General features: G+C 33.6%; 4 protein-coding genes and 1 pseudogene across 7 annotated transcripts; 1 reads left to right on the forward strand and 4 right to left on the reverse strand.

The window, feature by feature from the left end:
* Positions 1–301: 301 nt before the first annotated feature.
* LOC145574991 (zinc finger CCCH domain-containing protein 18-like) lies at positions 302–4735 on the reverse strand. 2 transcript variants are annotated; one of them, XM_081632898.1, is made up of 8 exons: positions 4467–4735; positions 2571–3521; positions 2318–2488; positions 2040–2219; positions 1925–1950; positions 1551–1718; positions 1320–1434; positions 302–1020 (listed from the first exon to the last, which is right to left on the reverse strand). In XM_081632898.1, exons 2-8 carry the CDS (start codon positions 3497–3499, stop codon positions 951–953), a joined length of 1659 nt encoding a protein of 552 aa, XP_081489024.1. In that variant the 5' UTR covers positions 3500–3521; positions 4467–4735; the 3' UTR covers positions 302–950. The 2 variants fall into 2 exon arrangements, with proteins under 2 accessions (XP_081489024.1, XP_081489023.1); XM_081632897.1 differs by having other exon boundaries at positions 1874–1950; positions 4467–4732.
* Positions 4736–18011: 13276 nt separating this feature from the next.
* On the forward strand, positions 18012–24602 carry LOC145574994 (uncharacterized). Of its 2 annotated transcripts, none has more exons than XM_081632901.1 (4): positions 18012–18126; positions 18894–20356; positions 20613–20674; positions 24146–24602. In XM_081632901.1, the coding sequence occupies exon 2, from the start codon at positions 18944–18946 to the stop codon at positions 20342–20344; it is 1401 nt and encodes a 466-aa protein (XP_081489027.1). In that variant the 5' UTR covers positions 18012–18126; positions 18894–18943; the 3' UTR covers positions 20345–20356; positions 20613–20674; positions 24146–24602. The 2 variants fall into 2 exon arrangements, with proteins under 2 accessions (XP_081489027.1, XP_081489029.1); XM_081632903.1 differs by having other exon boundaries at positions 24156–24602.
* A 512-nt stretch (positions 24603–25114) lies between these two features.
* Positions 25115–27690, reverse strand: LOC145576963 (B3 domain-containing protein At3g19184-like). The gene is made up of 4 exons (XM_081634671.1): positions 27260–27690; positions 26947–27126; positions 26282–26488; positions 25115–25581 (listed from the first exon to the last, which is right to left on the reverse strand). Exons 1-4 carry the CDS (start codon positions 27488–27490, stop codon positions 25531–25533), a joined length of 669 nt encoding a protein of 222 aa, XP_081490797.1. The 5' UTR covers positions 27491–27690; the 3' UTR covers positions 25115–25530.
* A 688-nt stretch (positions 27691–28378) lies between these two features.
* LOC145574993 (putative DUF21 domain-containing protein At3g13070, chloroplastic) lies at positions 28379–40116 on the reverse strand. Of its 2 annotated transcripts, none has more exons than XM_081632899.1 (14): positions 39141–40116; positions 37385–37482; positions 37206–37299; positions 37031–37108; positions 36491–36594; positions 35687–35768; positions 34678–34817; positions 34521–34599; positions 34344–34407; positions 32871–32962; positions 32512–32577; positions 30110–30226; positions 29832–30014; positions 28379–29181 (listed from the first exon to the last, which is right to left on the reverse strand). In XM_081632899.1, the coding sequence occupies exons 1-14, from the start codon at positions 39711–39713 to the stop codon at positions 28885–28887; spliced, it is 2067 nt and encodes a 688-aa protein (XP_081489025.1). In that variant the 5' UTR covers positions 39714–40116; the 3' UTR covers positions 28379–28884. The 2 variants fall into 2 exon arrangements, with proteins under 2 accessions (XP_081489025.1, XP_081489026.1); XM_081632900.1 differs by having other exon boundaries at positions 28381–29181; positions 29832–30011; positions 39141–40112.
* Positions 40117–57414: 17298 nt separating this feature from the next.
* The window catches only part of LOC145574995 (serine acetyltransferase 1, chloroplastic pseudogene), a 1536-nt pseudogene continuing 1359 nt past the window's right edge, over positions 57415–57591 (reverse strand).

Here is a 57591-nt window from a genome sequence, read left to right on the forward strand (position 1 = left end):
TTACTTTATTAAAAGTGTTTTTTCATTATAGCTAGTACTCGATCACACTAGAAAACTAAAGAAAAAGAAGACGTTGACATTGATCTTTAACTAGGTTCCACAAACACCCTATTTGTTCAATCAACAAAAACAACACCAACCATTATGCTAATAGGAAGAAAAGCACATGATCATTCTATACACATCACAAGATAAACTTTGTGAACAAAAAAGTAAAGACAAATTCGAAAAGAAACAGAATGGCCTAAGCAAAGAATGGCTAGAAGAAACACTATATAAACAATATGAAGTACTATATAAATTTGAGTTAATAGAAGCTAATATTCATCAGTTGTAATATGCAAGTGAAGAGCTTAGTAATAACCCTTCCTTTTAGTCAAAATGTTATTTTGCATCTATTGCTGAGGCTTCGGAGATGAATTCAAACATATCTTCACCTCTCCGAAACCTCCAAGCATATAAGTAAAAACCCTAGGAAAAGTTTATCTGATTCTTTCTTTTTCTTCTTGTTCTACCAAAGACTATAAGAATACTACATGTTTTCTACTGAGATATTTCCGAAATTCTTCTTTCATCTTCTGTCATAATAAGCAAAAAAAAAAAAAAAAAAAAAACCTGTGCAAACCTTCTTACATAAATGGCCGTCTTCATTTTGTGTATTCATAATCTTCTTTTTCTATTCAAACTCCTTCTACCTAAATCAAAAGGGAGGAGATGATGCTTCGGACTTCTGACATTGACCTCTTTTTATCATAATCGTCTTTCTTTTAGCCTTTCTGTTATGTACTTTCGCTAAAAGGACTTCAAACTAACAGGACTTGGGAACGGCAGATAACCAAAAGAAATGAAACTGTTCTATATTGGGAACCAAAGCCAAACCATTGAATCGCAGTATTCCTACTTTTTCTTTTTTTTCTCTATAAGTATACATCTCCTGTGTTGCTGGAAAGCTAGATGACTGTAGAAATGCCGTTTCCCATTGTTGACGCAAAGGGGCTCTCCGGAAGATCAATCCCCTGGCTGCTAGCAGATAATGAAATCAGAACAATCTGAAATACTGTCTATACCTTAATTAAAAATCAAACACTTATTTTGGGAACACATAATTTGATCCTCTCTTTTCAGTAAGTTTTTTCTCTCTATTATTTCTATAAAGTTGACCGCCGACAAGGGGGCAACCACACACCTAGTTCCTTCTCTATACTTTTCCACTCTATCTCCATGCAAAAAGCTAAACGTCATCAACATTATTAAGGGACAGAGAGCGATAAATGGTAAACGGTTTATCAATGTGTAAAGACTAACTTTATGATGCATACCTTTCTCGATCAATGTAGTCAGTGCCTGGATGGTTCGATCCACTACTTAAAGAACAGTTATTGAAAACATCCAGCAAATAGTGATATTGTTCAGAATTCGTGATTTTCGAATGATCTACAAAGAACCAGAAGAGAAGTAGATGTCAGAACACAGCAGCATTCAACCACATATTCAGTGTTAACGAAGATGTTCTGAATTTTCTTTCGCGCTCAAAAATGAAAATGTTTTACCTTCAAAAGCATTTAGCTCATCCATGCCATGACCAATGAATTGCCGATTGATCATATTTTTATGTCCAAACTGCAATTCAGAGAGGCGTCTTCTCTCCATTTCAAGAATTTGCTCCTGTTCTTCCATAAGTTGCCTCCTTAGAAACCTTGGGGCCTCGCATCTAGGCACTGCATGTTAATAGCATAGTTTGTAATTAGAATCATGCTAATCAAATCAAAGCATTCAAAAAATAAAGGCGAGTAGTTTACAAGAAATCTGCATTTCAGCAAAAAGATCTCATATCAGCCTCATTGTTATAATCCATTTACATTACATCACTTACTATGGTGAAAGTCAGGTTCTAGCTCCAAGTAATTTCCAGGATAAAACATACCGTTTTCATTTTTCTCCATGTACTTCCTGTGATAATAATTTGAGAATCAGATTACATGAATTTTAAATTTCAAAGGCAAATTATAGATCATAATTTGAAGGTAATAAACAATTACCTATCAACAAGCTTTGACTTTTCCCGGTAAGGTTTAACGAGCACACGAGATCCACAAACAAAATGAGGGTTCCCTTTAGCCAAAACAGTCTTCACAGTATTCGCACTAGCAAAGGTCACAAATCCAAACATCCGCTTTTGTTGGCAAGGGATCCTAACATCTTCAACAGCACCGAAAGTGCTACAATTATAAACAAGAGCAACGAGTCAATAAAAACAATCCATACTAGCAATAAAATAAAGCATTCCCAAAAGTCGAAATTTAGGAGCTACATATACCCAAAATAGTTAGATACATCCTCTTCAGTGAATGTACTCTCTGCCGGAAAAGTCAAGTATATTTGCCGAGAACCACTGACAATTGGACCTGGATCATTCCTTTCACCCCGATTATCCAAATTGTATTTTGAAGCATCTTCGGTTAAGATTACTGCATGTTGCCCGTGTGGTCTGCATAGTATATTTAATAAATTAGCCATAACATGTACATGGAAATGAAAACTTGAATTATAATATGAATAGATAATTGTACCTATCAATTAGCCGTATTCTCTTCAATCGGGCAAGAAGCTTTGTCAGGCTATAACCAGCTCGCCCATGCCTCTGACTCTCGGTTAGGTATCCATCGGCTTGAAGTGTCCTCCCATACTTCTCATAAAACAACATTGGAAGAGAAGCAATAGAAACTGGATTACCCCTCCTTGACTTCAAGAGCTCGCTAATCTCAAGCTCGAGTTTCTCAAGAGAGCCAGGGGAAAAAATATGATCATCAAGTCCGAGTTCATTTGGGCTAAAAAGTGGCTGGAAACTATCCGGTCCATGCAAATAACGACAGCTATCCCCGTGTTTGCAATAACCCTTGTTAAAATAATGGCATGTTTTAATGGGCAAATCGGACAAATTTGGTGATCTACGACTCCTCAAGCTACCCAATGCAGCATCAGAGTAATAAAGATCACCAGGAAAACCAGCTCCACCATTAATAGGATCCAATTGATCATCAAACCCCATGAATTGAGCTTGATTCTGCAGACAAAAATCATCTGCAATAGAATCTCCATAGGACTGAAATTCAGAACTCATGATAGATTGTTGGTCAGGCTGCTGCATGTCCCAGTAGGGTGGCTGTCGGACCGGAAATGCAGTTGGAGACGAGTAGGGTCTAGAGCCATTGGGTGAAAACGGCATGTAATTCATTGAGACATCCGAAACTGGTGAAGGGTTTATGGAAATGGGAGGAGACAGGGAAGTCGAAACCGGGGGTTTGGAGAGATACCCTAGCTGAAGTTTGGTTTTCTGTACCAAATTTTCTATGAGCTTATCAGGAGCATAAGCTAATCTTATCATCTCCCTTTCACCGTGATCTTGTATCAAAATACATCCTATAATTTTTGTGGCTAATTCAGGTTCTAACTTTTGAATTCTATCTAATAAAGTTTTTGTTGCTTCTGATAAATCCATCTCACATCTAGTGTATGTACTCCTGCACATCATCCAATACATAATTCATATATCATGAAAAAAATATAAAAAATCAAAGCAAAGCAAAAAAGAAATTACCTTCATCAACAACAATTACATGCAAATAACATTGTTTCCATAAAAAAAAATACACAATTAATCTGAACTTACTCCAAATTTTTTTGGAAAAAATACTCAAGTTTAGAGCATTTTTTCAATTGTAATTACTTAATTCAAATATTTATAATTATAAAAAGCAAAAAAGCAAACCAATTGGCAAATGAAATGCTAGAAAAATATAACAACTCAGAAAAAGAAAGAAAAAAAAAAAAGCTGTAAAACGCCAGAAAAGCAAAACCACCAAAAATGGAAAAAATCTCCAAAATCAGGCATTTTAGGTAACAAACATCCACAATAATTCAAGTTCCTAGACAGGTAGCAAGAACACATAAATTACCCTGGATTTTACTGGAAAATTTACATCACATATCACACCAAAATAAATTTTGTTAGAAAAAATTTCCATTTTAGGAGAATTAATAATTAAATTACCTTAAAAGGAAGTTTGGCTTCAGTGAAGAAGTGAGAGATTAGACTAGTATTTGCACAAATTATACGGAGTAGAAAAAAAAAATCATTTACTTAGTTTGTGTTTATCCTCAACTTGAAATGAATTTCATTTTTATTTGATAAAATCTCTGATATTTATCTCTTTTTTTTTTTTTTTTTGAACAACTCTGATATTTATCTCTTAATTACAAACTAATTACGAGGATTTTGACTATCAATAACCGTAAAAGAACGCTCCTTTCCACCATTTTATAACCAACCCACTTCCTATAAACATTCAAAAAAATTCAAAATTTTCAACAAATTAAAGAAATAAACTTCCAAAATTACATAAAAATAGCATCTTGAAAACAACAAAAAACACCCATAAATTAAAATTAAAAAAAAAAATACTCACCTAAATTTTTATGGGCAATCAATTGAAGAAAGGAAGAAAAGGGTAGTCAGAAAACCCAATTTACAGACTCCAACTCCATTGATGAAACAGAGGTTTTAAAATTCAGAGCTTTCTCTCTCTAGTTTCTCTGTCTAGTATTTGGGTTTTTGAAGGTCTTTATCTCTCTCTCTCTCATGCCTTGATCACTGATTCTGAAATAAGGACATGATGTTAATCCATTCATATAAAAAGCAAAATATAAAATGACAGAAATGATGCTGCTTTAAAAGAGAGCAGCACACTCTTTCACAGTAGTTCAAAATTCAACTCACTTGTGTTTTTAATTTACTTACTTGTAGTTGTAGTCCTCAATTTTTTGTTTTAAACGGGTGTTCGCTTGTTCAAGAATTAGTTGTCACGTGTGGATAGATTAGCGATAGCCGATAAGTGACAAGTTAACAAGTACATCTTTTTTAGGGAAGGAAGTTAATAAATGTACCTAGCCAAATGTTTTTGTTTTGTAAAAAAGTAACCAGTAAAATTCAAAAGAGAATTGAATCTAGACAGAATTACTCAGTGGTAATATTTTTTAAAATAATCAGTAAAAGTTTAAAAATGTGATAGCGTTTGAACTAAAAAGGATATGTTGACTGAGAAAAAGAAGGAATGTGTTACCAGTGAATTTTTAAAAAAAAAACAAATTTTGGATTGATGATAATTGTTAAAATTAAATAATTATTTTCTTCCAAAAAATTAAGTAATTACGGAGTTTTTTTTTTTTTTTTAAAGAACTCCTAAAGGACACTAAAAAATACAGTAATTATTATTATTCCCTTTTGAATTAGACAACACATTTCAGAAAATAAAATTAAAAAATTGGATAACACTTTTAAAATTTTGACATTATTAATAAGTTTTGTTTTGACTAATTTTTGTACTCGTAATTTATACTCGTACAGCATATACTATAAGAAAAGAAAACATACACTACTACAAAAAAAAAACCCCTAATAAGTCGGACTTTTAGAGTCACCTGTATATAAGGTGTGACTTATAGACCTATCGAATCGTCTCATACTTATTAGGAGACTTGTTAAGTTGGGGTTAAAACCAACAAAGCACCTACGAGTCGCCTAATATATATGAGGCGACTTGATAGGTTAACAAATCGCCCCATATATGCATGCAACTCTATAACCTGACTTATTTGGTGGTTTAAATTAGATTTTCAAAGTCACCTGTACATAAGGTGTGACTCGAAAACCTGTCGAGTCGCCTTATACATATCAGGCGACTCAATAGGTGAGTTTTGTTAGCTATGACTCTCACCTAATGAGTCGCCTAATATGTATAAGGCAACTCGATATATTAATGAGTCGCACCTTAAATACAGGTGACTTTGAAAATCTAATTTAAGCCACTAAATAAGTCAGGTTATAGAATCACATGCATATATATGGTGTGACTTGTAAACCTATCAAGTCACTTCATGTATATTAGGTGACTTGTTAGGTGCCTTGTTGATTTCAACTCCAACTTAACAAGTCGTCTAATAAATATGAGGCGACTCAATATGTTTACAAGTCGCACCTTATACACACGTAACTCTAAAAGTCCAACTTGTTAGGTGCTTTATTATATGACCACTACCTAATAAGTCGCTTAATACGTAAGACACGACTCAATAGGTTGATTCTTATAATATATTTAAAATAGTTACAATATCTTTTATATATATATATATATATATATATATATATATATATATATATATATATATATATATATATATATATATATATATATATATATATATATATATATATATAAAAATTGTAACTTTGGCATAATGGCAAGAACTTCAACCTTCCAGGCAAAGAATGAACCAGAGGTCAATCATGCTAAGTATCATAAACATTGACATTATATGAACTAATAAGAATAGTTGGAAAAAAATGTTGATTTTTTACGTGTCGCCTCTTCCAACACAAACGACACAATAGATTAACCTATGGAGTCGCCTCTTTCAACACAAGCGATACAATAGCTTAACATATAGAGTCGCCTAACAATTAATAGGCGACTTATATAAAAGCTATCGAGTCGCCTCAAAGGTGACTCCTAAACTTGGAAGCTATTGTGTCGGTGGCTGTGGAGTCGCCTGTGAGGCGACTCATTAGGTCATTTACAGGCGACTCGATAGAGGTTTTTTGTAGTAGTGATAGTTATGTAGTTTATAAATTATTGTTAATGTGTATGGAGTATTTTTTAAAATGTCAATATTTTATAATTTTAACATACCAATAATACCTTAAATAGAGATATATTTATCATTAAATAAATGTGCGCGGTATGAATAAGAAACGTGGCAAGACAAAGTATATACAAAGTATTTTGTTTTTTGAATTTGAAAGAATATCTATTATAGGCTTACAGCATTAGTACGCCCAGATTATAGGATAAAATTTCATGATTTTTCTCCTAAATTTTCTGAACTAGAATATATTTGTGCTAACGCACGGTATATACGTAAGATGTGTATTTAGGAAGAAAAACAATAGAAGATGTGGAAGTTATTAAAAAAAATGGAGAACTGAATGTTATTTAAAAAAAATGGAGAAGTAGAAGTTATTATATTAGAGGTTATAGCAAAAAAAAAAAAAAAAAAAAAAAAAAGAATAATAATGCATGAGATTTGAGAATTTGACTTTTGAAGGATTGTAGTTAACCGACTCTAATTATATACAAGATTTGTCGAAAACTCCTATAATGTTCAAGGAGTTACATAATTTGCTTTACCAATTTTAAGTGCAACAAATGTATGTTTGACCCATTATGCACTATATCTTTTTTTATTTTAAAATTTTAAAAAAAAATAATGTGTTGAATTTCTTTCTAATATACATGTGGAGGGGTTGGAGCTTGTTTTATGAGTAGCAAATTAAGAAAATATACGAAGTTTTATTGTAAAGCAAAGAACATTTATTTAGTTAAGCTTGAAATGTCAAGAACACCTTCAACCAGAGTACTCAATAGAAGTGCAGAGATTAGTTAAGTGGAATATGTCCCCTCACAATAAGACCAAAGATTGTAATTTCATGATTTTTACTCTTCAAATGGTGGAACAATTTTAGATTGTTAGTTTTCATGATCACCTTATTTAAGACCCATCTTCAGAGTTATTGTAAGCGTATATATGTCCAAAAGCAATTTTTTCTTATTTAAATTGTACTATACATGTAGATGTTTTTCTCTTACTTCAAAGTGCTACTACTCCACTAGCATTTTATGCACACAATACGTGCGTAAAATTTATAATGGTATGTAAGTATGTAACCATTAATAATAAATACATACTTCAAAAACAAAGTCTTTATCAACTAGAGTACTCAAAGAAGTGCACAATTTAGCTAAGTGAAATATGAACCTCAAAATAAGACCAAAGTTGGTAATTTCGTGGTTTTTACTCTTCAAAATGGTAGAACACTTTCAGATTGTTAGTTTCCATGATCACTTTATTTAGACAAGGTTTTTAAAATGGTATGAACCTGCTGATCAACGGCGACAAGACCTTGTTCTGCAACCTAGCACACCACTTGTTTCTTTGCATAATGCTAAAATAAATCTTGATTTATTTTTTGATGCAATATATATCTTGATTTATGAGTTAAATGGTGCCATCACTTTGCCTTGTTTGCTCGTTCGAAAATTGTATTCTCATTAAATTAGTTTGCTTTATATTTACTAGTGTGCATTACTAACTATGCAAAACCCACTCCCACTTGCAACATGAAGGACCTAGTTCTCAATTGACTTCACCCATGGATAGTGCCACTTTGTCCCACTTATAGCCATAATTGCATTTCTTTCTCTCGCACTGTTACTTCTAATGACATAGAGACAGATTTGATTAGTCAAAATATTGCATGTAGAGAGAAACGAAAGATATATTTGTTGTCAATTAAACTCTCTATAGATTGGTACATCAAATGATCAGCATATATTGCGCGCTGGCTAGCAATTATATAAAGGGAAAAAAATAGACAATACAATCTTAATGAAATTTTTATATGACACAACCTCAAAACCTATTTCAATACATGCATACCTTAAGTTATATGTCTGCGTGCTTTTAGGGTGTGTTTTATTCACCTAATTTTTACTTTTCTGAACTTATATTATTTTATTGAAATTTATATAAACTTACCTAAATTTGTTACATCTAATTTTAGTTGTAATATAATTTGATCTTAGATAGCCCTGAATTTATCTTATTTGAACTAATTATTATACCTTAATAATTGAAAATAAGTTGAACATAATAGGCCAACTTGAAGTGCTTTGACTATATCAATATACTAAAAATTGATCATCAAATTATTTGTATTATTTTATTAACAATGCATTTTATTAAAATTTATATGAAATTACCTTAATTTGTTACATCTAATTTTAGTTGTAATATAATTTGATCTTGAATAGCTCTGAATTTATCTTATTTGAACTAATTATTATACCTTAATAATTGAAAATAAGGTGAATATAATAGGCCAACTTAAAGTGCTTTGACTATATCAATATACTAAAAATTGATCATCAAATTATTTGTACTATTTTATTGACAATACATTAAAAGTTTATACGAAGTATATATTTTTTGCTATTTCTACTTAATCTACTACCATTATAATAGTGAGCTTTCCTCAACAATGATCCTATTATATTAGTGTGGTTGGTTTCTTGAGTGATGCATCACACACTCAATTTGATGATGTGTGAGGTGTGATGTATTAAATACTTTAATCAAATCATCATTAATAAGTAGTAACTCATTTAACCAAGCTTTCTTGATTGAGTAGGTGAGAAATTCACCTAAGGTTACAAATTCGAACTCTATCAACTATATTTGTTTGGGAGGTAGGAGATTCCCTTACTTCTCCCCTCTGTCCTCACACGCGAACCTACAAAGCTAAGCTAACTTAACTTGTAAAAGGTGTTGGTTTAATATGTACTTTCATCTTACCTTAAAAAATAATATAGTAATTCATTTGTATTTTAATAGTAGTGTTGTCAAATCACTATCGAAAGCATTTTGAAAATTAATTATAGCCCTTTTAAATACTCATTGTTCATTAATAGCCTCACCAGGATAAGTTTATATACTACCTCCGTTAACATTTACTTGCAACTTTGGGATATTATTTGAGAGACATAAAATATTCCAAAGTTGTGAGTAAATGTTAACGGAGATAGTATTATTTATCCTAATTCATATATGCGTGGCTTGGTCAATAAAACTATCCGCACTTCATACAAATGGCTTGGTCAATAAAACAATCATGCATTGATAGTAACCTGATATAAATACTCATATGTATGTGAGAGTGATGAATCACTCAGTTAGTTAAAACTTTAACTCCTGTCCTTGTAGCTCTCTAAACTTGAAAATAAGATAAAAAATTACACTTAATTTATACCATAACTAGTGATGTGTCTAGACTTTGGAACGCACCATACAAGATTTTGTATTAAAAGTGACAATTATATAGTAAGAGATTGAGTATTTAGTTTATTTTTATTGGTAGCTTATACTAGTACTTTTTTTTCGTTTGTTGTTGCAGATATTGGTAGCTAGCGCCTAGCTTATATGATGAAGCAATATTCAGACAATTGATTACTTGTATATTTCCATAAATTAAATGTTTGATGCAAGGTGTTTGGGCCAAGTCCATTATCCTAAGCCTATTGATTTGAAATTACAAAAATACCCCTCCATGATCCAGCCCATCATTAGTCAGAGCAAAGTATAGATTTACCCTTAATCTGTCCAACTAAGTACAACTTCTGCCACCCGAAAATACAACTATTAATAGCTCTCCAGTCATTAATGAGGATAACTTTTTCCTAATTCTCTAACCTTCTCTCTCTACTTTCTCTCTCTAAAGTACTCTCTCTCTCTACTTTCTCTCTTTAGAAAGTACATTCGTTGACTTAAGCGTCGGAAGGGCTTTCCCGGGTCACACCCCCGGGGCAGTTAACCTTCTCTCTTTTGCAGGCCGAGCTCTCGGATAGCAAGGCGGAGTAGAAGGACGTTTGGACAGTTATTGGACTTAGCCTTAGGACATTTTGATATTATTACCCTAATCCCGAGGAGTATTCTGTTCCCGGAAACACAAGGTATATTAATATTAAATCCTTAATAAATAAATACAACCTAATCTTTCCAAAAAAAAAAAAAAAAGTAAGTAATTGGTGGAACTTTTTATTTTTATTGTTTAATTTATTTTAATCTTCAGTCATAATATAAAAAGGTAAATTAATGCAGAAATCAGTCACTCTCCATAGCCTCGCGCTCTCGATAAAAAAAGAAAAAAAAGTCACTTTCGGTGCCAATAAATTCCACCGTTTTTCCTTTCAAATTGATCGATTTGTCGCAACTTAATAGTATATTCATCACATGCTACGATTGATTTTGCCTAGATATCAATCCGTCTAGTCTGGATCAATAGATTGTTACTATACTCCCCCTAAGCTCGTTTTAAAATAATAGTCACATACATAGTATTCCAGCCGTATACATGGTGTAGATCGATAGGCTAGCTTCATCGGTAAAATCACATAATTACTACAAGATTTTTAGATAATGTGACTCTTTACACATGAAGGGAGTAGATAGTATAGCACATAATTTAACTTAATTTGTGCATTAAATACTGACTTTTTGTGTCAATCAAAATTAAAATGAGCTTTAGCTGTGCGCTTAATCAAAATAATACTTTCTCTATTTCTTTTTAGTTGACACATTTCTTTAGTCACGTTTGTCAATGTACAAATTCAATTGTTAACACCTTTAATTATCGATTACCAAAAATTATATAAGTTGATATTTTGAAAATATACATCGTGACGAATCTAACAAGATCCCACATGCCTATATATTTCACTACGTATATAAATCACAAAATATGGTCAAAAGAAAGTGTGTAAATAATGCTAAACTCAAAACGTGTCAACTAAAAAAACGGAGGTAGTATTAGTGAAGGCAATCTCAAAATCAGGAGAGATAGCTATATACACCCGGGTGTACGGTACACCCAAGAGTATTAAATGAACATTAATCATCCAAATGAGCAAAAATACTTTTGGGTGCACCGTGCACCCGGATATATAAAATAATTTCTACGAAATCAGAGGGATCCTAACAAAATAAACGGTGTAGTGTACTAATTAAATAAGTAGTTGACACTCTTTTTAATTAGAAAATAAAATTGGACTAAATTGGAAAGCATAGTACTCTTACTAAACATGAAGAGGTAGGTGATCATATAATTTTATGTCATTCATGCATGTATTATGAAATGGATTGTACTGTCATTCTGATGTTGACAGTAACAAAAAACCCTTAATTGCCACATATAATTATAAATTAATTAACTTGGCCAGGACATATATTGGTGTTAGATGTTAACATTGTCATTTATACACACTAATCTAGTTAATTAATTAATTAATTTTTGTTAAGATTAGTTAGATTTAATTGCAGTAAAATATACAGTATGACATCTCACCTAAAACTTACATGATTTTCCGCAATCATTGAACTACTACAGAAAGAACGCAATACTTAATTACATGGTTGATTAATTAGTTAATTAATTAAGCACCTAATAAATTTATTTTATTATACTTTTGATCGATTAGTTTGTTTAATCAATATATATAATGAAGCATTAGGGTATATACACTTTTGCTGTCCTATTATTTTAGTAGTTCTCGTTGACTCGTTGTATTGTACTTTGTGATTTGACCCTCGCTCCAAACTTCCGATTAGCTTTTTTAAATAAGACAATTTGTTTGTACATGATTGTAATTCTAATATTTCATGTAATTCCTCCGTTTTTATTTAGTTGCAACATATTTATTTGGCACGCATTTTAAGCAAGATATTAAACTAGGTAAACAGATAAATTAATTTACAAAATTTTACCATTTATAAGAAGAAAGGGATTAGTTGCTACGGTTTAAATTTCATAGCTTAATTTATTCGTTTACCTAGTTTAATCACTTTATCGAAAAGCGTAATAAAATGTGTGTTGCAAGTATAAAAAAACAGAGGAAGTATATATGAAAAGGTATATGCATATTAGCGCATAGACTTAGCATAGACTTAGGGTCTGTTCTCATTGACTGAACTCAGCTGAACTGAACTGAACTGAACTGAACTGAACTGAACTGAACTCAGCTGAACTGAACTGAACTGAACTGAAATGAATATTTTATAAGAGAAGGAAATTAGGAGCTGAACTGAACTGAACTGAACTGAATTGAACTGAACTGAACTGAACTGAACTCAGCTGAACTGAACTGAACTGAATTGAACTGAATTTCAACGTAAAAGAACAGGACCTTATTATCGGGAGATAGAAGAAGTCTATTAGTGAGGTTGTGAGGTTAAAGATTACGACTTTACAAGTGGAAGTCAAATGATTAAAGGATGTACAATAGTAATGTACGTAGTCCACTAGACGAGCAAATATAAGAAACCTTTTTGGCATGTGAATTGAAGTTTCTTTTAATAATTAGCATAAGCTGCTCCACATGTTCTCACCTAATCATTTCCAAAGGTTTCAAACTTTCCAGCCAATATAAGATGCATAATTTCTCAAGAATTTTCCATTAAAAGGAAGGGCAATAAAGGAAAACCATTTTTGAATTTTTAAAGGGTTATGCTATTTGCTATATGCAGCCCTAATATACTTCCTTTTTTAGTATTAAATTGGTAATTTATAGACAATTTACGAGTAAATCGGTGTAATAAATGTTTAATTATTGTCAGTTTTTCCATTTTTAGCTTCTTATATGTAGCCTTAAGGGTTGCATATATCTTTTTCCATTTTTATATAAAAATTTTTGTGCACATTAATTTTCATACTATTGTGATCGTCACTTGGTCTAATAAGTTGTTTGACTGCATGCGATTGTAATACAGACAAGAGTATGAAGAAATGAATAATATATTTTGTCAACCCTCAATGTGATGTGTACGAGTACCGTATTTAATAGTGGAAACTCGATGGTAGAGATCACCCCTTATCGTCTCCTCTTAATCTCTTATGCATGAATTATTTGAAAGTTTAATTTTCTTTTAACAATTAATTTTGTAGTTACTCGGGTATTAGGGATTTGCATACATAGATTATACACTCAATTACTAGCTAGCTTCTTGTAGAAATTTCATTGTATGTTTGTAATTTTAATAATCTGGATCCATTTTTTGCCTCAAACGTAACATATAAACGTGCTCTTAGGATTAATAGATCACCAAATCAAAGGAAAAAAAAAACTTCATTCAGAATTGAATCATTTATTGACTGAAAATTGAACCCCATTTATGAATTTCATTATATTAATGTCTATCGTGATTTCAAGTGTAGTGTGCTACGGAGTAGTGTGTAGATGATTAGATGAATGAATAGATATGAAGTAGTTTTTTAAAAAATAATCAAATAAGGTTCAAAGGTAATCAAATTAAGAAGCTAAACTGGATTACACTACGTATATAAATTATATATGAAACTTTTATTTTATCTAAATAGTTATCGTGCTTGAACTTAATTTGTCTCAAATTATCTTATTTGCGTGTGAAACTGTTTTGAAAAAAAAAATTATCTGAAATTGTCTTGAACATATCTAAACTTATTTAACTTATTAAAACTTAAATTATCTGAAATAACCAAAATGAGTCAATAGTCAAACTAAATAAGTCCTATTCATTCAAATTACAATCCTAAAATTAAAAACATTATATTAAGGGTTCGTTTGGCATCAATGTGGCTTTTTGTTTTTTTATTTTTCAAAAATATATGATATATGTTATATAATGAATAAAATAATTAGTCAAATTTTTTAAATTCATGGTAATTTTGAAAATTGACAACAGAAAAGTGAAAACATCTTTTTCTTGTTTCCTGTATTTAATTTTTTATTTTAAAAAATAAATAAAACTAAAAACAAAAAACGATGTTAAATAAGCTTTAAATTATTACGAAGTAATCATATACTACCTCCAATTTTTTTTAATTACAACTTTGAAATATTTTATATATCTTAAATAATACCCCAAAATTGTAACTAAGAAAATCGAAGGTAGTATTATAGTTTTAATAAAAACATGTGGGCCGAGCAAATAGGAAATATGAAAGCCTTATCCACACAAGCTAGAAGTCACTCCCACAAATGTTAGTACTCTAACAACATTATCCACAAAGAAAACGAAAGTTCTTTTGCATACAATATTTCTTTTGTGCATTATTTTCAAAACAATTTTTCATTTTTCTATTGGTGACAAAATAAAGTTTTATGTATGTAGGTCCAATTAACATGTGCTACATCATTATAATGGATATGCAATGAAAATTACTTGCATGCATCAAATTTATGTAACAAAATCAATTTTCCCATGTTTTAATCCTAAAGTTATAGAGTTGATGGTGCAAAATCAATGTCTGCTCTTGACCCATACCAAGTACTATTGTACTTAATGATGGTTATAATGGTGATTATTATCATGTCTAGTTTAATTTAGTGGCATGTGTCTTTCTTCATTCTATAACATTTGACTGACCACTCGAATAGTGTCAATTAAGATTTCAACTTGATCATTTTACAAACACAATGTTGTTTGTTAAGCAGTTGCAATAAATATCAAGTCCAATTCTAAAAGCGAGCTTGTGATACTTAAAAACAACAATTATTTAGAAATGGACAACATATTGTAGAAAAGCAGGAAAACAATCAATTTCTAAAAGCTAAAACAATTATTAAACAATGGATTGAGGGTCTGTTCTCTTCAGATTATTTTCAGTTCAGTTCAATTCAGTTTAGCTCTAATAAGTTCAGTTTAGTTCAACTCTTAATTTTCATCTCTCATAAAATATTCAGTTCAGTTCATTTCAGTTCAGTTCAGCTCAATTCAGTCAATCAAAATAGACTACGAGTATTGTGGAAACTGGTATGTAAGATATGCTCGTTCAATCCCATTTTAGTTGACAATGTTTAGGGAAAAAAAAAATTGAAGTGGAGAATTATTTATTATGACACTTTTCGCCTTTTAGGTTACTATTCACCAACAAAAAATAATATTTAGTGGCACAATAATGCTTTTGTTGTTAATAATTAACTGAAAACTTGACAACTATGACGTGTAAAACGGTACAACAAGGGTTTGTTCTGATTTACTAAATTGAGCTGAATTGAATTGAACTAATTGGAGTTGAACTGAATATTTTATGAGAGAAGGAAATTAGGACCTGAACTGAACTGAATGGAGCTGAAATGAATTGAACTGAAAATAAGTTGAAGAGAACATGCCCTAAGTATGGATATTGTTTTCTTAGGCAGTTTTCAATGGTATAAGTGTTTTGAGTAATTTTACCCATGCCACTGGGGCAACCAGGTGGTGACACGTGTCAACCCTTGATTCGTCCAAATTGGACCAATCCCCCTTTGACACGTGTAATTCACAGGATTTGGGAGAAAAGGCGGCCTTCAAGGGCCCAAATCCCGAGAAAGTCATAATTCGGCGCTGCCCAATAGAATTAGATCAGAGTGACCTAATCAGGGGCACATTTACCAATGACCCTATAAATAGGGAGATTCTCCCATTTTGGGAACACCCACAATTTATTACAGCATACCCTACATTCTCTTACATCAGAGAAAACACTTGATCTCGGAATCCGAGAAGATCCGCTTTACTTTCCGCACCTTTTTCACATTCTCCAACGTGTTCTAACTTGATCGTCAGAGGCGGAGCTTCATCCAACCAGAGTCTCCGTTGTTTTGCAGGTACAGGCACCGCCGGACCAGTCTTCGAGCTGTAACTCTCCCGAGGAACAAAAACACCCAAAACAACAGGTATAACCAAATTTTTTCTTTGATAGTATGCTTATACCTTATGAGCAAAGGGCAAACAATATAGTCTTTTTTTTTTTTTTTAATTTTTCGGATTTCTCACCTGAGTTATTTATTTATTTATTTATTCACCAGATACCCATGAAATTTTTCAAATTCACCATATACACTTGAATTTTACAAAAATGTCATGACATGCCTTTAATGACTAACAACTGTTAATTTCGTTTTTTATTATGGTTAATTATGCCACGTGGTAGCATGTTATTAGTTAGTGTTTAAATTAATTAATAATTATTATAAAAAAAAACTTTAAAAAAATTCAAAAAAAAAAATACAAAAAAAAAAAAAAAAAGACACCACCTGCCACCAATGAGCCACCTTAGCCCAACCACCTCCCCACAACCGCCACCCAGCCAGCTTCCCCACTGTCGGAGCCTAGACCCCCTCCTCACCGCACTGGCGCCGCCCATCCCCTTACCCATGCACCAGAGCCCGCCCAAAACCAACATACCCCTCCCTCCTCTTCAATCGTAAAACCCTTCCTCGATTTCCACCTTAGCCAAACATTAGAAAACCACCCCAAAACCTGTTCGGTGGCAGCCCAAGTCCCCTCCTCAACGTCGCCGCTGCCTACCTTAGCCAAAAACCACTAACCCGAAACCGTTAAACCCCAAAATCGAAACCCTAAAAATCAAAATCTTGGGTTTTGATTTTGGGGTATTTTATTTTAGGGTTTCGTTGAGGTGGTTCAGAGGATGGAGGTGGCAGGAGAAGTGGCAGTTTTAAGCTTGGGGAATGGGTGGGAGTTTGGGCGACGACGGTAGGGAGGGGAGGGGTTCTTGAAGGAGAGAGGAGGGGGGCGGTTTTAAGCTTGGGGAATGGGTGGTTCAAGGGTTCCGGCTGGTGGGGTGTCGGATAGGTTGTGGGCAGGCGTAGGGGTTCAGGCAGAATCCGCGCCGGTAGGGATAGGGTGGCGGCCGGGGCTGGGCTGGTGGTTGGTAGGTTTATTTTTTTATTTTTTATTTTTTGATAATTAATTAAATATTTAATTTAAAATTAAAATAATATAAATGGCAGCCAATGATTGGCTGCCACGTGGCAAATTATGTCTAACGTCCGTTAGTCATTTGGCTATTTTGTAACATTTATTGTAAACTAAAGGGTATATGGTGAATTTGAAAAATATCATGGGTATATGGTGAATAAAAAAATAATTTAGGAGCATTTGGTGAAAAATCTTTTTTTTTTCGCCAAAAAATAGTTAAACTACAAAGATCCTTTATATTCCAATTAATAGTCTTTGGCAAAAAAATTATTAAAACCTAAGGTCCTACTTCCTAAGTTATGTGTAGGAATAAAGGTCCTACTTCCTACTTCGTAAGTTATGTGAAGGAAATAAAGTAAACGATAACAAACAAGCCCTTAATTGTTTAATTTTATTTCTTTGTTCGGGTTCCTCCTCTATTTTGCATTTAAAAACAAAAAAAAACCACGGTATTGCTTTTGCAATGCTACATAGTCCAATTACACACAAATGCAGGCCCAACTCTAAGGTCCATTATGCCAAAAGGCCCAATAACCTGCGTTTTCTTTAACCATTTTTTTCCTTTTTATATTTAAAATTAAAATTTTTTACTTGCATTTTTTTATTGTCTTCAAGTCTTCAACAAAATTTCGACACTTTCTGTTTTCTTCCAGAAACACTTCTAAATCTCTCTCCTCCATTCTCAACCGCCTTCAACCAATCAAGCTGCTGCAAATAACGGTCAATTTTCTCTCTCCTCCCTTTATATAATTAGGTTAATTATGACTATTATATACTTAATTATGATTTATGATAAATATTTTAGAATCCCCTGTTGTAATTTTTAATTTCCTAGAAATAATTTTTTTTATAAATTATAAAGTTGTGAACTTTATGATTTCCGCCTTATATGAGCTGGGTGTTTGATTAGTTCTTATTTAATAAATTGTTTGTTAATAATTGTATTAGTTTGTGCTAAAAAGAAAGAATTTTTAATGTTCAATGAATTGAATTGTTGATGTCTACGTCACTTCAGGCGTTTTTCCGTTGTTCTTGGTATTACTATTTTGCCCCCTTTGTGGAGAAATAATAGTCATAAGTATTATTTTGGGATGTTCGGAAAAAGTTGTTACTTTTTTGTTATGTAGTGTAGTGGTGGATCTTTTTTGGGATTTTTCAATAATACCCCCATTTGGAATGAGTGTATGATGTAGGGTAGTTTATGTCGGCATACTCGTGTTACACCCGTGTTACAACGGAGTAACGGAGACAATTAATTTTGAATCATGAATTTTTGTTTAAAAAAAATTCAAAATTTGGATATGGGTTTTGATTTTTAAAGTTTGATATGCTAGTTGATGATATTGGCATACCCTAATTTGTAGAAGGAACTTTAACTAATTTATGCCATTTGTTTTTTTCCTGTGTTTTTCTGTGTTGAATATAAGGGGATAATATGCTTATTTGTCTTTTTATATGTTCTAAAAGTTCCTTGTGTGTGAGTTTAGGGGTTTTTGTTTAAGGAGTTTTGCATTACCAATCCTCAGACTGATACTTCATGGCTCAACAAGAGTCGACCGCCCCCTTGACATCTCCCGAGTGGGATGATTTGTACCGTTCTTATGAAGAAATAATTAACAGTGGGACTGATATCTTAAAGTTACGAGCAACGATCAAGCTAACTAGTTTGTTAGACAGTGTTCCCAATCACTTATTATTGCTTACAGTGCCAATCCTCATTGGACTCATTGAAGAGGCGTTGAGAGACCCAGGACCTCTTCAAGAAGCTGCTGCTTATTGCTTGAGGCGCATAACTTGTAAAGATGATCCTGAGTTGCTGAAGCTTATCTGTATGCCGAGCACCTTAGCTTCTTTTGTGAAGATTTTAGAACAGTCTGGTGGTAGATGTCAGATTTATTTGATGAAATGTTTGTGGGGTGTGGTTACTTTTGTAAAAGACAGCAGAGTGTACATATTTTCAAGTGGTGGGTTGGAAGTTGTTGTTAATATGCTCAAATCATACACAGACAGTAGGAGAAAATACCTCTTGGAAACCTTAAGTGCATTGGCATTGGTCCGAGAGGTCAGGAGAGCGTTGGTTTGTCTTGGAGAATTAAGTCTTCTTATTGAAGCTGCTAAGTATGGTAGCATGGAGTCAAGAGAAAGAGCTGCTCAGGCACTTGGGTTGCTTGGAATTGTCAAGAGGGCAAGACGTACACTAGTTGCGTTGGGTGCAATACCAACACTTGTAGATCTACTGCAGAATGGAGATTCCTCGACAAAAGTTGTGGCTGGGAATGCTTTGGGTATCATTTCGTCTCATGTTGATTACATTAGGCCTGTTGCTCAAGCTGGGGTTATACCTTTGTATGCAGAGCTTCTTCGAGGGCCTGAACCATTGGGCAGGGAAGTTGCAGAGGACGTCTTCTGTGTATTGGCTGTTGCTGAAAGTAATGCAGTTGAGGTTACTGAACATTTGGTAAGAATTCTCCAAGAAGACGATGCTGAAGCGAAGGCAGCAGCAGCAGATGTTCTATGGGATTTGTCAGGTTATCAACACTCGATTTCAGTCATTAGTAACTCTGGTGCAATTCCCATTCTTGTTGGTCTTTTAAAGGAGGGAAATAGTGATATCAGAGAGAAAGTCTCTGGAGCCATTGCACAGTTGAGTTATCATGAAGCTGACCGTTCTACCCTGGCTGATGCTGGAGCCATTCCGTGTCTGATAGAAATGTTGCGAGATGAGTCTGAGGAACTTAGGGATAATGCTGGGGAATCACTTATTAACTTCTCTGAAGATCCAAGCCATCATGATAGATTATCTCAAGCATTTGCAATGCCTGCATTCCAGAGTATGCAAGATAGAATTGTTCATATTCGTGCTGCCGATCAGCATATGGTTAGATCTTTGAGACAAATGAGTGCTGATCAACTTACCCAGGACCCTGTCTTCGAATGATTGTGCACCATGGTATGCACGTTATTTGAATCTTATATTTATTCATGGATTCTGAGATCATTTACATGTCAATTTTAGCATTGTAATATTTTTTGCTTCATTTTCCTTGCAGCTCTTAGAAAATAGAGTTGACAACTTGACATAGCTGAATTACATTCTACTAATTAAATTTGAACTTGGTTGTCCTGATTCTGGTGCTCTGCAATATGGTCTTTACAGGCTTGTGTTTCTGTGCTTAACAACAGAATTCATTTTATTTTTGTTCCAGGAGTAGTGGCGGACGCTGGACACCTCTGATATGCTCAAGCAAAGCTTAGTCACTAAGAAGTGGTATGGAGTTCTTTAATTGTTGATTTACCTCCTTTTTTTTCCCCCTTTTTTTCTGTTTTGAAATTGTTGCAAATTTCGTTATCTGGCTTAGTGGCATGTGGATTTTCACTCTCACCTCATCACATGGGCACTATTTTGATTTCTTTCCATCTGTTTTCCCATCACTTGGGTCATTTTTATACTCTTGCTAATGCTTTATGTTAATCTGTCAAATAATGGAGGAATTATTAGTATTTTTAGCTAAGTCACCAAGACAGCCAAATCCATTAAAGATCTTTGGGATCTTGATTGATCATTACCTCCATGACATTATTGTAAGTTTTTGGCATATCTTTAAATCTATAACAACGCACATAAAAGAAACAGGAAGTAGTATCCAATTCTTCGTAGATGGTCACTACTACTGCTGTGACTATGGATAACAACAAATCTTAGATTTATATCTCTTCGTAGAGGCTTAAACCATTTGTGGGAATAAATGGATGTTGTTGCATTATATCTCATATTTTGTTGTAGCACGTATGTTAGAGCCCTTTCCCAGGATGATGGAAAATTTAGGGGAAAATATGTTGAAAACCTGCCAGGTGTAAATTCTTAGGTGTTTACTTTCATATAGAAGTAGGAAAATAGTGTTCCAGGGACATTATAGACTGCTGCTCTCGCCAATAGCATTCTAAAGTCTCTTGAATCCATATTTGGCCATAGAATATAGGACGGACTACAAATTACATTACGTGATTCAATATTGTCTAGGTGCTGAATATACAAGGCCATAGTAATTTACTTTGGGCTTCAAAGTTTGGAAGCCATCAATCAGTCAATCAATCCATAATATGAATATTCTACTCTTGTAAACAACCATTCCATATGGAGGTTATGGATACTTTCCATCTGAAGTTATAAAAAAACTTCCATTCCTTTATAAATGAACAATTGTGTGTGAACAATCAAACCAAAATCAATATTGATTGGTTTTGACTGTCAAATAACAAGCACAACACCAATACAATGTAATAGTAATAAAGTATTATGGTATAATATAAAATCAACATTATAATGGAATGTTATGGAAGTAATGAATTTGGGAATAATCAACTACCCCAATGAGGATGAAGGATTTGAGACACCTTAATAGGCCCCCACGATGTCAAGTTAATGATTATTAGAACCATTGTAGCTTTTCACTACCACTGTAACATAATCCCTAAATAACCTTATAACTAAAACAAACTCATACTTGAGAGTTGAGACTTATACACCTATTGATAAACCTCTTATGGTTCTAAACCAATTTGTATGACTCAGGAGAACACCTAAAACCTCACACAGTCGCTTCAATTTTGGAAAAATTGATCAAAATTAGCCCGAAACGTGGATAATAGCCCACACATTCACTTCAGTTTTGGACTCAGAAAGAAAACCTGTCAAGGTGCTTCCCATAGACCCCACGACACCTTGGGAATCCATTTGGGTGATTGAAAATGTCCACTTTTCCTTTAAGTTGATAGTTTAGTCGTTAACAACTTACACCTCACTTTGTCAACTCAAGGTCACCATGAGACTTATTATGACCAACTAGTGGTTATATATGGTTCCAAACAACATTATATGACCCCGGGATGCATCCCCCTCCGATCCTGAGATTTTTCGACCTTAGGTCCCTAAACCTCCGAAATTGGTCTGATTTCGTGGATTAGTCTTCAGGTTATGGACAATTTTTTACCTTTTTGGAACTGGAAAGGAAATAAGCCGGGGTGCTTCCCACACACCCTACACCTTAGGAGGCTATTTGGGTGGTTAAAATAATACACTTTGCCCTTAAAAAGTCAATTTAGCATTTTTTGCATTCTTCCCTTGATTAATTCAAGGCCACCATGGGCCTTTTATGTGACCGACTAGTGTTCATATATAATTTCAAACAACATTATATGACCTTAGGATGCATCTCCAACCTTCCTGAGAGTTTTCAACATTGGGTCTTGAAACCTTTAAATGTGGTAAAAACGTGAATATAAGCCTTCAGTTTTGGATTCATTTAAGCTTTTTTGAACCCCAAAAGGAAACAGATCAAAGTGCTTCCCATGGACCCCATGACACCTCGGTAGGCCATTTGATTGAAGTATCCAGCTCCCATTGTAACTTTCTCTCCTCCAGCCCTGACCAAGAGGCCCCCTGTAATTATATTGAATTTTCATTTATTGACCCCGTGTCAGACAGTTTCTAAGCAATAGACTTTAGGTTAAGTTGTTAAGACATGGTCTCATACTAAGCTACTAAGCAATAGAAAACAGTATTCCACTCATAAATTGCAATTCTTGCAAATAATTAAAATATACTGCACCAAAAAATAAGGTAAACTTTACCCTTCTAATTGATTTGTTAACAATTTATATAAATTATTTACAAAATAGTAAAATAAATATAATAAAAAATAAAATAAAATTTAAAAATCACAGGTTAAGACAAAAGGTGAAAGTCGATTAGTTGCAGTAACATTTGGTCTAAACTGCTTGACAAGAATTAGTTGCTGTAACATGGAGAAAAATAAATCATAAATCTGCTAGCTTCACCCTAAGTAATCCACCACCGATAGCCCAACAGGATCTGGAGAAAAAGACCAAAATTTCAAGAAAATTTCATGAAGCATTATATTTCAGTAGTATAAAGGAAGCATTACCTGCTCTAGTTTGTCATGCTGCCTTTCTCTCCCCTACTGTACAAACAGCTTTATGACTCATCACAACTGTTCCTTTTGTCTTCGTTAGGAAAAATTTACCTGAAAATTGTAGAACTAAGAAAACAAATGTGAAGTTACTTGTGGTGCAAAAGATTTTGTTCCCCAGGAAAAAATGATCTGGTTAATTTATTTGTATTTTTTATCAGTAGAAAGAACAAACAAGGACCAGCAAATCAAAGCAAGCTGATGAGGTTATAAGATTTGAAGACACTGAGTGTTACGCATGAAAAGCTTCAGCTACCTTGGCTGTTTGAAATTGTGGAGAATACAAGAAAAGATGAGTAATTTTAGTATGAAATATTATAACCTTGTTACCATGAAATCAACACTTTGTTTGGATGAAAGAATTTAGAGGGTTAAACGGAAGGAAAAGATTTAAAGGAGTACGACTGTTATGGCTAAAGATTGGGTTCTTCACTTCATCTTACCTTTTCATCAATGATCAAATATTACTTGTGAATATCTACTCACAATTGTACACAGCACTTGGTTAGAACATCAGAGTGAGCATACTATGGATATGGACGTATGTTACAAATTTCAACCAGCAACAGATTGAAGATAAGGAAAAAAATGCTACTGTGTTGAATGCTAAGCTGTCAATGTTTTGCGATGTCAGATTCTTTACTTCTTGATTTGTTCATAGTTTTTACTTCTTGAAGCTCATGGCTTAGGATTGGTCGGGAAAATATGGCTAACATTGTGTGTGTATAAAAATACTGACATGATTGCAGCATGAACCAGGTGTTACAATTTCTCTCTACTATACAAGCTGTTGGTGGTAAGGCAGTGAAATTCATACTATGGTGGTTACAGACTTACAGGGAATAAAACTTACCTTTAAGGTAGCTGGTTCGGTGAGTTGGGAGACAAAGGCAATCCCATCAACCAAGCCATGGTCAGTGTGGAGAATCCTCTCCATCCAGAGCCAAGCCTCATTATATAGAAGATGGAACTTGATCAGACATTTATCTCCGTCTTCATCAACTAGAGTTGACATTCCGTCATGGTCAAGAAGATGGGTACTGCACGATGGGGTAGGAAATTTTTGTATGATCAAGTATGGCAGAATAATAAGGCAATAACTTGAATAAGTATGTTAGCATTTCAAACAATGGCAGGTTGCGAGGAATAAGTATGTTTACATTTCAAATTGTTTTGCTTGTTCATAATGAGGATGTTGAAACACTACGCGCAACCTTTTTTATGCACATTTTGGATAACACAATTATACTATTAGGCATTTCCTTTATTTAAGGGTTATATATAATTATGCGAATATATGTGAGGATTTGAATGAATAATATAACTACCAATTATCCATTCTTATTTCTTCCTTCAGTCCTCACAAATCCAACTCCCCAAAACAAAGGACAGTAAGAAGTTCAGAACTGACCAAAATTCCTCCAGAAACTTGAGAATTGACAAAAGTAGTGAATTCAGAACTAGTTATTAAAATTCAATGAAAAATCAGAGGCATTGTTCGGGCAAGTAGATACAAAGTAATGAAGTATGTACTTGTATAATTCTAAACAGATCATGGATTGAAAATATAAGATTTTGTTGAATATGGGCCTGTGCCGCACTCGACATCAAGAGTCCATTTACAAGGTCCAAGAGAGTACCACCCGCGAGTCCAAAATTATATGACAATGAAAGTAGTCATTTAGCCTTGTAAATTATTACTCTTCTTTCATCAATATAAAAAACTCACGCGTTATTGGAAAGTTATGCTTCAAACTCCCCCTCATATGTAAGGTTCCCTTTTTATTCACTCAACATAAATAGAATTCAAAATTTAAATTGCAAATCATTGTAACTTATTAAACAAATAGGAACAAAAGTTAGAAAATAAGGTAAATGGTTACCCTTCTAATGATCAATTAAAATTTTGTATAAATTTCCTTACAGTAAATAATAAAATGAAATCAAATCTCACGGTAAGATCAAAGAAATCTCATCAAAAACACTTGGTCATACTGCTTCACAGGAGATCTGGCTGCTGTAACATGGGAAAAAAAAAAAAAAAAAAAAAAAAATTCCAATTTCTGCAAGCATCACCTCTAGTTTGTTGTGCTGCATTTCTCACCCCTTCACTTACAAACAGCTTTACGACTCATCATGACCGTTCTCTGTCTTGGTTAGAAGAATTTACCCGAATAATGTACACCTATGAAAAGATGTGAAGTTAATAGTAATGTATATACAGTTTCTATCAGTTAGAAAGAACAAAGAAGACCAGAAAACCTTAAGAACAAGTAAATCAAAGCAAGCTGATAAGAATATTAACTTAAGATTCAGAGACACTGTGTGTTATACATGAAAATTCGCAGCTGCACTGGCTTGTTTGAAATCAACATTATGTTTTCTTAGGTTGAATTCTTCACAATTTCAAACAAGTATATCAATAATGAAATCAACATTATGTTTTGTTAAAAGGATTTTGTAGGATTAATGATCAAGGAAGTGGTGCAAATACTTGTTTGGATAGGAAAACGGAGGGAAAGAAATTTATGAGTATCAATGATCAAACATCAACTCGCAATTCTACACAACACTTAGTTAGGATATCAGAGTGAGAACAGATTGGAAACAAGAATATAGATGCAATCATGTTAGAATTAAGCTGCCATTGTTCCGTGTTATCAGACTCCTTACTTCTTAATTTCATCTAAGACTTTACCTATCTTAAGCGCGTGGCCTAGAATGAAAGGAAAACCACAGTAACATTATGTGTATACTCAAGACCTAAGATCAAATCCCGTGTACATAGAATGAACCATGTGTTACAATTTCTCCCTGGCAAACAAGCAGTTTGTGGTAAGACAGTTAACATTCATATTGTGGTAGTTACAAGAAACAAAAGTTACCTTTAAAGTAGTTGGTTCGATGAGCTGGAAAACAAGGACATCACCATCAACCAAGCCATGGTCAATGGCAAATCTTCTCCATCCAGAGCCAAGACCACTATATCGAAGATGGAACTTGGTCTGACATTTCTTTCCACCTTCATCCACTAGAGTTAACATTCCATCATAATTGAGAAGATGGGTCTTGCAAAATGCAGTTGGTAAATTCTGCATAGTAAGATTGCAAGGGAATAAGTATGTGAAACAATTCGAACAATGGCAGGGTTGTAAGGGAATAAGTATGTGAAACAATTCGAACAATGGCAGGGTTGCAAGGGAATAAGTTATAAGGGAATAAGTATGTTAACAATTTGAACAATGGCAGGGTTGCAAGGGAATAAGTTATAAGACGTTAACAATTCGAACAATGGCAAGGTTGCAAGGGAATAAGTATGTTAACATTTCACATTACTTCCTTTGTTCATAATGAGAATATCGAAACACTATGTCACAACATTTTATATATACCTGTACACATTTTGGATAACACAATTCTTATAATAGTAGATTAGGGTCTCAACATTCAACCAAGAGACGACAACAACAAGTCAACAATAACATTCGAATGGGGTCAATTGACTCAATTACACGAGCTAAGAGAGAAAAAAAAAGGGGTAAGAAATGACCAAATTTCCAACAACATGAGCCTGAAGTAATGCTTTAACAAAAGTTGGATGTTGAGACCCTAATCGTAACTCCAGCTCTTCGGCTCTCTGAATAGCATACAATCTGTTCTGATTCGAGGCATTGTCTTGAGAATAAAGGTTTCGTCTCAGGGGCAACTTTCTACCACCCACAAGTATAAACTGTAAAACAAAATAATAGCTGAAACAAGGCCGAAGCCAACGAACGCCCCAGAAGCATTGGATAACATAACTAAAAGTAGAAACACGTAGTATTAAATAAAGAGAAATGCAAAAACTAAACACAGATCCAGACCTCGTGGTAGTCAGGAGGGGGTTTGTCGGCCATCCGAGTGGATCGACGAAGTGGGGCATTGACGAGTGTTGGCTTGACCCTCTTGAGCCTAGTAGCAGGGGAAGGCTTGAGAGACTGAGAAAGCTGAGGGATGTTGAGTTGCATCATTCTTTTCTTGTTTTCCTCTAATCTTTGCTTCCTTTTTTCTTCATAGCTTGCTGCTGCTGCTGCTGCTGCTGTTTTGGTCACCATTTTTTTTATTGGAATGAATGAAAAATGATTGCAATACTCTAGTCTCTTTCCTTACTTTAATAATCCTGAAAAAAGCTAGATTTGTAATTTAGGGTCTTTGGAGATCCACTGAACCCAGGTTTTTGAACTTGAATCTTCTTCCCCCATTATTTTTAATGGTTGCTACACTTGCTACTCTAAAATGAGGACCCTATAAAAAAAAAAAAAAAATTGAGGATTGTTGCAAACTTGCAACACATATCATATGAGAAATTCCAAGTTTCTCAATAAGTTTTTCACTGGCAAATTATGTTGGGATCTTTCCAAAAAAAAGATTAAAAATGTTGGATAAAATTCCAATTTCCAAATTACAGTATTTTTTTTATATATAATTTTCTCATGTCACCGGTTTATCATTTTTTTTAACAGTTTAATTGGAAAACCACCATATTACAGTCTCTTACTTTATTTACCTTTTTTGCTAACTCGTCTATGAAATACGGAGTACAAAATACCTCTTTTAAACTCTTACTTCGTTATATTTTATTTTCACTTGGTTATAATAACTAAATGCCAAGTTGGTGTGTTTCATCTAACATACCTAAAACGTTCTTACTATTATGTTTATATACTCTATAAATTCAATAATCCAATGTTACAGAGTACTCCTGTTTTTTTTTTTAAATGCATCACTTGAGTTTTCACACTTGTCGAGACACAACTTTGACCATTAATATCTTTAATTAGATATTAGTAAAAATTATAACAAAATTATATTATGATAGTAGACATTGTAATAAATCCAACAATATATTACATGACCATGTTTATAAATTATATAGTAGTGAATAAATTAAGTCAAATATAACATATAAATAGTGCAAATTCTCAAGTGATGCATTTAAAAAAAAAAACGGAGGGAGTAATTTATTTTGAGTTAAATTGAATGTTTGCATCACTGGCAGATCCAGTGGCAATGAATGCGAGCTTGGAATGCTTGTCATACAAAATTACACGAATACAATCCTAACTCGCGCAAAACACATTGAGTTTTGGCTTTATTTCTCCTAAAACACCCAATGCAACCATCACACTCTCCCTGCCCGCCCTCCAATAGGGAAAAATTCACATATTTCACAATATTTGCTGGTTGAAACTTACAAAACTCGTGCCAAAAAAAAAAAAAAAAAAAAAAATGATTTCTATCTATAATCATCTGTAAGACTGTAAAAGTGGCAAATCGGCAATCTTTAACATTACCCAGAATCTGCCAGGTTCCCTATAAAGACTAGCTTAGTTCAAATCCAGAACCGGTCTACATTTGATCCAGACCTAGCCTGAACCAACCCCACAGATTGGCTTGGTTTAGCCCAAGAGATAATCCACTAAGCAGTAGGAGGCCTAACCAGGCCCGGCTAATCATGACTATCAACATGATCCATAATCAAGTCATTGTCAGAGCTGCTGCCATCTCTTTCCTTTCCGAATCCATTCTCATCGTCAACAGATTGATCCAAGCCATTTTCTTCAACCATCTGCTGAAAGTTGTCCTCATGATTGTAAGACCTATTTGAGTTCTCACCTCGAGGTCGACTCCTCTTCATGATTTTAGGGAAAACAGGTGCAACTTCTTTAGCCTCCACTTGCATGCCACCAAGTTCCACCCTTTCAAACCGAACAGCACTAACCTTTCTTGCATTCCCAGCTAGTATCTACACAAAGGAAACCACTTAAGGGATTGGGTATTTCCACAAGAGTTCTTACAAAGCTAAGCAACAGGTTTACCTCTTATTTAACCACCTCATTTATAGATTTATCAACAAATCTAATTTACACTCATCTAAAAGATCTGTAATCACTAAATCATTAGACTTTCTTTCTAATAGAGTCAAATACTCATCATTATCCGACTTATGGGTTTTAACGGACTAGATCAAAATAGCTTGTTAACTATCCCAGTTCTTTTTCATGATGAAGTAAAAGAAAGAAAAGGTCATTCGGAAACTCTCTCTGTTATTGTAAAAATAAAGCTGCACATATCCAGGTATCCAACCCTCTTATGTAAAGGTAGGTGGGAGCTTCTTTAGAGGCATTGGGTAATTTTATCGACATTGTATGAGACAACTGAAAAGGACTGGAGCGTTAAATAGCAATAAAACTCCACCTTATCATCATGGCAGATTTCACCATTCTTCAAGTTTACTTAAAGGTCACAAAGAGCACAGGATAGTATAGAATGAAGTCATTCTAGCATGATATGAGCCTAATTCAGAAAGTAGCAACTAACTAGGAAAGTAACAAGGTAATTTGTATAATATGTGGCAAATTGGCATAAGTACTTCATAAAGCATTTATTACATACCTCAAGCTTGAAAATTTGTGATTTTTCCTTTTTTTCTCGACGTTCTGATTCATCTTCCTCGTATTTGTCATCCTCTTCTTGATTATCCCTCTCAAGAACCACCTTCATGCTCTCACCTGTTCTTGGGATATATCCAAATGCTTCACAGATAAAACCAGAAACTGTCTCATATTGGTGATCCTGCTAAAAACCACAACAAAACAATAAATCAAGAGTGAAACAAAAATAAAAAACCAGCAAAAGTGGAAAGCAAAGATTAGCAGGGCAAGGCACAGAACCTCAGGCATCTTAATGCTCAACTCTTCGGAAAGTTGATCAATTGTAGTATTAGCATCCACATCATAGATCCCGTCCGCTCGCATAACAATGTAGCCCGTTTTCTTTTGAATCTCCTCCTATACCAAGACAAACAACTTTGAAAAGAGCACACAAACATAAACTCTCTACGAAGTATATCATTATATTGTAGACCAGCAGTACTCTTTTCATTTTGTGACAAAAGGCTCTCAGCAGAAAAGCAAGTATTGTCATTTACTCAAACATAACAAACTAAAAATATGGTATTTTTCAGCACAAATATTCTTCTCCATAATTCACACGGCTGACATTGTACTAACTTGTGAGCTATAAGATACCCATACTTCTTAAAAAGAGAACGTTTACAGACAAGACAGCCCGCTGAAGAAAAAACCCAACCAGGCTTTTGAACTTAATATAAATTCCTACAAATGTTAGAGACTAGACTTATGTACGTGATATGGGCAACTAAATGGATGAGCACAATTGTAACATAGAGAACAAACAGCGTCTTCAATAAAATCTCCATCACCCTTCATATTACTTGTACTAAAATCCATCCAATTTAATGGGAAAAGAAATATCCTTGCTTTCAGCCTCTAGAAGCACCAAAGCAGCTATTAGGTTCCCCCCCTTGAAATCTGCACATGCGAAAATTAATAAAGGGCATGGGACTAAACTTCAGAGTTCATAATGGTAATGAGCCTGAGTAAAGTATGCTGGCTCTTCTACATATGATGGCTAGTGAAAGCAAGCACACATGCTAATGTACTCATAATAGCAACTCCCTCCCCAATAACAACAAAAGCACACAATATTAGAAGTTACTAGAAGGAACCCCACAGAAATGATAAAACATTTTTAAAAAGAAGTCTACAATATAATCCATCATGCAATTCATGCCCTCTTACAAGTATGCATAACATTGTCCATGACAGCAAAAAAAAAGGCAAGAGTCACTTCAAGCTTCCAAATATATACCATTATAACCTCCAAAATTAAAATCCCATTTCTGATCTTGAAGAAATATTTACTTACAAATTTTCAATACAGCAGTACTACAGACCTTCCCAATTCCTACAATGAAGTTTATGACCTTATGCTCAAAATTCATTTCATACTTTGTCAGTTATCACCGACCAATTTTTATTTAGTGGCAAACAAATTCGCAGTAGGAATAAAAATAAATAAATCAAAAAAATGAACTGTGCCTAGCAAATTCAAAAGCACATCGCTAACAATCTTGAAGACATTAAAGCAAATTTATCAGTTTGAAGTAAAAAATCCTTATAGGGCCTTTTTATACGATAAAGTGTAATTTATGCTTGATTCATCTCATTGCCCCCCCCCCCCCCCCCCCCCCCCCCCAAAAAAAAAAAAAAAAAAAAAATAGAAGGAAAAGAAAAGAAAAAAATTTAATCATCTTCCATGATATCCCAAGTCCTGAGTAAACAAAGTGCAAGTTCATATATCACAGAGATTATTTTGAAAATGTATTAAGTAGCAACCTTAAACGAATAAAGTTTACACAATTAACCTTTATTTCCACATGACACAATTTTAGTCTACTCCTAACTTGGGTCGATTGCTCTCCTAGTCTACTATGTTCGCCATAAATGAGAAAATAGTCTTGCAACCATCTTGCTAAGAAACCACTGCTCCATCTCCAACCTTAGGCTAATTAACATGAAACTGCTTTTCGATGCTTTTTGGGTGCATTAAAGAGAAAGATCCATCAGAGAAATGGCTTCTGATAAGCAAAATACTTCCTCCGTTTTTAAGATCTATTACTTTTAAAATCATGGACTCCTAGGCAGTTTTTGGAGATGAGAAAGAAGGAAAAAGAAAACCCGGGGGATATGTAGACAGTGATGCATCTAAAAGATAGAGGAAGTACAAAAGAGTAATATAAACCACCAGTCCACCAGATATTTAGGACTACAAACGGAATGAACTATATTAGCAATTGAAACCCCATTTTTCAAAATTAGGATATCTAAAATCCTCCTACAACTCCTCTGGTGCAATTAAATTCTTCTAAGCAGACGAAACACAACCACTACATGTCATCAATCATACATCAATCAGGGATTGCAAGGACTAGTAGTTATGATTCCTATGATAGATCATTGAGAAAAATGCAGAAATACAAAACTTCCATGCAAGTGAGATGGTCTTTGAATAAGCAGACTGAAACTGTCTGGCTAAAGTTTTACAAACAATAGGTACCAACTTCAGTACCACACCAAATAGTACCTATAGGAAGAGGTGATTCCTAGGCTCTTACCAAGATACAAAATGTGGAAGCAATGAAGAATTGGGCCAAAAGTTACCAATCTATTCCATTATAACATTGATCTACCAAAAAAATAAGATGTCTTACCTTCGAATCATTCTCATCAAAGATTTCACCAACAATTTCTTCAACAACATCTTCTAAAGTCACTAGCTGTTTCATGGACAATGTACAATCAGATGAAGCCAATTAAAGCACAATTGAAGTAAAGTGGGGAAGAAAAGGACAAAGGGGAAAGTGAAATAAAAAGCAACCAAAACTAACTTATTGTTGGTCAGTTTAGAGCTGTATAAGACACTTTAGTCCTCAAACTATTCATTTTCCAAATTGAACTAATGACCACAATTAGATCAAGATAAGAAATATTCATTTTCATTATTGTGTGGCAGACTGAAAGTACAAAAACAACTCCAAACTAGTTGACCACAAAGGACGAAATTACCTACCCCTACAGTTCCTCCATATTCGTTAAGGACAATGGCCATGTGAACCTTTCTAATTCGAAACTCTCGAAGAAGATTCCATACAGACATAGAATCTGTTACATAAACAAGGCAAGAAGCTATCATAAATGGCAGTTTGTGGATACAATATTGATTCAAAGCCAAAGGAAATATGTTGAAGAAAATCAGACATTAAAAACATGCAGCAAATAGTTTTAAACCTTTTGATTAATTATTCTCCTTGTCAATTACCTCTAGGATATTAGAATATAAGAAGACCAATGAATGTCCAGGTAGGTTGATCACTCACAAACTTGTGGCAAACAAAAATATCAAAATGCATGGAGAGTTATTGGAGACTTGGCAAAAAAAAAAGGAAAAAAAAAGGGGAAAAAAAAAAAACCTAGATTCCCTCTTAAAGAACATATTACCAAGGGTACAGCTAAAAAGGGTAGATGGCCCATTGGCTGGCACTGTGGCAAAGTCGGAGAGAAGTGGGAGGGGGAAGACCGCTCCAGAAATTGGGATCAAAAACGTCCTTGTCATCAAGACAGCAAAACTGAATTTGTCTTCAATAATTTCCCCCTCCATCATACATCTTTTTGGAGGGTGTGGGATAACATACTGTGTAGGATAACATATTCACAACAAATGAACCACAGGATGCACAAAACTGAAGGAATATTTTCGTACAGGTTCTGCCCTGTGCACGTGCACGGCCAGCAACTCTAATTATAGTCTTTCGTTGAATTAAATACAAGATCAAAAGCTATTTGTCTGAAGATAATTGAAGTGTGTGGTTAATACTTGAAGCACGTATTTTAGGGAAGTGTTTTTATACCCATGCCGGGTTGCGGAGTTTCAACATTGTATCACCAGCATTGTAAATTTCTTGAGACCAAGTGAAGATTCAAGTAACATTGTATCACATAATTGTAAATTTCTTGCTTCAGTTCCTCCTTAAATACATGTATTTGACTTAAGTTTACTAACATATAAATTGCCCGCCAATCAAGGATAGGACCAATCCTTTGTTGTCAGTCTTTGGAAATAGATGAGTTAAAGCAATCGCTATCAGTATTAACACCACCGGACCACCCTAGTGCCCCAAATCGATTTCAACCTAGGGAACAATATTGGTGCCAAATGTATACATCCTTATCCTGATGGTAATGAAGAGGATCTTATGCAAAATCACCATTTAACAAAATGGACCATCAGAACCCCATACCCAACCCCAGTCAAATGATATTAAAAACTAGGTAACCACCATTAGCACATAATAACACAACTGATATCACATATCATTTTTAATCGCTACGCCTTAGTAGTGCAATAGTTTCAAGGACCTATGACACCAATCCAAGCTAGATGAGAGATACAATTTTATAAAAACATGACAACTTTAAATCTTTTAAGGAGGGGAACATAGACACCAAATGAAGTGGTGAAGAGAGCATAATTGTGAGGAAGTACCAGGAACAAAGTAAGCTGGCTTGTGTGCCATATCTCCAACAGTAGAACTTTCTAATAGCTCCCCCTTCAAAATCAAACACAGCATAATGATTCGGCAGACTATGAGATGGATGCATATATTAAATAGGAAGAAAAAGTTACTCTAGAAAGAGATTATGTTAAGAATAACAAGCAAACCTTTTGAACATAATCCAGCATATCCATTGCATACGCAATACCAACTATGTTATCAACACGCTGCTCAAATACAGGCACTCTATACAAAAACCAAGTGGAAAACATCATCCAATGAACATAAATTTGATATGCTAAGGTTTCAAGCAGTATCACATACCTAGAGTACTGATGCGTTACCCACAAATTATGGAATTCAATTAATGATGCACTTGCATCAATGGCAACAACGTCAACAAGCGGTGTCATAACCTCCCTCACATGTGTATCTTTGATCTCTAGCACATTTTCAATCATGTCCTGAAATTGGTATATCTCATAGTAAACGAGTTGAAAAGTTATAAAGCTATGCCACCTTAGTCCACAAGGACATTAGATAAGACATTCTGTCCAGAGGCAAATTGCATTAGAATGTGGTTCTTGATAGAAGTTTAAATTCCTTTCTAACCACACCATATGGAATTATCATAAAAGTAAAGCAGGGATCCCCTAGTCTAGCCCAAAAACCCAAACTGAACATTAACAGCCCGAATTTTATCCAATTTGACTCACATATCATATTTTGTATTAATATTAAGTCTTGCACTGTTTCTTATTTTGTTGGACAACTTGAAAACAAACCCGAAACCGAATAATTGACCTGAGTTGCCACTTCTGCAAAAAAGCATGAAGCAGAACCCCTACTCCTTCCTTCCCCCACTTCCCTCCCTTGCCCAAGCCCCACGAACTACTTCAGCATCTAATCTAGAATAGTAAAAGGCAAGCCCAAGATTCGCCAAGCAATGAAAACAGCCTCCTCAAAGCTAGCCCACCACTAGACAATGAAGTAAGAAATGCAAACAAGACACAGTTTCAATATCTATTCATATAAGTATATAACCAATCCCAATCTCTTCGTTAGGTCTAAAATGCCACTAAACATTTTTTTACCATGTAGTCTATACTATTTTGTAAACAAAAGTTGCAAAAGTGAAATAGGTGGATTTTGATAATAAGCACTTAGATGAATAGTGGCAAAACTCAATATTATGAGCTAGGGTCTCTGTAAACCCATCCACACAACCCCACAACACAAAAAAGATGTAGAGTGCAAATCTTGGACAGAAATTAACTTATTAAAATTAAAATTAACAAAAAAAAAAAATTATAGCAAAGCAAAATATATATACCTGTTCTTCCTCTTCTATTGCTCCACTCAACTCTGCTCCTCGCAGCATCAACTTCAGCTCATCCTCAGTAACGTATGGTTCACTAACACAAGAAATTTGAATGGTATCAAGAACTTGTGAAATGCCTAAAATGAAGGATTAAGAAAGACAACTCCATTATGTTATATACCCTCATTAGCTATATTTATTTCATACTAGTTTTTTCAAGCACTAATAGAAACCCTGCAGGCAATTGATAAAACCAGTCATGACTTGCAAGGGCTGCACTTACAGTACTAATATTAGCCTCAATTCTTGAGTAAAAAAAAGAGGCTATTTTGGCATATAGCATTGGCTAAAATGAAAGGCAGTCCTTAGTCACATTGGTATTAAAATTAGAAAAGATAAGAAACCTCTATTCCATAGCACTTTTGTATTCCCCACAATCATAAAAGCAATAAGTTTAAAATAGAACATATTGCAGATGAAAATCTACAATATCATTAAGTTATTAATTTAAGTTAATAAAAAAAAAAGGATTATAGTTTTAGCTGAAGAAGCAAGGAAAAAGCAATGAGGAAAATCTGTCCTCTGAACAGAGAACAAATTCGAAGTATTACAGATGATATATACACATGATAAATTTGAAAATAACTGAAACATTTAGCTTACACCCTAGATCAGATAACTGCAGCAACTGAGAGTTGGGATACAATCGTTACTATAGGTCTATAAGTCCTTGCTAACATGGTAGAAACAAAACTGAAACAGCATATGAAGATGTCTTATAAAAGAGTACAGTGTTCAAAAATCATTGCAACAAACCTTCTTCCTTTTAATCCAAGCATTTTCAATATGCCCATCGATAAGAAAGTAACGACTCTTCCCACAGGATATAGCACCAAAGAAAGCCAGGCCACTGGTCTGACCTATAATTAAAATATATACACACATCAACTTTACAAAAAAAAAAAAAAAAATAAAATACTACCTCGGTTTCATATTATGTCCAACATTTACTACAAATGGTTGCTACATATTAAGTGCAACAAATATTTTCTTTCCTTCTTGAATTGCATGCCTGTTCTTTCTATTTCTTCCCTCATCACATGCGTTTTTATATTACTCTCTTCATTTAACACTCACAATCAAATTTTGCATAGGAGTCCGTGTCAAGGCTTTTATTGCACACTTGCACATAATATGAAACGGAGGTAGCAAATAAAGACTTTAAGCTACACAGAAGATTGGAAGTCCAAAATAACAATAGACAATACAAGGCCGTGCTTGCTAGCTCTATTATACAAACAAGAGAAGCCCGAATCATCTATTCAAAATCACAGTACAATAACCAAGACAACTTACCACAAATCTAACCACCTCAGTGGCATGATGCACAGCTATGCTCTTGGGAGTTATCTCAGTAAGAAGCAAAATGGCAACCTGATGCCAAAAGAGAAATGTGAGACACAGACAAAATGTACATAATGGGAAAAGGGAAGGCTAATGTATGATAATTTGATTAGGCCATACAACATACAGTCATCAATCCAGTTGCAGCAGTGACCCCAGCTTCACCAAATATTGCTGTTGCAGCATCAGTAACTAATGCAGTTGCCGCGATATTGACAACTCTGCATACATGCAGAATCTTCTATAAGGTGATAAATTGCAATGAAGCTTAACAGAAACCTATAAGTTTAAAAGGCAGGAAGATACGTTGTGCCAATGAGAATAGTCGTGAGAAATCGAGTAACATCACTTCGAAGCATTCTGAAGACGCCATTATCAGGTTCTTTTTCAGCTAACTCACGCACCTAAAGGTAAAGGACACTAACATGTAAGTCATACATTGAACTATAATTTCTCAGAGATACAATAACATTAGCATCAAATGAGGACTGTAACATGCAAGTTATAAATAGCCAGTATCTGAAGTCTCAATTCTCAAATATCAAATATAAAGAAAGGCAATAATAGAAAATGACATAAGTTTATAGCTATATCAAGAATCTAAAACACATGGTTATCAAGCAAATGACTGTTTTCTTGGGCTGCATACTGACGGAAGGACATTGTCTGGCAGTTTGGGTGGACCCACTACATGGCGGGGTGGAAGAGCGGGGAAGGAGCAAGCTATGAACAGGAGGAATTATTCAAACAATCAGCAAGTACTTTGTTTTTTTACATGGAGTCAATCCTTTGTCTAATTGTAATTGAACACAAATTATATACATCTAGAGGTGTAGTTGTCTACAGAATTTTGACAGAGGGACTTGCCAGAGACTTAAGAGGCATGAAACTTCAAAACCTGGAATCTCCTTTTATAAGCGGCCAACAGCACTTAGAGATGTCTCTACAATATGATAATGAAGTCCCAAGCTATACAACTTTGATATCCATCACTAATTATATTTGCTAATTGGGAAATAATAAGAGATTGCGTCTCAAGAAATCAATTACCAAAGGTCAAAGAGAGCTGAACTATCAGCAAATCATATAATTTAATATATTAATAAGCTGGAATTCTCATTAAAATGTAGAAATGTACTCCTACTCCTATATACAAAAAACAGCCGCCTTAAACAGGGGTCCTATTATCAGAAAATCATTTAATTTAAAATAATAATAAGCTGAAATTCTCATTAAAATGTAGTAATGTACTCCTACTCCTATATACAAAAACAAACGCCTTAAACAGGTCCTACTATTGGCAAGGTATAGGAAGGACAAATGCACAGACTCCCTAAGATGACTTTCACAAATTAATATGAACATGCTTGTCAGAAACTATAATTTCAATCATCTGCAACCCTGTATGAAAGGGCTCTTTAAGCAGAATAACATCTTTAAGGTTAGTAGCGTTAATTTTACACATGGCATGTCAGAAGCTCGCATATAAAGTTTTCACATAATTTATGCCCAATCTTCAACTGCAGAAAGCCAGAAACTATATCTCTCTCTGCTTTCATGTATCTTCTTCCTTTTGTGAGAAGGATACAATTAAACTTGATACCACTTCTATCTCATTCATTTTTAATCTTTAATACATCATCTTTGAATGGTTCTTTATCTGATTTGCAAGATTCGCTGGACAGAAAAGTGAAAGGGAAATGATCTACAAGTGTCCTAAATCACTAATATTAGTATATGTCCAATGTACCAAGCAATATGGAAACCAAAAAACCTTTCATTAATATATAAAGATTGATAATATGATTTTCTGCTCTATTATTCCCCGTAAACCAAAATCTATGACAATCACAATATAACATTTGAATAAATTTCTTGACAAAATTGCAAGCTGAAATTCACAGACACATACTAAATACTGAAACAAACGAGTCATTTCTCTATGCATTGAAGGTGAATCAAAACAGTCTAAAATTCAAAACAACCAACAATTTCATTATTTCTAAAATCTTGCACCAAATTCTAGATTAGCAACAGTGAATAGAGAGTACAAGAAGGTCACCTTCCAAGGCCATAGCGTAGTGATAGAGGTTTCCGCCATGGAGAAGAAAGCCGAAAGACTCAAAAGCGCGGCAAGTATCAATCCTTGCTCCTTAAACACCATAAGAACCTGCAATGTCTTCGGCCACGCGTTCCTCAACAACAATATGCTCTGCCCAATAACCCCATATCCTGCATTAACCACCCCTTCAACCGCCATCACCTTTCGACACTCAAACAGGAAAACCCCACAAACTATAGCTGTCAAAAACATCCCATTCTTGAGCAATGCCTTAACAGAATCAAAATTCTCTTTCTTCCCCTCTTCAACTACTGGGTCAGTATCAATCAATCTACCATCATTGTTATTTCTATTGCTCAAACACTTGAAACATCTATTGTTATTACTATCAGAAACTGGAAATGCAAAAAGGGATTTATACACATACTTCAATGGAGGTTTTCTTGGAGAAATCGATACCGAAACACGAAAATTGTTGTTACAAGATGCCAAAATCATTGACTTAGAACTGCTGCGATTCACAACAGCTCTAGAACAGCTAATAGCTGCCGTAGAATCAAGAAATAGTTCCATAATCTTGAAATTTCACTAACAAAATTGAAAATTCTAAGTCATAAGGCTATAATTTTAGAAATGTAATAGCTGAAATTTGATAAAATCCCGCCAAAACCCTAATCGCATTTCCCCAAATTATTACCAGATATACCAATTGGCGATTGAATTGGATTCGGAATAGCTATCTAACCCTCAATATTCTCACAATTTCGCAAGAATAATAATCGGGGAAAACACTAATCCTTTCTATTTGAGAAGAATAAAACACACAAAAAACAAAAAAAAAAAAAAAAAAAGAAGTATGAAGAATTTGAGAGGAATTTTTGAAGTTTGAAGATTGAAATGTTAGGAGTGAGAGTCTTGGGGTTGTGGGTTCAGTTTTCAAATAGGATGATTTGGTGTTGTTTTTGCAAGTTGCATTTGGTTCAAGCGTGGTGCAAAGTGCAATACACATAATATTGCTGTTTTCGTTCTTAAAATATTGTCTTGTCCCGACTTTTTTTTTTTTTCATTGTCAAAAAAAGCTTTGATCTTAATTTTCGGTCATTCAATATGAGAATATATAGTTATGTGAGATCTTATTGAATTCATCTCGCGTATGAAATTAGAGATGTATACGAAGCATGTAATAACACATGTTTTGGAGAATGTGAAATGTCAAATGATGCTTATGCATATTCATGTATGATAATACCGTACAAAGCTTGTTTGGTGAAGTTGGTGGGGGAACTCGCCTTGTGAATTAGAAGTTAGAAGTCCGAGCCTCATCAACTACAATTGCGTGAGAGTAGGGGATTTCCTTACCTCCCCCTCTCTACTCTCAAACATTAACCTACGAGTCGGGCTATGATAATACGTAGTATGAAGTATGAACCATGCCTCTAGTTAATGTACTTGCTATGGAAGCCAAGAATTAGGAGTGTTATAACTTACTGTAGAATCCTAGAATATGTTCCTTCAGCTATTTACAATGTTCAAATAATCAACATGGTGATTAAATTGTTACTTGAAGATGCGCACAAAGGAGAAGCAAGGAAAGACGTGCATCCACCATTGACATTGTACAAGTCATCCACACCCATTTTTGTAACACAAGTGAATGTAGCGTTTTATTGAAGACAAAATATAAATTACTCTTTTTTTTTTTTTTTTTGACAAAATATAAATTACTCTTTTTTTTTTTATGGGACAATTTTTTTTTATTTTTTTTATTTTTTGAAAGGAGGGGAACTACCTACTTTTTTTTTGTTTTTTTTAAGGAGGAACTACTCCGTACCTACTAATTGAAAAATCATAAACGAACTTTAAAACTATCCAAGAAAAAAGTTAAATGTAATCAACAATATCAATATATACTTCCTTCATTTTTATTTTTTTCCTATTTTAGTTTTTGCATAATGACATTTAAATATTCAAATACATATTATAAACGGTTGAAAATTGATACAGCTAGTGAAACTAAATATCAAGATGAATCAAACTTGAGTATACGGTTAAACTCACAAATCATCAAGACAAATCAAATAAAACTCCATTTGTATTAAAATCGATCTTCAAAGGAACAGAGAGAGTAACATTCACCTTTCTATTTTCTTTCTCTGTAATTTAAGACAATGGCACAAGCTATTCCGCCCAAGGTTGAATGGAATCAGGCAACTGCATATCATCCGGTGAACCTGGCATTTCAATCCTAGCTTCTTGAGATTCTAGATCGCAACAAATCAAGAAATTTGCTATTGGTGGTGAACAACAAAATTGAGCTTGTAAGATGATTTTTCACTCATTTATTAAGCTAAGCTACTTTAGTAAAAATGTGATTCCATTTATGAATAAAGCACGTATCAAAACTGTTACACTACTCGAACTTATTATAACGAAATTTTCACCATATACCATTGAGTTTTAACTTAATTCACCATATACCACCAAAAACTTTCTAATTCACCATGTACCACTGAGTTCCTGTGCAATACCACAAAATACATTTTTTGATAACTATCGTTAGTCTGCCGTTTGGGGTATTTTCCTAATTTACCATATACCCATGTTTATAAAGTTATTTCATTAGATACCATTAAATTAAAAGATATTTCACCATATACCTAGAATTTGCATCTACTATTTTTTACTGCTTCACTACTCTTCTCTTGAGTTCCTTTAACATGTTCTCATCTCCATGACATTGTGTGTCTATGCTTCCCCTACTTTGAAATTCATAACTCGAAAGGACATTTTGCTCAGCATTACCCTTGCACCATTGAAACTCTCATATATCACACTTATAGTATAACTTTTATGGATATTTTGCCGAATCACAACTCGTTATTGCAAATTTCTTCCCACATGTACAAGCTTTGTTTGGCATTCTTATGTATGCATATTCGTAAGATGACGATGATGATTTCGAGTGTGTTAACATCTTTGCAAATGCTTTTAGAAGGGTGAAGTACTGCTTCAATCCCTCAAGTATTATGTTTATATACATAAACTATATGTTATTGTAACACCCCCAAATCTCCCTCTACGGAAATACTAGTATAATACGTATAATTATACCGTAGAGATAGACTTAGGTGTATTACCACCGCGTGATTACGCAAGGCTACTCAACTTACTAACAAAACAATACTTTGCAGCGGAAACTTCAAAACTCTTCTTTATTAATAATAACTATAAATAGAAACCAATGTTATGAGTACTCAAAAATAGATACAAAGACCAAGATTCCTAACTTAGTGAAACCAATCTCGGGACTCCAATGCATCAATTATTGACTTCCACATGAAAATAAGCAACACTGCTTACCATTACGGTAAACAGGGCGAACCAAAACAAATAAGAAGTACGGGTTAGCAAAAATATGCTAAGTACGGTAAGTGCAAGATAATTAAACTCAATTTATTTGCAAACATGCTTTTGAAATCAATTCCAATAATTAATCCAATAATTCCAAACTCATGATTCAAAACCAATTCTCAATATTCAAATCCTAATAATTAATAAAACCAATTCCAATTATTTTAAAACCAATTAAACCAATTCCTCTCCCAAGTGTGCACACCCCCCAAGTTAGTCTCCTTATGTTACAAGGCTATTCTTGATAAAAGACCCGGTCATACAAAGTCCAAGGCCTTATCAATATACCAAATCCGCATAGTGGGATTACTAACATGCTTATAAAGCATAAATAATAAATTTTATTCAATGATTAAATAAATCCTCTTTAAATCCAATAATTCCAACCTTTAATAATAATAATTCAAACTCCCTTTTTTTTATAAATCCAACATGCTTTCAAAACCAATCCTTTTTAAACATGAATAATAAATTAATTAATCAAAACATGTTATAAAAATCGACACTCCAATTTAATTATTAAAACCAATCTTTTAAACATACTTTTATTTCATAAACCATAATTCAAGTCAATTTAATTCAAGCAACATAAATCATTCAAACATGTTCATTCAAATCGATCACTTTCAAGGTATCTAGCCACCTAACGTACCTTGATCCTCGCTTAGCCAAAAACACTTCAAAAGAACTCTCAAGTAGCTTGATCAAAAACACCCTACAAATAAATATAACCTTAATTAATATAAGGTTAACAAATAATCACAACAATGAAATTAAAAACCCCCCAACTATATGTACATGAACCTTTTAAATTAAAACAATATGAACATCATAAAAATCTGATTTTATATAATTAAAACTACTCGTCTACTCATAATAATTTTATATTAATCTCCCATAATAATAATAATAATTGAATAAGAGAAAAGGAGAAGAAGTGTAAGAAACCAAGGAGAAGAGAGGGGAGGAGGTGGCGGCAAGGGGCTGCCGGCGGCAGCAGGTGGTGCCGGAGGTGGAGGGCAGCGGCAGTGGGCGGCCGGAAGGTGGTGGTGCACGGTGGAGGTGGTGGTGGCGCAAGGGAAGAAAGAAAAAGAAAAGAAAAGAATAAGGAATTGCTTAGAGAATTTGAGAGAGAATTATGAGAATTTTGTGTGAGGTTTGATCATGAATTAAAGGGGTATTTATAGGCTAGTATGATCATGAATAATTGCAGGAAAATGTAGGAAGAATTATGGTAAGTAGGATTTAAGGGATTACTTGGAGAAGTGAGTAAAGATTTAAGGAAAGTTTTGATATTGAAGAGATTGTGTATAATTGAATATGGAAGGTATGTTTGTCATGAAAAATATTAAGGAAATTGGAATTACTTGGGGAATAATTAAGAAGAATGGATGGCAAGAAAATATAATGATTGGATACTAAAATGATGGAGAATTAGATTTAAGGAAAATAGGAGATTTTAAGGAGATAATTAAAAATACAAATTACCAAAATATTTTTCCCAAAATCTACATGGGATGGCCGAAATTTTTGAGCTTTCCTAAGCTCATATTTTCGGCCCTCCTATTTAGTACTTTAGGAAATTATTTTGCTAGTTTTAAGGATTTAAAATAATTGTGTAAATAATATTTATTGTAATAAATAATTAAATAATAAAATACCAAATATTCACCAAATAATTTAACTAATAAAATCAGATTTTCACATAGGAAAATCCGAAATTTATTAGCCAAATAAATGGGATTTTCGGACTTATTAAAATAATAATAAAGTATAGCTTTTGCCTTAATTAAAATATCCAAAATATATAAATAATCCGGTTTTTAAAATGGATAATAAATCTTATCCAAAATAATAATTTCTTTTTAAAATACTTTTGGTGCCAAAATTCAAATATTGTTTTTGGCTCCAAGATTTAAATAGTAAGTTAAATTACTAAAATACCCTTTTTAGAAAATAAAAATTAATTAATTAATTAATTAGGAAAATACGTATATAAATACGGGGGTATTATAGTTATAACAGTCAACGACTAATTTTTTTTTAAAAAAATAACCGTTGTAATTTCTGGGTATATAGTGAAATATCTTTTAATTTAATGGTATATGGTGAAATAACTTTATAAACATGGGTATATGGTGAATTAGTAAAATACCCCAAACGGAAAGCTAACGGCAGACTAACGGTAGTTACCAAAAAAGTTATTTTGTGGTATTGCACAGGAACTCAATGGTATATGGTGAATTAGAAAGTTTTTGGTGGTATATGGTGAATTAAGTTAAAACTCAGTGGTATATGGTGAAAAAACCGTTAATATAATGAAAGAGCTAAGTCCAGGACTTATCCATACCATATTCCATCATCCATATATCCAAATTATACGTCACTATACATAATTTTCCTCTTAAAACGAACAATCGTGGAGAATTGTTACAATCATTTTTATCTTCAGGTTGGGGCATCTCATAATACCTTCCCCTTCGAGTGAAAAGATTGAAACATTTTATCTCTATACTACTACCCGACTTAAGAATCATCCAAAGGAAAGAGTTGTTGGCCAAAACATTAGAAAGACCCAATTTTACATAATCATCAATTTCCCAAGACCCAAGGGATGTTTTCAATGATCACCCAATTATTAGTTTTTAAGTTGTATATCACTGATATATTTTGTGCTACATTGAAAACTGTTAAATACGAGTCTGGGCCGCACACCAAGAGAGAGAGTCCACTTCACAAGTCCAAAGGAGGTTGCAATTCCACCCCAAAACCATATGACAATAGGAGGAGTAGCCCCTTAACTTTATAAAGTGATTAACTCTCTCTTCTTCAACCAATGTGGGACACTTACATGTGTTATTTTATAGGATATACTTCAACAAAAACTATCGTGGTCATAAACTTAAAAACCTTATCATCATCGGATATGTCATCATAACCAAATACAAATGACTTGTTCAACCAAACATCGGAACAACCCATCATGAATTCGAATCGTGGTAATATTTTTAAGGCTCGAGTGGCAAGATTGTACAACGTAACATCAAAATCACCAGCACCACTTGGCCATATGTATGTGTTGCCCTTTATGTTTTGGTGATAACACAAGTCAAACTTATGAATGGACTAATGTCTTGTTAAGTTGTGTAGTTTGTTTAGACAAGTTACAGGATGATTCGAGATAAAAAAAACAGGAGCATAGAGAAACAGAAGACAAGTTGCATTGTTCCTTTAAAGGAACAGAAGCTTCGGAGTAGAAACTGGAGAATGAAGGCTCGGAGCAGAGACTTCTTAAGAGAAATAAAAAGTCTAAAGTATTTTCTATTTTAGGTTTTATGTAAGTGAAAATAATTAGAAGTTGATACTTAGTAGAATGCGTTTAAAATTGGTTTTAGATAGAATTTCAACGATTGCTAAAATATAGGGAAGTTGGTTATTGAAAATATCTTTTCCCAGAAAATTGTTGTTTTCCTGATGGAAAAAATCCCTCGGAAAACGTGTTTCCGACGGAATTCCGTAGAAAACTGTTGTCGAAAAACCCTTTGTAGGAAAATTCATGCGTCGGAAGAAAGTTTCCAGCCCGGAATAATCCTTCGGAAATTTCCGACGGAATAGTATTCCGTCGAGACTTTCCGACGAAAAAAAGGAAAAAAAATAAATTAAAAAAACAGCCCCACCTCTAAACCGTACCTCTTCTCCTCTTAAGCCCCACCACCATCGCAATTGACCACCCACCACTACCTAAAATCACTCCACCACCACCACCAAAATCCACCACAAACCCCCCCCCCACCAACTAGGGGTGCTTATGAGACGAGACAACTCGCGAGTAACTCGAGTTCGACTCGGTCAAAACTCGACTCGAGTGAGCTCGACTCGAACTCGAGATTGACTCGAAATGTTAATGAGTCGAGCTGAGTTGATCATTACTCGACTCGAAAGCTCGTAAGAAGCTCGAATTCTTTCATATTATATTATATATAAAAAAATAAAGATATTTTGATAAAAAAAAAACTTTTATTTTAGATTATACATTAATAATAAAATTATTTATGTACTCTTAAATGACAAAATTAAAGAGAATGAAAAGATGTTAAAGAGAATGAAAAGATGTTATACAAAATCGAGAGTTTTACTAAGACAAATCAAATTGCAAGCTACTCGAGATCGACTCGGTCAAAGCTCGACTCGGTCAAATTCGGTCAAAGCTCGACTCAGTCAAAGATCGGTCAACTCGACTCGGTCAAAGATCGACTCAATTTGTCAACGAGTCGAGTCGAGCTACCCCAAACTCGAACTCGACTCGCATCATAAGCACCCCTACCACCAACCCAGATCTACCACCAAAACCCCCCACCAACCTAGATCCACCACCCAAACCCATAACGAACCGACAATACACCACCACCGTTAACTTAACCCACAACCGAAACCAACCTAACCAAACCCCACCCACGTCAAACCAAAACCAACCCAACCAAACCCCACCCACACCAAACCGAAACCACCACCACCAAAATTTACCAAAAACAAGCACGAAATTTACTAGAAATCATATCGCTTAAATGGATTTATTAAAAATTCAAAAAAAAAAGAAAGAAAATTAAAAACAAGTAACAATACTTGTTAAACCGAAAATAGCCTTGAATTTCACCTCAAATTTGGTTTAAAACGGTAAAATTCGACCATGAAAACTCTATAGAAAAGACCATTAAAACCTTTGTTTTGGCTAAATTTCGCGAATTTTATGACGATATCCTTCGTTTTGACCATGAAAACCTTTGCTTTGACTGTGAAAACCTTCGTTTTAGCCAAATTAAGCGAAATTTGTGACGTGGTGCTAATTTTGATAGACAAAGAGGAGAGGAGGGAAAACCGTGAGAAAGAAAGAGAAAAAAAAAAAGAAAGAAAGAGGCGTGAGAAAGAACAGAGGAAAGAGAAAGAAGAGAGGAGAGGAGCGAAGGAGAACGTGAAAAGGAGGAAAGAGAAAGCATAGAGAAGAGGAGAGAAGGAGTACGTGAAAAAGGAGAAAGTGAAAAAAAGGAGCGGAAATGAAGAAGGGGGTTGGGTTTAGGGGTAAAGTGATAGGGTTTGCTTTTTTTTTGTGTTTTTTTTAAAAGATTCCGACGGACATAATTCCCTCAGAGTTTCTATTAACGACGGAATATTCCATTGAAAAGTACATATTTTCCGACGGATTAATTTTCCGTAGGAAATTCCGATGAATTTTAAAATTCCGTCAAAAATATCCGATGGAATTTCGGGTCTGTCGGAACATGTCCGTCGGAAATCGACCTTTTTCTAGTGGTATTTTGTTTTGATTGCAAAATAATAATATCTTTTAGAAAGCTTGTGCAACTGATTCCCAAAACTTGCTCTACTGGTGTTTGATTATATTAAGTCTTTGCCACTAAACAAAGAAACTGCTTCTAAGTGGTTCAACGTGCCCTGCGTTTTATGACATGTTTGAAGCATTGGAAGTAGTGGAGAATGGTGGCGTTGATGTGCAGCAGTAGTGGCGTAAGTGGTTGAGACTTTAGTGTTTTAATCAAGCTAGTTTTTCTATAAATACCTAAGTTGTTTTCTGGAAAAACTTACCTTTGCTCAATCATATTTTCTATCTTCTTTATTTTCTAAAGAGTCAAGAGTCGCATTCTACTTTAAGTTGTTAACTTTCTTAATTACTTTCATCAGAGTATTTTCTTTCACAAGTTGTAATTAGGGATTGGGAGTTAGAGTGAACTCTAAGAGAAGTCATAAAAGAAAGAGAGAGAAGAGAAAAGCAGCGAGTAGAGGGACTTGCTGCTGAGAACTTCAAGTTCATTGAGGAACTTGAAGATAGAGTCTTTAGCTTGTAATAGGTTGATTGCCCTATTCTATTGAAGAATCTTTCCTAAAATCCCAAATAAAGTGGTTTTTCTTCTTGTTAGGGCCAAGAAGTTTTCCACGTAAAATCTCTCTGTGTGACTTTCAAAGTTCCTTTAACTTAGTTTTATTAATTCCGCAAAAAGTTAGCTAATTCCTCCCATACTACAATTCACCCCCCTCTTGTAGTATTCTTCTAAAGTAACCAGTATGACTTAAGGCAAAGTAAGTAGTTGCACGAGCGCACTAGGTTTATTAGCCTAGTAAGTATACTGTGACAATATTCATTGACCTCATAGTAGGGAAAATAGTTAGGAGTAACTCGAGTAACCCCTAATTTGACCGAGTAACTCGAGTAATCCCTAATCAAGTAAATCGAGTAACCCCTAGCAACTCGAGTAATCCCTAACCGAGTAACTCAAGTAGCCTCGTCCACACGGTGTGATTGACCAACCACACAGGAAAATCCCCCTAAAATTATATAGTTTGAACGTCTTACATACCAAAACTCTAATTTATATACATTTCGCTTGGAAAGAAGCTACTAAAACAAGATGGTATAGAAAAAAAAAGCTTCATATAATTACATAAAATATAAGGATTACACTAACTACATGAACTAATGTTGAACACTCCAACAGCAATAGTACTTGACTAGACCTCGACAGTCTATTTTGCTAAAAATTGGATGTAAGGTAGTATTGCATTTGTCATCCTTGTTGCCTTTTGTCCTAAACAACCTTGGCATTTTTGGCATGTTAAATGCCTCTTCAATTGTATGTACTGCAAGGCTTATTGATTATTGTGAAAATGTGTCGCAAGCCATCCCTTCAGATCAGATCAAGCTAATTAGAAAGCTTTGATCACAAAATGCATCAGCAATTATTTTCAATTGCGCGCACAACCTACACATTTGGGTTTGTGCAAATAGTGCAATGTGCCAAGTGCAAAGTAATGAATTAGTACACAATACATAGAAGTCTGATATAAAGAAATGAATATGCATTGCAATTTCCCTCTTGGAATTCATGCTAACTTGTTACTTTTCCTGAGCCACTAGAAACATTAAACATATGGTACGGTGTAAATGTTTTGGTGTTGAAACAAATTTTCCATTACAAGAATCTACAATTTTAACTAAAGTCTTACGTATAACATAACTCTTTTATCCCATGTAACTCATACAAGTAATTTTCTATACATTATGCTTGATATCTATTTCTTAGTAAAGTGTCCAAATAAAGGCCTTACCCAACAAGTTTCGGGTATTAGGGCAAGTTATTACAATTCGTCCATAATCGTGCACAACTCCCTAATTATATAAAAATAGCAAATATTTCCAAAAAGGCAAAAACATACATACTTTTCAAAACAATTCTTATTTCATTTGTTTCTAAAGTCTTACACCATTCTCCAATTTCAAACATAATAAGATATATAAGGCAAAAATATACAAACTTAATAAGTTAATTCAAGGGAAATTCTCTTTGATAACACTATAGTTTTTAAATTTCTTGGTGGTGAATTGCAAAAAAAAACTTATTATCTTTGATAAACCTAAATTATTGATTACCAAATAGAATAGCTATTTTAACCTAAATTCACTAACCAAGGTTAATTTCTTTTATTTTTTTAATAATTAAATTATTAAAAAAAACACAAACCTTTCCTCCACTGAGACACCCGCTCAGACATCCCAGACCAACACCAACCCAAAACTCCAAACGCCCAAACCACCGCCAGTGACCACCCTCCTTTCTCTCCTCTGACCGAGCATTCTCCTCCCACCGCCGGTGACCCCCTCCTGTGTCTCTCCTCTGACAAATCCCTCTCCTCCCACCGCTGGTGGATGACCCCCTCCTTACTGGCAAAAAACGCCCCTTCAAACCCTAAAACTAAACAAAAGAACCCTAAAACCGAGCAAAATCAACCCTCAAAACTGAGCGAAATCAAACCAAACTAAATCAAACCCTAAAACCGAGCAAAATCGAACCCTAAAGCTTCGAAAATTTGAAGAATTAATCTGATTTCATTTAGGGAGGAGAGATTGAGAATTTAAAGGATTTTCGAGGGGAATTACAGGGCTTAGGGAGTTGGTTTTGGGGAAGGGCGGTGGTTCAAGGGAACGAGAGGCGCGTCGGGGGGTGGGGGACGCCGCACCGGCGGTGAGGCCAGGCGCCGACGTGGGTAGGGGCGAGGGAGGACTTGACTGGCTGTTGGGGAGATGGGTAATTTTTTTTTAATAAAACTATTTCTAAAATAAATGTAAAAAAAAAAAAACTAACTATAGTTAAATATGTAATTAAAATTTATCATTAATGTTATAATTGACATAATATAAAAAATTTAGGTTTAACAAAGATAATAACATTTTTCGCAATTCACCACTGAGAAATTTAAAAAGTACAGTATTACCAAAGATAATTTCAAAATAAATAGTTATAACTTATAAGTAGTACGGAGTACAACATATAAGGTATACAAGTATACAACCAAGCTAACTCAATATGAATAAAACACTCATTTGTTTCTATTGTCTTACTTCCTTTTCTAATTTTAATCTCGATCTTTTCAGCACATGAGAACATTTGATCGGAGACTTCAACATCTAGATCAACATCAACAAGAAGTGAAGAATAAGATGACACTACAACTATAGATCTAGAGAGAGGTATTAATGAATGAAAGAATATAGTTGTTTTTCATGCCATAAAGAAGAATCAAGAACTGATGCTTCCCAATCCACATATCCTTTGATAGCTAATTGACCTTCAACATCCTTGATGTCAAGCTTCATTTCTAATAGATTGAAGTCCTCAAAACCTCAGAGCCATTTGGTATAGGCAAAGACTTCACATCTTCAAGTAAAACCAAGGCATCTTTTTCATCTCTTTTGAAGATGTTACAAATTCCTTGATAGTAAGATAAAACATCAATTGTACCATAAATTTGCATTGCCTTTGAATTTTCTCGACCAATGAAAACTGAGAATATTTTTACAACAGGTGATGACATTGACATAGTCTTATGAGGACGGAGACTCCTAACAAAGATTTCAGGTATAAATAAAAAAAAATACCAACAACGTTATTCGATAATCATAACTTACAAGCCAGCATTTAAAAAGTCATCAGATTCGTGACATATTTCATTAGTTCATAAGCAACATAGGCTCATTCATCTGAGTATTTGCAAATAATAATACTATTAAATTACAACAGGTCACCAAATTTTTAATTCGTAACATACAATTTATACAAATTATACAGTAATCCTAAACTGGCACACAGCCTCGTAAGTAAACAATAGTTCATTATGTGAGCTCAATTAACGTAAACAAATTATGTTAACTAATTAACAAATTACATGAACTACATATATAATATTCTACATTGTTGACATATATAATTATTAAATTACTTAGAATTTTGATATATCATTATTTTTTCATATTTTTAATATTTACAATAAGATTTTAAATTAATGGTGTTAATGGACACTTGAACTTAAATTTTATGAGTCTTAAAACCCTTAAAAACGAATACCTTTAATCAATTTACCATTTTCATATTTAAGAGTTGTCAACTATTTATCTTTATATGTTATGTTATTAAACTTTTCAACTTTGAAAAAAAAAATTAAACTCTTACAATTAAGAGAATTATGTACAACTAGTTAGCTTCACTCAATAAGTAAACGTAAAAACTTATATGTTTTAACAAACGGTTTTATGTTTGATAAATTTAACTTTCGAATAGTAAGGAGATCCACATCATCGATTATTCACATAGGTTTATTGAGTTTCCTAGGTTTAATTTGTTCATATTAACTATTAAAATCTTTTAATCTTCTGAAATAACTAATGTTAAATTCACACCAAAATTGAAACCAAACTTTACAAGCTAATAATGCAATCACCTAGAGAGTCATGTTAAAGATATAAAATTAGCATAATTATTTCGAGGAGTTATTACTTCAATTTCACTAAAGGGTAATTTTGTCCCGATAATTTAGATTTGAGATTCATTCAAACACACTTCCATCAAAATAAGTTATTAATATATGATTATAATCATGGATTTTTCACCATATACCCCTGAGTTATTTTTTATTCACCATATACTCAAAAAAAAAAAAAAATCAAAACCCTGCATATACCCATCAATTTTACAAAAATGTCACTAAATTCTCAAATGACTAACGAAAGTTAACTCCATTAGTCATTAAGGCTAAATTTGCCACATGGCAACCTATGATTGGTTGTCCATTAAATTATTTAAATTTTAAAATAATTATTTTAAATAAAAAAACCTTCCCACCATAACTATCCATCAAAATAATTATTTAATTAATCATCAAAAAATATAAAAAAAATCACTTTTCTGTTGTCCGTTTTCAAAATTATCATGAATTTAATGAGTTTGACCATTATTCATTATATGATATATATCATTAGATTTTGAAAAATAATAGACCAAAAAAACATAAACTACAGCAATACTAAATGAATCCTCAATTAGCAGTTTGTCCGGAAAATTGAATAAAAATGTTGACGGTATGTCCTAAAAATAAAAAAAAAAGTAAAAGTGAGCATAGAAAAAAATAGTGCTAATGTGGACGGTATGTTCGAAAAATTAAAAAAAATTTGGCATAATTATGGAATTTAATGATTCTATATGAAATTGAAAATCACTTCAAATTGTCTAAATCATTGTAAAAATTTCAGTAATTTTATTCTCCTCAATTATTAAGGCAGGAAATAAATTTCGATTTAGTTCCCTTATTAAACATTCCCAATAATTGCCATAATTAAACACATTATTTGTAATGTCAAAAAAAAAAAAAAGTCCCAATTAACTTTTTAAACACCTTCATTACCTTCTACGCTATTCATTACAACATATGTTGTTTAAAAAATTTGTTCTCTCTCAAAAACTAAACCTCAAACACGAGTAAATAATAATATGGGTCGGGCAAAAAAAGCAAAGGAGTTCATAAGCAAGGAAAAAACAAGAAACACTACCCTTGTAAAGAGATTGAAAAGTTTGGTTAAAAAAGGTCATGAACTTTCAATCTTATGTAATGTCCCAATTTGCATCATTATCTACCCTTACAAAGAAGAGAAGAATTACCTACCCATGGAAGCTCAAGTGTATTCCTTCAAAGGAGACGACAACGAAACGGCCTCGAATAAAGCAATAGATATGGATAGAGCAAGGGATCCCATGATAGCTATGGAGATCATTGATAGGTATTTAAGGGTTCCTAAGGAGGATAAAAGCAAAAGAGCCCTTAATTTGCATGACATGTTTGATAAGGGTAAAAGAAAGGCTAATCATCAAGAAGTTTCTAAACTAAAGCATAATAATAATGCATTATTGGCTAAATACCCTTGTTTGGATTCTTCCTTAGATAGGTTAAACCCTAATCAACTTTTGGAATTGCTTGTTCATTTGAATCAAAAGATTGAGTTTGTGAAGCAAAGGATTGACTTGGTTAAGGGCTTTAAGGCTTATGATACTAAACAATCGACTTCGTTGGCAATGTCATTAGTGCCTTATTTTGACCCAACACCCATCTCTAGTGTTATGAATCCTAGTGAAAATCATGCTCATCATCAAATGGGGTACCCTAAATTTGAAGGGTCTATTAATCCACTTCCCTTTTATAATTTTCCTATTAGCAACACCAACAATAATAATCCTCAATATTATTACCACCAAATTATGCCCTTCAATCAAAATGTGTACCATGATCAAGTGGGTGCACCTAGATTAGATGATCATGGTGCTAGTAGTACTAGCACCAATATGGTTATGTACAATATGGATCCTATATACTATGATCAAAAGCCAGAAATCGTCGATAATGATGGGGCGATATCATCATACGGTGCTGATTTACCCACGTCTATGGGCTTGCCGCAGTTGCCTAATGTTTCCCTACCAAGGCAGATGTTCTATAAGTAGGTATATGGAGAGTTGTTAATAATAAGATTTCATCTGTTATAGAGATGAATGTTCTGTGTTTTTTTTACTAGGGCATTAGGTTAATTAAGGGTAGCAGCTCCATTTGAGGTTTTTTTTTTTTATATTTTAAATAACTTTGGTCTGGATCTTATGAATGTTTTTTACATTTGAAACAGCAACATGGTCACAAATTTTACTTTTATCTTTTTTTGGTGATTCTATTTTATTTATAGTTTATTGCTTGTCTTAAGTTTTTTAATATCAGTGAATGTTTGTACGAGACATGCATAAAGTTTATAAATATTACCGCCTTAATTCGTATACAACCCTCACCTATCGAAAAAATAGACTTAGGCCCTATTCACCTCACCTTAAAAAAAGAATATTTAATAAAAATAATTCAGTTTAGTAAAAATTAGTAAATTTAAAGAAAAAATATAATAAAGAATCAGTAAAAATAATTTTAATTTAACAAAAATAATTTCAATTTAATAAAAATAATTCCATTTTAGTAAAAATAAGGTTAAATAAACGCCTTAAAATAAAACTTTTTTAACTTCTATATATTATTATCAAGATAGGCCAGATAATTTATGAAATACTTCGTGTTACTACGTATGTTTAAACAAATAGAAATTAGGTCTCCTTTTAATAGTAAAATATCTATATGGATCACCGCTACAAATTCAGAAGATTAATTAATTACTTATCTACAAGTTGTCCTCATTGAATTGCAAAAGGTTGACCCTGAAAAATGAATGATTGGTCTAAAAAAAGAAGTAAAATCCTAAAGAATTGTGGACCAAGCAATGTACTCTTTTAATAATGTTCTACTATTGAAGTGGCTGATAAATAATTCACAATCAAAATTTAAAATTACATTGCAATCACAATCAAGCCCTCCTCAATGTGAGGGGAGCCTTAATTAATTAGTAGTTAATTAATAAAGCAAAGCCTAAACTAATCCACTTTTATATATTGAATTAATTTATGTATACTAGTCAATTGAGTATGTACTTAAATCAAACTATATTGGTTGATGCTAAATTGCTAACTACTTAGCCAATATGATTATACCAATATTGAAAGGAAATCCAGATCTCAATCATGTACTATTTTTTGCATTGTTTAAGTAAATTTAAGCTCCATGATCTTAATCTTCAGGTAAAATAATCAATTGGATCATTACTTTGTTCCAAATTCCTTCTCATATGCCAATATAAGGGTTTTTTTTTTTTTTTTTTTTTTTCCTAGTCATGAATGTTAAACTCATTTTGTATTAAGCATATGTCCTCAATCATGATTCAAGTATACTTCTTTATACTAAAAATACACCGGTAAAATTAAAATTATATCAAACTCTGTTTCCTGAATTAATAGCACAGTCTATCAACAACACTCATTTACCTTTTATCAATGTTTTCTGAATAGACTGAAAAACGCGTTCGGGTTTAAAATAATATAAGTATTGCCTACACTAACTACCTCAACTTCAATTGATAACAACCAGTTACTACCCAAAGTTGTACATAGTGCATGTGGACATATGATAGCTGCCAATAGCCATGCTTAAATGTACAAATGTGAAATCATCGTTGTTGAAAAAACATGATTGTGGCATTTTAATTGTCCTTTTCCATTTTTACTTTTTACCATGTGCAAAAGTATTTGTTAATGTGAACTAACTTTAATTAGCAAGGAACAAAAACCCCAAATCAAAAGGGGCACAATTCTATGGTAAATGTAAATAGGGATATTTCTTTGTTCTTTAGAATTGACAAGCAAAGTTAAAAAAAAAAATAAAATAAAATAAAATAAAAAAGCATTGATTCAAAGGTCATTGTTAAGAAGCTAGAAGAATTCAACTTACCATTTGCCTAGCAATGACAACATAATTTCAAAATCTAATCTCAAATTTCATAATCTAATTTAAAGTGAAATGTATGTGTGCGTGTTCTTTAAAAAGACAATACTGACACGACAAACACTATTACCGAAAAAACTACGGAGTAATGAAATAAAATTATGACATATGAGCTAACATAGCACGACATGAGACCATGGGCTTAGAGCCCTTGGAACGGCTAGCACAACACAACCACCATAGGCCATGCTACCTAAAGGTCATGCTCACGGCAAGCACATCACCATATCTCCACACGAAGAACTAATACCATCTGAGCACGCCGAAATTCCAATACTACCTCCAGTTCATATTATTTGCAATGATTTGACATAGAATAAACGTTGCAAATAATATGAAACGGAGGTAGTATATGAAATGAACCCTAATATCATTAAGTTGTACTTAATCCAGTTCACAATTTATGCCTTATTCAATTCAAATAATGGAAAGCCATCCATTTTGAACCTTCACTTTCTAACATCCAAACTTAGGGCCTGTTCATATTTACTGAACTGAGCTGAACTGAACTGAACTGAACTGATTGGAGCTGAGCTGAACTGAACTGAACTGAACTGAATTGAGCTGAAATGAATATTTTATGTGAGAGGGAAATTAAGAGCTGAACTGAACTGAACTGAACTGAACTGATTGGAGCTGAAGTGAACTGAACTGAACTGAAATTAAGTAAATATGAACAGGCCCTTAGGGCATCAACCACATTTGGGGTAGTTTTCAACTGAAGAATATGCTTGGACCCCACCACAACAACATGCATATCTAAAAACAAAATGGAAACTGTACAATAAAGATTAAAAGATATGCATAATCCAGCCATTCTTTAGATTTATGCAAATTTGCTAACTTTATTTTTATAGCTAAATCAAGCCAATTTTCTCTCAATCGTAAACTTGCAACTAGTTAACTAAATCAAGCAAGTTGCCCAATTTAAACTATGATCCCATGGAGCAATTGTGGACACATAGGGTACATCTTCGGGTAATCCAAGGCTAAATACGCATAATTTGCATATCAAAGTAATAAATTACTCGGAATTACTAAAAAGTAAAGCACCAAAACAAAAGGGATAAAACAAAAGAACACGAGTTTATACAAACACACATAGTAACCATACATATAATCTAATCTTAATTCATCTTATTACCAAAAACAGAACAAAAGGTACTAGAATAGCATACAAATATGAGCTTCTCTAATCTCCTCAGCCTCTTCCAGGCGGGATCATCCCTTCATCACCATCATCGCCGTTGTTGTCGTCATCATAATCATCATCGTCCTCCCA

The sequence above is a fragment of the Chenopodium album genome, chromosome 13, assembly GCF_948465745.1.
Source record: "Chenopodium album chromosome 13, dcCheAlbu1.1, whole genome shotgun sequence".
Lineage (NCBI taxonomy): Eukaryota > Viridiplantae > Streptophyta > Magnoliopsida > Caryophyllales > Amaranthaceae > Chenopodium > Chenopodium album.

What these genes read in the sequence shown, in the direction of transcription:
- LOC145576963 (XM_081634671.1), bottom strand. Translation starts at nt 27,490, where the DNA reads ATGGTGACCAAAACAGCAGCAGCAGCAGCAGCAGCAAGCTATGAAGAA. An exon ending in CCCCTCCTGACTACCACGAG is followed by an intron (nt 27,127 to 27,259) that starts GTCTGGATCTGT and finishes TTTGTTTTACAG; the next exon opens with TTTATACTTGTGGGTGGTAG. An exon ending in CTCATGTTGTTGGAAATTTG is followed by an intron (nt 26,489 to 26,946) that starts GTCATTTCTTAC and finishes CTTACTATGCAG; the next exon opens with AATTTACCAACTGCATTTTG.
- LOC145574994 (XM_081632901.1), top strand. Translation starts at nt 18,944, where the DNA reads ATGGCTCAACAAGAGTCGACCGCCCCCTTGACATCTCCCGAGTGGGAT.
- LOC145574993 (XM_081632899.1), bottom strand. Translation starts at nt 39,713, where the DNA reads ATGGAACTATTTCTTGATTCTACGGCAGCTATTAGCTGTTCTAGAGCT. An exon ending in CTTGGATTAAAAGGAAGAAG is followed by an intron (nt 35,769 to 36,490) that starts GTTTGTTGCAAT and finishes TTCTTGTGTTAG; the next exon opens with TGAACCATACGTTACTGAGG. An exon ending in CACAAATTTTCAAGCTTGAG is followed by an intron (nt 29,182 to 29,831) that starts GTATGTAATAAA and finishes TCCTTTGTGTAG; the next exon opens with ATACTAGCTGGGAATGCAAG.
- LOC145574991 (XM_081632897.1), bottom strand. Translation starts at nt 3,499, where the DNA reads ATGGATTTATCAGAAGCAACAAAAACTTTATTAGATAGAATTCAAAAG. An exon ending in AGAATACGGCTAATTGATAG is followed by an intron (nt 2,489 to 2,570) that starts GTACAATTATCT and finishes TATACTATGCAG; the next exon opens with ACCACACGGGCAACATGCAG. An exon ending in GACTACATTGATCGAGAAAG is followed by an intron (nt 1,021 to 1,319) that starts GTATGCATCATA and finishes ATCTGCTAGCAG; the next exon opens with CCAGGGGATTGATCTTCCGG.